General features: G+C 53.4%; 2 protein-coding genes across 7 annotated transcripts; both read right to left on the reverse strand.

Moving 5' to 3' along the window:
- Positions 1-10,625: 10,625 nt before the first annotated feature.
- On the reverse strand, positions 10,626-14,040 carry wfikkn2a (info WAP, follistatin/kazal, immunoglobulin, kunitz and netrin domain containing 2a). 5 transcript variants are annotated; one of them, XM_072241952.1, is made up of 3 exons: positions 11,617-12,317; positions 11,411-11,565; positions 10,626-11,338 (listed from the first exon to the last, which is right to left on the reverse strand). In XM_072241952.1, exons 1-3 carry the CDS (start codon positions 12,260-12,262, stop codon positions 10,697-10,699), a joined length of 1,443 nt encoding a protein of 480 aa, XP_072098053.1. In that variant the 5' UTR covers positions 12,263-12,317; the 3' UTR covers positions 10,626-10,696. The 5 variants fall into 5 exon arrangements, with proteins under 5 accessions (XP_072098053.1, XP_072098052.1, XP_072098054.1 ...); XM_072241951.1 differs by having other exon boundaries at positions 11,411-11,550; positions 11,593-12,317; XM_072241953.1 differs by adding an exon at positions 13,965-14,040 and having other exon boundaries at positions 10,626-12,332.
- A 22,931-nt stretch (positions 14,041-36,971) lies between these two features.
- Positions 36,972-56,621, reverse strand: ankrd40 (ankyrin repeat domain 40). 2 transcript variants are annotated; one of them, XM_072242229.1, is made up of 5 exons: positions 56,445-56,621; positions 46,262-46,410; positions 43,693-43,941; positions 43,070-43,251; positions 36,972-38,444 (listed from the first exon to the last, which is right to left on the reverse strand). In XM_072242229.1, exons 1-5 carry the CDS (start codon positions 56,573-56,575, stop codon positions 38,304-38,306), a joined length of 852 nt encoding a protein of 283 aa, XP_072098330.1. In that variant the 5' UTR covers positions 56,576-56,621; the 3' UTR covers positions 36,972-38,303. The 2 variants fall into 2 exon arrangements, with proteins under 2 accessions (XP_072098330.1, XP_072098331.1); XM_072242230.1 differs by lacking the exon at positions 43,693-43,941.
- Between the last annotated feature and the right edge of the window lie 10,827 nt (positions 56,622-67,448).

Consider the following 67,448-nt stretch of genomic DNA (forward strand, 5'->3'; position numbering starts at 1 on the left):
CCTCCACATACCAATCCAAACTTCCCTCCACATACCAATCCAAACTTCCCATCCACATACCAATCCAAACTTCCTTCCACATACCAATCCAAACTTCCCTCCACATACCAATCCAAACTTCCCTCCACATACCAATCCAAACTTCCCATCCACATACCAATCCATACTTCCTTCCACATACCAATCCAAACTTCCTTCCACATACCAATCCAAACTTCCCTCCACATACCAATCCAAACTTCCCTCCACATACCGATCCAAACGTACCTCCACATACCAATCCAAACTTCCCATCCACATACCAATCCAAACTTCCCTCCACATACCAATCCAAACTTCCCATCCACATACCAATCCAAACTTCCCTCCACATACCAATCTAAACTTCCCTCCACATACCAATCGAAATTTCCCTCCACATACCAATCCAAACTCCTCTGCACATACCAATCCAAACTTACCTCCACATACCCAATCCAAACTTCCCTCCACATACCAATCCAAACTTCCCTCCACATACTAATCCAAACTTCCCTCCACATACCAATCCAAACTTCCCTCCACATACCAATCCAAACTTCCCTCCACATACCCAATCCAAACTTCCCTCCACATACCCAATCCAAACTCCTTCTTCACATACCAATCCAAACTTACCTCCACATACCCAATCCAAACTTCCCTCCACATACCAATCCAAACTTCCCTCCACATACTAATCCAAACTTCCCTCCACATACCAATCCAAACTTCCCTCCACATACCAATCCAAACTTCCCTCCACATACCAATCCAAACTTACCTCCACATACCCAATCCAAACTTCCCTCCACATACCAATCCAAACTTCCCTCCACATACCAATCCAAACTTCCCTCCACATACCCAATCCAAACTTCCCTCCAGATACCCAATCCAAACTTCCCTCCACATACCAATCCAAACTTCCCTCCACATACCAATCCAAACTTCCCTCCACATACCAATCCAAACTTCCCTCCACATATCAATCCAAACTTCCCTCCACATACCAATCCAAACTTCCCATCCACATACCAATCCAAACTTCCCTCCACATACCAATCTAAACTTCCCTCCACATACCAATCGAAATTTCCCTCCACATACCAATCCAAACTCCTCTGCACATACCAATCCAAACTTCCCTCCACATACCCATCCAAACTTCCCTCCACATACCAATCCAAACTTACCTCCACATACCAATCCAAACTTCCCTCCACATACCCAATCCAAACTTCCCTCCACATACCAATCCAAACTTCCCTCCACATACCAATCCAAACTTCCCTCCACATACCCAATCCAAACTCCTTCTTCACATACCAATCCAAACTTACCTCCACATACCAATCCAAACTTCCCTCCACATACCCAATCCAAACTTCCCTCCACATACCTAATCCAAACTCCTTCTTCACATACCAATCCAAACTTACCTCCACATACCCAATCCAAACTTCCCTCCACATACCAATCCAAACTTCCCTCCGCATACCGAATCCAAACTTCCCTCCACATACCAATCCAAAGTTCCCTCCACATACCCAATCCAAACTTCCCATCCACATACCAATCCAAACTTCCCTCCACATACCAATCCAAACTTCCCTCCACATACCAATCCAAACTTCCCTCCACATACCAATCCAAACTTCCTTCCACATACCAATCCATACTTCCTTCCACATACCAATCCAAACTTCCCTCCACATACCCAGTCCAAACTCTTCACATACCAATCCAAACTCCTCTTCACATACCAATCCAAACTCCTCTTCACATACCAATCCAAACTTCCCTCCACATACCAATCTAAACTTCCCTCCACATACCAATCCAAACTTCCCTCCACATACCAATCCAAACTTCCCATCCACATACCAATCCAAACTTCCTTCCACATACCAATCCAAACTTCCCTCCACATACCAATCCAAACTTCCCTCCACATACCAATCCAAACTTCCCATCCACATACCAATCCATACTTCCTTCCACATACCAATCCAAACTTCCTTCCACATACCAATCCAAACTTCCCTCCACATACCAATCCAAACTTCCCTCCACATACCGATCCAAACGTACCTCCACATACCAATCCAAACTTCCCATCCACATACCAATCCAAACTTCCCTCCACATACCAATCCAAACTTCCCATCCACATACCAATCCAAACTTCCCTCTACATACCAATCTAAACTTCCCTCCACATACCAATCGAAATTTCCCTCCACATACCAATCCAAACTCCTCTGCACATACCAATCCAAACTTACCTCCACATACCCAATCCAAACTTCCCTCCACATACCAATCCAAACTTCCCTCCACATACTAATCCAAACTTCCCTCCACATACCAATCCAAACTTCCCTCCACATACCAATCCAAACTTCCCTCCACATACCCAATCCAAACTTCCCTCCACATACCCAATCCAAACTCCTTCTTCACATACCAATCCAAACTTACCTCCACATACCCAATCCAAACTTCCCTCCACATACCAATCCAAACTTCCCTCCACATACCCAATCCAAACTCCTTCTTCACATACCAATCCAAACTTACCTCCACATACCAATCCAAACTTCCCTCCACATACCCAATCCAAACTTCCCTCCACATACCTAATCCAAACTCCTTCTTCACATACCAATCCAAACTTACCTCCACATACCCAATCCAAACTTCCCTCCACATACCAATCCAAACTTCCCTCCGCATACCGAATCCAAACTTCCCTCCACATACCAATCCAAAGTTCCCTCCACATACCCAATCCAAACTTCCCATCCACATACCAATCCAAACTTCCCTCCACATACCAATCCAAACTTCCCTCCACATACCAATCCAAACTTCCCTCCACATACCAATCCAAACTTCCTTCCACATACCAATCCATACTTCCTTCCACATACCAATCCAAACTTCCCTCCACATACCCAGTCCAAACTCTTCACATACCAATCCAAACTCCTCTTCACATACCAATCCAAACTCCTCTTCACATACCAATCCAAACTTCCCTCCACATACCAATCTAAACTTCCCTCCACATACCAATCCAAACTTCCCTCCACATACCAATCCAAACTTCCCATCCACATACCAATCCAAACTTCCTTCCACATACCAATCCAAACTTCCCTCCACATACCAATCCAAACTTCCCTCCACATACCAATCCAAACTTCCCATCCACATACCAATCCATACTTCCTTCCACATACCAATCCAAACTTCCTTCCACATACCAATCCAAACTTCCCTCCACATACCAATCCAAACTTCCCTCCACATACCGATCCAAACGTACCTCCACATACCAATCCAAACTTCCCATCCACATACCAATCCAAACTTCCCTCCACATACCAATCCAAACTTCCCATCCACATACCAATCCAAACTTCCCTCCACATACCAATCTAAACTTCCCTCCACATACCAATCGAAATTTCCCTCCACATACCAATCCAAACTCCTCTGCACATACCAATCCAAACTTACCTCCACATACCCAATCCAAACTTCCCTCCACATACCAATCCAAACTTCCCTCCACATACTAATCCAAACTTCCCTCCACATACCAATCCAAACTTCCCTCCACATACCAATCCAAACTTCCCTCCACATACCCAATCCAAACTTCCCTCCACATACCCAATCCAAACTCCTTCTTCACATACCAATCCAAACTTACCTCCACATACCCAATCCAAACTTCCCTCCACATACCAATCCAAACTTCCCTCCACATACTAATCCAAACTTCCCTCCACATACCAATCCAAACTTCCCTCCACATACCAATCCAAACTTCCCTCCACATACCAATCCAAACTTACCTCCACATACCCAATCCAAACTTCCCTCCACATACCAATCCAAACTTCCCTCCACATACCAATCCAAACTTACCTCCACATACCCAATCCAAACTTCCCTCCAGATACCCAATCCAAACTTCCCTCCACATACCAATCCAAACTTCCCTCCACATACCAATCCAAACTTCCCTCCACATACCAATCCAAACTTCCCTCCACATATCAATCCAAACTTCCCTCCACATACCAATCCAAACTTCCCTCCACATACCAATCCAAACTTCCCTCCACATACCAATCCAAACTTCCCTCCACATACCCAATCCAAACTTCCCTCCACATACCAATCCATACTTCCCTCCACATACCCAATCCAAACTCCTTCTTCACATACCAATCCAAACTCCTCTTCACATACCAATCCAAACTTCCCTCCACATACCAATCCAAACTTCCCTCCACATACCAATCCAAACTTCCCTCCACATACCAATCCAAACTTCCCTCCACATACCAATCCAAACTTCCCTCCACATACCAATCCAAACTTCCCATCCACATACCAATCCAAACTTCCCTCCACATACCAATCCAAACTTCCCTCCACATACCAATCCAAACTTCCCTCCACATACCAATCCAAACTTCCCTCCACATACCCAATCCAAACTTCCTTCCACATACCAATCCAAACTCCTTCTTCACATACCAATCCAAACTTCCCTCCACATACCAATCCAAACTTCCCTCCACATACCAATCCAAACTTCCCTCCACATACCAATCCAAACTTCCATCCACATACCCAATCCAAACTTCCTTCCACATACCAATCCAAACTTCCCTCCACATACCAATCCAAACTTCCCTCCACATACCAATCCAAACTTCCCTCCACATACCAATCCAAACTCCTCTTCACATACCAATTCAAACTTCCCTCCACATACCAATCCAAACTTCCCTCCACATACCAATCCAAACTTCTCCTAAACGTTGAAATTGAACCTGCATCCACCACTTCCGCTGGGCACTCATCCCATTCGCTCACCACCCTCTGAGTGATGAAGTTGCCCTTAAACATTTCACCTTTCACCCTTAACCCATGACATTTAGTCCGAGTTTCACTCAATCTCAGTGGAAAAGCCTGCTTGCATTTATCCTATCTATATCCTCAGAATTTTGTATACCTTTATCAAATCTTCCCTCTTTCTCCTATGCTCCAGGGAATAAAGTACCAACAAACCTTTGCTTATTACTTCAGGTTTTCAAGACCTGGCAACATCCTTGTAATTTTCTCTGTATTCTTTTAATATTTTGATATCTTTCCTGTAGTTAAGTGACCATTACTCTAAATGTTACCTATGCTTTACACAATGTCAGAATAACATCGCAACTCCTGTGCTCAATAGTTTGATTTATGAAGGCCAATGTGCCAAAGGCTCCCTTTCCAGCCCTGAAGAAGGGTCTCGGTATGAAACATTAACTGTTTATTCCCCTCTGTAGATGCTGCCCGACCTGCTGAGTTCCTCCGGCATTTTCTGTGTTTCTGTGTTGCTCTGGATTTCCAGTATCTGCAGAATCCCTTGTGTTCCCCTGTCTACCTGTGTTGCTATTTTCAAGGAATTATGTAGCCGATTTCCCAGACCCCTCTGGAACCAGTGATGTGAGACTGTGTGTGTCTCGCCAGGTCTCTAATGGACTCAGTGATGAGCCGTTTTCTTGTGAAGTATGGAGTTCAGTGAGAGATCCATGGGGAGACGTGCAGCACAGAAGCATTTCCGAGTAGGAAGCCCACAGACACTTGTCAGCTGACTGGTCGTTAGTATATGTATCCATGAGGGTGAATGAACAAGACCAGAGTCAAATTCAATCAATACTTTATTAGAGATTGAATATTGATATTTAATCAATTGAAAAGATTGGCTCTAGATTCAGGTACAAATAAATAGTATTCACATCATCATTATAAATTCATTCACAGTAAAATCACCAACATTCTACAAACTTTTTGTTCTGACTGGAATTGATTACAGAGCTATTTACAAAATTGGATTCATTTATCTCATCCCTCTGTGTAACCCTAACCCTACCAAGAGCTCACACCAGCAGAGGTTTAATATTTCAAATTACTTTGAAAAGAAATTGCCTGTTCCCACCTCAAACATCTCTGTCCCATCGCACACCATAAGACATTGGAATAGAATTAGGTTGCTCGACCCATTGAGTCTGCTCCATCATTCCATCATGGCTGATTTATTATCTCTCTCAACCCCATTCTCCTGCCTTCTCCCCGTAACCTCGGACACCCTTACTAATCAGAAACCTATCAACCATCGCTTTAGATATACCCAATAACTTGGCTTCCACAGCTGTCTGTGGCAAAGAATCCACAGATTCACCACCAACTGGCTAAAGAAATTCCTCCTCATCTCTGTTCCAAAGGGACGTCATTGTACTCTGAGGCTATGCCCTCTGGTCCTAGACTCCCCACTATAGGAAACATTCTCTCTATATCCACTCTATCTAGTCCATTCAATACTCAATAGGTTTCAATGAGAACACCCCTCATCCTTATAAACTTCAGTGAGAATAGGCCCAGAGCCATCAAGGTCTCCTCATACATTAACCCTTTCATTCCCAGGATAATTCTCTTGAACCTTCTTTCAACCCCCTCCAATGCCAGCATATTCTTTCTTGGCTAAGGGGCCCACAGCTGCTAACAATACTCCGTGTCATCTGACCAATGCCTTATAAATATTCAACATTACATCTAGGGTAGACATCAGAGATTAGAGAGAGGATAAAGCTGTTCCAAATGCCCTTTGAAATGTTGGGACCTAAGTGTCCAGTGGGGCTAGAAGTTACAAATCTGTAGTTTGTGGTCTACATCCTGGGTGTCTATAGAGTGACGGAGGTTGCCCAGAGTCTCCTTGATGCTGAAGTGGTCCTGAGGTCTCTCTGATTTGCGGGTAATGGCACAGACTGAAATATTAGCCTTGACAAGGTTCGGTTCAATGGATTAAGTAGCGAGTTGGGAGGGTGTGGCAGGTGGTGTCTCTGATTTCATGCCAACTTTGCTCCAGCGTCTGTCCATGTCCATAAATCCCTCGAAGTTGCTGCACAAGTAGATAGGACAGTTAAGATGGCATACTGTGTGTTGGCCTTCAGTTGTTTGGAAATTGTGTTCAAAAGCTGTGAGATATTGCAGCTCTATAAGACCTAGTTAGACCACACTTGTAGTATTCAGCATTCAGTTCTGGTCACTTTATTACAGAAAGGATGTGCAGAGGAAATTTACCAGGACTCTGCTTGGACTGGACAGCATGTCCTGTAAGGATAGGCTAAGCGAGCTAGGGCTTTTCTCTTTGGAGTGAAGGAGAATGAGATGTAACTTGATAGAGGTGTACAAGACGATAAGAGGTATAGCTCGAGTGGACAGCCAGAGACGTTTTCCCAGGGTGGAAGTGAGGGCATAATTTTAAAGTGATTGGAGGAAAGTATAGAGGGGATGTGATAGTTTTTTTTTTACACAGAGTGGGGTGGGTGGCTGTAACACGCTGCCGGGGGTGGTGGTAAACAATCCAAAGATTCATAGGCAGGGATGTGGAGGATAGAAAAATGGAGGTCTATGTGGGAGGGAAGGGTTAGATTGATCTTAGTGTAGGTTAAAAGGTTGGCACAACTGTGTGGGCTGAAGGGTGTGTACTGTGCTATAAAATTCTATGTTCTGTTCACATGTGAGTCTTGGGTCTGGGCAGTGAATGGGAGGTAACCTACTGGGAGGAGATGAGATTTGAACTCACCATCCATGTCCTTGGATACTCCGCACTGGCCATCAGCTGTGCTGTTCGGGGGAGAGGGGAGAGTGCCTATTACCAATTGGCCCCTCATGGCCAGGTTATGATGCACGGAGCCAGAGGAAGTGACAGCATCTCATTGGGAGGCTGCATCAGGGAAGCAAAGAGGGGTGTCAGGACTATCAGAGTGATGTCTGGGACAGAGGAAGGAGCAAGGCTCGGTATTTTTCCCTCCCCCTACCCATTCTTGCTGCAAAGGGTTGGGATCGGTTGCACAGACTGTGACCATTCCTAGAGTTATCGCTCAGCCGCTGTGAGGGCCAGGGAGGACACCCTCTCCAATGCAGTGACGTTTTCAGGCACCTGTGCTGCCTCTGGAATCTCAGGAGTGTCTACACCAGTAACGTCACAAGGCAACATTCCAATCAATGTCCCATTTTGATTGGTGGATTCTGGGCATGATGTCAGATGGTGAGAGCTGATCCAACTGCAGTAGGAGGAGGAGAGGCACAAACATGGCAGCAGTGTAACCACAGCCTGGGAATCTGGCATAACCCAGTAATCCTAACCAGAGGGACATCTCACAGTGAACTGCACTCCACTAAAGCTCAACACATCACCACCCAGGCCCACCAGTAGGACAAGACCTCCTCTACTATTTGGGTCACACACACTAAATCTAAAGTAAGTGCTTATTTAATTTGTCAAAAGTGAGACTCCTTTTACAGAAACTTTTCACTGATATCTTTTGTTCTGTATGGAATTCTGGAGAAGTAGAGCCCTATTGACCAGGACTAACTGGCCTATTGACCAAGGCTAGCCCAATGGCTAGAAATGGCCCCTTGACTAGGATTGGTCCATTGACCAGGATTGGCCCCTTAACTAGGATTGGACATTGACTAGGATTGGCCCACTGACCAGAACGAGCCCCTTGACTAAGACTAGCCCATTGACTAGGATTGGCCCCTTGACTAGGACTGACCCGCTGACCAGGACTGACTGATTGACTAGGATTGGCCCATTGACCAAGACTGGCCCATCCACTAGAACTGGTCTAGAAACCAGAAGCACGCATTAATCAGTCCCCATGCTTTTACAAGATAACGAGCAAGGGCCTCGTTCAAGCATGGAGACTGGTTAACATGCTAGCTCCACTCATTATCAAGAACTTGTTCATTAACTTGAACCAGCATCTGAATTAGAATTAGTCATTTATCTGGAATTAGAATCGGTCAGTTGGACGTATCCAGCGTGTTGACCACAAATGGCCCACTGACCACAACCAGATCCCATTATCCATAACACCACTAACCAGAACAATCAATTAACTAGATGTGGCCTCTTGACCGGAACTGGTCCATTAACTCTGAAAGCAAAACCACTCATTTACCATTAACCATTACCAGCCCATTAATTGACTTCAAATATCAAAGTACTTTGATTCTAAATTTACTTGAAACTTTAACTAGCACTATCCCAATAATGAGAATTGGCCTCTTGACCAGAACCAGTCAATTAACCTGTTGCCTATTGACCAGGGATTGGCCAAATCACCAACAGTTACCCATTCACCAGCACTGGCCATTGTCCACAATGGCTCACTGACCAATACCATCATTTAGTCTTAGACCATAGTTCCCAACCTTTTTTATGGCATGGACCAATACCATCAAGCAAGGTTAGGAACCCCCGACTTAGAACAAAAGTAATCCCTTAACCAGAACAAGATGTTCACTAGGACCACTGAACTAATCAAAACCAGTTCACTGACCAGAACAAACCCATCAATTAGACAAATAGTGACCACTGAGCGGAACTGGCCAACAAATGGACTGATTAACCTATCGTCCCATCGTCCTATGTGGAAACTTATCAGAACCTACCATTTGATCAGGAAGATCAATTAACCAGAATGGTTTATAGTCCATTTGTACCCAAACACCATAACTAGATAATTAATTAACAGCAGTTGACCAGGAATAACCCACTAACCAGTACTGGCCTATTGCTTAGCAGAGCCCTTGCAGAGAATCAGCATGTTGACTAGATCTGGAACACAGGGCCTTGACTAGAACCATTCCAATAACCAGATTTGTCCCACCAACCACAACAAGCCATTTACCAGCAACAAGCTCATTGACCAGAATTGGCTGATAAAGCAACCAATTGTTAGTTCCAACTCATTGACCAATACCGGCCCATCAACCAGATCAATGCACTGACCAGATTCTCCCACAGACCAAAACTGATCCAGTAACAGACCCAGACTACAACTAACCGCACCCCCACTCGCACCGAGAGCCTGAATTGCTCCATGAACCATAACTGATCCATGAAGCTGAAGTGGGTGATTGACCAGTACTGGTTCAAAGACTGAACCGGTCTATTGATAAAAACTTGTCAATTAACCAATAGTTGCCCATAAAAGTGTACCTATATACCATGAATTACAACTTTGGCCAGAACCAATGCATTGTCCTAAAATAAACCGTTGACCAGAACCAGCTCTTTGGCCAATATCAATCCATTAACCACACCATGCCAATTCTATTTAACCACATTAAACAGAATTGGCTCAGTGACCAGTATTCACTAGTAGTGGTCTAGTAAACAGCACCACCCATCGGCTAAAATTGCTCAATTAATCAAAACCGGACAAGTGACCATTGAATTCAACTAGTCCGTTTACCTGGACCATAACACCGACAAGGAATGGACAAAAGACCTGGACTGGACTGTTGACTTCAACTAGTCCGTTTACCTGGACCAGAACATTGATGAGGGCTGAACCAGACCACAGATTAGACTACTGACAGGGACTGACCACTAAGCTGGACTGGATCACTGACCCAGAATGGACTACTAACTGGGACTGTACCAGTGACTCAAATCGTACCACTGAGTGGGTGGGACTGGACCATTGACCTGGACTGAGCCATTGATCGCAACTGGGCCAGTGCTGCTTTAGGACCAATCCTAGCCAACTGCCCAGCCGCCAACCTCAGCTGCCTGGGGAGCGGTGCCGGGCTACTGCAGGCCGGTCAGCTCCCTCAGCAGGTCACACGTCTTCTTCTCCTTGACTTCGGCCAGCTTCTTGATGCGCTTGTCGCTGAGGGGCCGGACGAAGCTGTGTGGCTGTAGGGTGGCCATACCATTGAGCACGTCGCCCATGACAATGAGCGGCCCGTCCTCGCTGGTCATGTTGGGGCAGGGGCAGTTCCAGTCCATGTTCAGCAGCGTGATCTCCAGCACCTCGCTGCCAAAGAACTGCAGCCCCATCTTTTCGTCCTTCAGCACCCGGTCGACGGTGAAGAGCGCGCGGCCGGAGTCGGTCTCCTCGGCCAGCTCGGTCACGCGCCCCACGATCACGTAGTCGCTCTTGCAGTAGCTGGTGACGATCTTGAAGCGAGGCTTGCAGGGCTTACAGTGCTGGTTCCGGGGGTACGGGCAGATCTCCTCGCACGTCTCCCGGCTCTCGAAGTTGTTCTCGTTGCCGCCACAGCCGCCGTAAATGAACGACTGGCACTGCCGGTGGACGCTGCTGTACGCCCAGCGGGGCTCCCACACCTTGCAGCTGCCCTGCAGCGCCGGCAGGCTACAGATGTTCACCGGCTCGTCCATGCAGCTCCCCATGCACGCCTCGTAGCTGCCGAAGTGGCCGAGGCCGCCCTCCCCGTCCCCGCTCCCGGTCCCGGTCCCCCCGCCCCGGTCCCCGTTGACGTTCCTGCTCCCGTTCCCAGCCCCGCAGGCGGTGAAAGTGAAGCAGTTGTTCTTCTTGGCATCATAGAACCAGCGGACGTGCTGCGCGTTCCCGGGACCGCAGGGCTGGCGGTCGGGCCGCCGCAGGCACTCGCGGGCGGGGAGCGCGCCCCCGCCGCCCGCTCCCGTGCCCCCGCCTCCCCCGCCGCTGCTGTTGGTGCTGCCGCCGTCGGGCACCAGCGCCTCGCGCCGGATGACTGAGAAGGGGAAGTGCGCGCTCACGGCGCCGCCGGCGTTGCGCGCCGTGCACGTGTAGGTGCCCGCGTCCTGCAGCTGCGCGTTGTAGATGACCAGCTGGCCGATGTTGGTCACCACCATGTTGCCGCGCACGTGATTGGGTCGCAGAACCACGTGGGGCCCGCCCTCGAGCCGCCGCTCCCACGTGATGTCGGGCCGCGGGCGCCCGCTGACGTCGCACAGGAAGCTGGCGGTGCCGCCCACGTAGATGGACTGGGGCACGGGCGTGGAGAGGAGCGCGGGCGCGAGTACGCCCTGTGCCGTGGTGAGCGCGCTCGCCGGGGTGGGGCGCGGGGTGGTGTGCGGGAGCGGCGACGGCGCGCTGGTGCTGAGGCTGCCGAAGCGGTGGGTGCAGGTGACCACGGTCAGGGTGATACCCTTGGTGCACGCCTCCGCGTCCATGTAGCACTTGTTGTAGTAGGTGAGGCCGTCCGAGGCGCAGGTGAAGTGCGGCTCCTTCTCGCAGCGATCCCGGCACTTGCACACCGGCTGCCCGTCCCAGATGTCGCACTCGGACCCCTGCTGGGCGCACATGAAGCGGTCGCAGCTGGCGCCCCGCGGCATGCCCATCGGACCCTTCCGGCCCTTCAGCGCCATGTAGCGGGCCGCCACGCAGCTCCGGGAGCCGCACACGTTCGGGGCAGCACTTCTCGAAGGTCTCGCAGTCCTGCGGAAAGGCAAAAGAGCAGAGGTTGGCGGGACCGCGCACAGCAGGGCAGGCCTGTGGGTGGTGTTGGGACGACACGACCACCCCCTCATCAGCCGGGGTTTGGGAGCTCCCTCCGCACGCTCTGCGGCGCTCCCTCCCGCCGAGGGGCGCTCCCTCCGCACTACACTGAGCCAAGGCGAAAGGTGGTTTAGCCCTTCCCGTGACAGATCCTACATAAATGGCGGGGGTTGGGGGGGGCGGAGAAGGATTTCTCAGACACGGGTGGGGTGTGAGGGAGAGCGTCTGAGGGCACAGGAGGAGATTGTTCAGTCCATCCAGTGCATGACATATTGTTCTGGGTGAAACCGGCTGAGCCCACCCGCCGTTTAATCCCATCAGGGAGTTCCTGTTGTGCCCTCTCGCCCCGCGCCGGAGCCCCCCTCCCCCCAGGTTAGTTTAGGGTTGGGGGAATACAGTACTGAAGCTTCCCTGTCCCCATCCGGAGAGCCGGCGCGAGTGGGGACGCGGATTCCTCCCGTGCCCGATTTCCCTGTTTCAGGCTCTCCCTGACCCGTGCCTCCGCCGGGGACAGTCACCCACCACCATAAGTATCTGGTTATGGATGTGCGGGTACACGCAACCAGCCCCACCGCCCCAGGAGAAGCCCGTCCGATGGATTTATCGGGCTCCCGTCTTCAGTCGGGTCTCTCTCGCTCTCTCCCCCTGACACAACGGCGGCCGCGAAAACCGGGTTCTCTTTGGAAACTGTGGTCCGACTCCGTGGCTCCCCCAGGACTGAGTTACAGAGGGTGTAGGCACCCTCCCTCACCGTCTCCCTCCGCACTCTAATCTTAGCGCCTCACAATGTCCTCTGCGTCCCGCCCCCCCCCACTCCCACTTTTACTCTCCACCTCAGCTGCGAGCCCGTCGGCGACCCGTTCCCCTCCCCCTCACCCTCACTCCTCTGCCCCTTCCCCCGTTCACTGGCTGGGGCCGCTAGCCCGAAGCCCAAAGCCCCTTTGTTCCTCCGGCGGTATTTGTATCCGGTTAACGCAGCACACAACGGCTTTAACGATCGCTCCATTGACAGATTAACGTGCGGGAGCCGGGCGAATTGTGGTGTCCGCCGGCGAGCCGTCCTGCGCTGGAAGGAGGTTTCTGGGGACGGTGGAATTGGAAGCCCCGCGCTGCCTTAGCGGGTCCTCTCTTGCCTAAATAAAACCTCCCGTCCCGCCTAATGCGTGTCTCCCGACCCGTTACCAGCTTGCACCGGTGGAAAGGGAACTGGCGCGGACACGGAACGGCCGGGGTCTCGCCGCCCGGAGATTTTGGTCAGTACCCAGACTGATTCAAACACCTGGATAAAGCGCAGCTGTTCAATTATTTTTAATAGACTAATCGGGAGAGGTGGCGCGGTCGGCGAACGACATTTGGCACTCCTCAAATCCTAAATCATCCCAAAGCAGGAGCCCGAGCGGTGTAGCGTCCCGAGAACCGGGACGGGAGCGAGCGAAGGAACATTCCCAAACTTTCGGATATTCCCCGCTGTCAGACTCCGGACGGACCCCGGCAGCTGGGAATATCGGGTGGGGAGCGAGGGGTCGGGCGAGTGGCGCGGGGCTGTGAGGATGCAGTCGGGGCGGCCGTTACCTGGTCCGCCTCACACTCCCGGGAGCAAGTGCTCTGCGCGTCCACCCAGAGGCTGGGGCTCATCTCGTTCGGGCAGATCCCGGCGTGGGAGTATTTGATCCGAGACACCGGCACGTTGTCCACGCAGATCGGGAGGAGCAGCGAGAGAAGGAGGCTCGGTGCGGAGATGCGGTACATGGCTGTGGCAGCTGGAGGCGATGAATGGTCAGGGGAGCGACCTATCTGTCATCAATCCTGTACGCTTCCCCTCTGCCGGCGCCCCGCTGCTCTCCCGCTCTCTGGTACCGCTCCTGTCTCGCTCTGGATGGGTAGCCCCGGATTAGTGACTTGCAGCGCCTGGTGAGTTTTGGAAACGCTAACACTTAATGAGATTTCCGATTTCGTTCCCTGTCTATTTATACGCTGCCCCGGAGGACGTGTCTGGGTTAAATCTGGCACTCTCACCCTGGAGCGTCTCACGGTGACAGTAACTAACTGGTGCCGTGACCCTTGGGCCTGGTGCGGGTGCTGAGACGGTGTGTGGAGCATGAGTATACAGTACAGCTACCGGACACCCGGGGTCGGGGCCGGGGTCCGGGTCCAGGGGAACGGGGTTCACGTTTTGGAACTTGGCGGGAACCACAGAGAGACAACCACATGTTGTCGGTAATTATCTCCAGGTCTCGTGCTCCCGTTGTTTATTGTTTATTTGTTTGTTATTATTTCTTGTATTTGCACAGTCTTGTCTTTTGCACTCTCCCAATTCGTCCATCTTCGTCACGTGAGGTTTTCCCTTGGTTCTGTTGTGTTTCGTGATACTTACTGTGAATTCCCGCAAGAAAATGAATCTCAGGGTTGCACATGGTGACATATATGGACTTTGATAATGAATTCACTTTTGAACAGTCTCGCTTCACGGGGCATCTGCCTCCACTGGAAAGACACTTCTGTACTCCGCACTGACGGAACGAGTGCTTTATTCCCCGCGCCTCCCGCGTGTTTGCTCGGTTCTCCCAGCGCGGGGACGCCCACTTCGCCGAGGAGCTTCATTCTCTTCGCACATCTCCAGCGACTTCCTCGCCATTTATCCCTGTTTTCCGTGTCATCGGGACAATGAGTTTCAAAGGGAAGACGCTCCGGTAAGGGGGGCGTTTGATGACTCGGGGTCTGTACTCGTTGGAGTTTAGAAGAATGAGGGAGGAGGATCTCATTGAAACCTATCGAATATTGAAAGGCCTCGATAGAGTGGATGTGGAGAGGATGTTTCCTGCAGTGGGGGAGTCTCGGACCAGAGGGCACAGATAGAGTGGATGTGGTAAGGATGTTTCCTATAGTGGGGGAGTCTCGGACCGGAGGACACAGATAGAGTGGATGTGGTGAGGATGTTTCCTACAGTGGGGGAGTCTAGGACTGGAGAGCACAGTCTCAGAATATAAAGACGTCTCTTTAGAACAGAGACGAGGAATTTCTTTAGCAAAGGGACAGAGAATCTGTGGAATTCGTTGTCACGGACTAGAGGGCCAAGTCGTGGAGTGTATTTAAAGTGGAGGTTGATAGGTTCTTGATTAGTCAGGACATCAAAGGTTACGGGGAAGAGGCAGGATGGGGCTGAGAGGGACCATGGATCAGCCACGGTGGGGTGCTGCAGCAGACCGGATGGGCTGAATGGCCCATTGTCTGATGGTCTTTTGGACGGGATAAAACCACCCACAGTGGGGGTGTTTTGAAATGAGTCGACCCCAACCCGAAGACATCCTTGCGGGAGTTCCTCGGGGCAGTGTCCAGGCCACGGCCATCGGCTTCACAAATGATCTCCCTTCCGGCAGAAGGTCCGAAGTTGGGGATGTTTACCGAAAAAAAAATCTAAGTATTCAATTCTGGTCAGCACAGTTCAGTAACTTCAGCAGCCGAGCCCGCGGGAAGCAAGACCTGGACCACGTTCAGACCAGGCCACCAGAAGTCTCACCACGCGATCTGGTATCCACCATTCTGAGGAGTGTAGGTGTGGTATGTGCAAGCAAGGCTTTTACCATTGAGACTGGGGAGACTCGAAGTAGAGGTCATAGGTTAAGGGAGAAAGGTGAAATATTTAAGGGGAATCTGAGGCAGGGGGAGATTCTTCACTGAGAATAGTGAGAGGATGGAACGCGTTGCAAGCGGAAGTGGTAGAAGTAGATTAGATTTCAACATTTAAGAGAAATTTGGATAAGTACATGGGTGGGAGAGCTAAGGTCCAGGTATGGGTTGACGGGACTAGGCAGAATAACAGGACGAACTAGATAGAACGAAGGGCCTGTTTCTGTCTGCGCTATACTGGTATACTTTTCACTTACAACGACAATTACAGAGGCGGGGTCCCCACTATACCATACTGGGAATTACAGTGGCTGGGTCCCCACTGTACCATACTGGGAATTACAGTGGCGGGGTCCCCACTGTACCATACTGGGAATTACGGTGGCGGGGTCCCCACTGTACCATACTGGCAATTACAGAGGCGGGGTCCCCCACTATACCATACTGAGAATGACCGTTCGCCGGGAACTCGGCCGGGTCAGCCTGGGCCGAGGCTGGTGATTCCGCTGGGGGTGAGGCGCTCCTGGGTCTCCAATCCCTTTCGCCATGTGCAAGGCACGAGTCAGGAGTGTGCCCGAACATTTCCCGCCGGCCTGGATGAGTGACGTGACGACTCCCACAAGCTGGGACACCATCCAGGACGGTGCCCCATCCGCCAGCGGCCATGGTCACGGGTGTGAAATGTGCGGTTGGAGTAGCCGGGTTGTGCAAGGTCTGCAAAATGTACCGCAAATACTCACCGGGGTTACCCAGCACCTCGCAAACCATGGGATTGACACGTGGCGTGGCGCTTCGGCCCACCAGGTTGTGTCGACATTTAAACTTCTCCAACATCAGTCTAACCCCTGCTCTTCCAAAAAGCCCTCCATTTTACTATCATCCATATGCCCAAGAGTTTCTTAAATGCCCCTAACGTGTCTATCATCTTGCACACCTCTATCAAATCCTCCTCCTTGGCTGGGTCCATTGGCGTTTACCTGAATGGCGGCGTGGTCTCAATGCAAGGTAAGGTTGTTTAGGGGTTGAGAAGGTGAGTGCCGGGACAATGGTTTCCCAGCCGGGATAGATCGGGGACACTGGAGTATGTTATTGTGGGTGCCGCAGAACTTCAGCGGATGGTGTACGAAGCGCCCTCGGTTTAACTCCGAGTGCCCGTGGTGTTTTGTGGTAAGGGCGGGGGTGGTAGACACAAATAACCAGTCACCCAGCTCTCCCCTTCTCTCCAGCCCACCCCCCGCCGATCCTTGCTGGGCGAATTCGTTGATTCCGTGGATGCAGCCAATATCCCCGCTCCTGGGGCCTGCGAGAGCCCGGCCCCCAGTTCGGTGGGAAGCCCCGATCCCGCCCGGTTACTAACCGCTGGAGGGACTCACCGGATCGGGCAGTATCTGTGGAAACAGCAGGTTAGCCAATACTTAGTGCGCCCTCTCAGATGTTGCTCGACCCGCCGACACCCTCCAACGGCTAGACTGGTTGCTCCGGGTCGCGGTGTCTGCGGCCTCTGTGTTTCCCTCATTCCACCCTTTTCTCTCGGTGTTTTTCGTCAATTACCCTCTCCCTGCGCTCCGAGCTACGGCGCTTTCCCAGACAGAGCAGTTTCCCAGAGACTTCAGGCCCTGCCCATCCCTCCCGACAGCCCCGAGCACAGCGGCCTGTCAGAGTGAATTGCAAAGCGGCCCCAGGAGCGCTGAGTCTGGGGTCCCGACATGCGCCCCGTATTGAAGGGTGCCTTTGTCTGCGTCCACACCTTGACTGTGACCAGCCAGGAGCGGAACTCCCACAACCGGGCCCAGCCGAACAGTGTGGAGCCTCGCTCGCCGGCGCCCTGCAGCGGGACTGTCTGTCAACACGTTACACAATGCGCAGTGTTCTCGCAAAACATCCCACTGCACAGGAGGAAGCCATTGGGCCCATCGAGCCCGTACTGGCTGTTTCTCCCACTGCTGCGCTCGCCCCCTTCGACCTTGTTCTTTGTGCCGCGGTCCCTCTCTCAAGATCCCGCTGTCAGGAGGCTCGTGTTTAAGCGGAGATGCGTGGGGCAGTTTATTTTACTCAGAGAGCGGCGGGTGTCTGCAACGTGTTGCTAGGAACGGTGGTGGAGGCATTTGATAGGGACGTTTCTCAAGAGCATCATAAGATTGTTAATTTCATTTCCAGTACACAGTGTGAAGGAGAACGAAATAATTGTTATTCTGGGTCCCATGCAACACAAAAAAAAACGCACAGTAAGGTAAAGAACACAATGATAAAAACAATAAATATAAATAGCTGGTATACAGAGAGATTGGGTGTCTGTCCATAAAGTTTTGTTAGGCTGTACACAAGGTGACTGACTGGAAATAATAAAGTGGTGGTGGAGCTAGTGGGTGGGGGTGTTGATCAGCCTTACTGCTTGGGGAAAGGAACTGATTCTGAGTCTGGTGGTCCCGGCTACGTAGCCTCCTCCCTGCTGGGAGTGGGACAGTCAATGAGCAGGGCGGCTGGGACAGTGCATGCCCTTGCTGGCAGGGAGGCCGATGCCGCTGATGCTTTGGGCAGTTATGACCACCCGTTGTAGTCTTCCTGTCGGCTGCAGCGCGGTTTCTGCACAATGCGGTGATGCAGTTTGATTAAGAGGCTTTTAGGTTGTCACATGAAAGTGCGGGGAATGGAGGGATATGGGTCATGTGTCGGAAGAGGGGCTTAATTTAGCATCGAGTTTTGCAGCGATATCGCGCGCCGAAGGGCCAATCCCTGTCCCACCGGCTTCTCACCAGTCCTTCCCACCGTCAATGTTATCAACCTCCTCTGCTTCTGAACGAACAGCAACTGTGTCAAAGTTTAAAGTAAATTTGTTATCAAAGTATGTAAATGTCACTTAATACTCCTCTGAGATGAATTCTCTTGCAGGCATTCGCAGTAGAACAAAGAAATACAATAGAATCGATGAAGAAAAGATAGACCGGTGGAAAGCAAGACTACATACGAAAACCGACAAACAACCAATGTGCAAAACGCAAAAAAAACACAAGTAAATGAATAAATAAATAAACACTGAGAACACGAGTTGCAGAGTCGTTGAAAGTGAGCCCACAGGTTGTGGAAAGGGCAGCCAATTCAGAGTTGAGGTGAGTGAAGTTATCCCCACTGGTTCAGGAGCCTGATGGTTGAGGGGTAATAACTGTTTCTGAACCTGGTGGTGTGGGACCTGATGGTTGACGAGTGAAAACTGTTCCTGAACCTGGTGGTGTGGGACCTGATCGTTGAGGGGTGATAACTGTTCCTGAACCTGGTGGTGTGGGACCTGATGATTGAGGGGTGATAACTGTCCCTGAACCTGGTGGTGTGGGACCTGATGGTTGAGGGGTAATAACTGTTCCTGAACCTGGTGGTGTGGGACCTGATGGTTGAGGGGTAATAATTGTCCCTGAACCTGGTGGTGTGGGACCTGATGGTTGAGGGGTGATAACTGTTCCTGAACCTGGTGGTGTGGGACCTGATGGTTGAGTGGTGATAACTGTTCCTGAACCTGGTGGTGTGGATCCTGACGGTTGAGGGGTGATAACTGTTCCTGAACCTGGTGGTGTGGAACCTGATGGTTGAGGGGTGATAACTGTCCCTGAACCTGGTGGTGTGGGACCTGGTGGTTGAGGAGTGATAACTGTTCCTGAACCTGGTGGTGTGGGATCTGATGGTTGAGGGGTGATAACTGTTCCTGAACCTGGTGGTGTGGGACCTGATGGTTGAGGGGTGATAACTGTTCCTGAACCTGGTGGTGTGGGACCTGATGGTTGAGTGGTGATAACTGTTCCTGAACCTGGTGGTGTGGGATCTGATGGTTGAGGGGTGATAACTGTTCCTGAACCTGGTGGTGTGGGACCTGATGGTTGAGGGGTGATAACTGTTCCTGAACCTGGTGGTGTGGGATCTGATGGTTGAGGGGTGATAACTGTTCCTGAACCTGGTGGTGTGGGACCTAATGGTTGAGGGGTGATAACTGTTCCTGAACCTGGTGGTGTGGGTCCTGATGGTTGAGTGGTGATAACTGTTCCTGAACCTGGTGGTGTGGATCCTGACGGTTGAGGGGTGATAACTGTTCCTGAACCTGGTGGTGTGGGACCTGATGTTTGAGGAGTGATAACTGTTCCTGAACCTGGTGGTGTGGGACCTGAGGCTCCTGTACCTCCTACTCAGTGGCAGCAGCAGAGAGGAAAGTTTCTCCGGTAAACGTCCCGTGGCTCAGTCCACAACCTCAGATTCCCGACTCTCAGTCTAGACACGGGGCTTGACCCGGAGTCACGCCTGGGACTGACCAGCCTTTCAAGATTTAAGGTGAATTTTCATGTTTGTTATTTCGGCATCTTCTGAGCCGTGCATTGGGATAGAGGCGCTCGCACTTGTCTTGCGCAAATAGGAACCTGGACATGAGAAACAGAAATAAGACATTCGGCCCTTCAGTCTGGTTCTAACTTTCAACTGGGATTTTTTGCCTCCACCCATCCTGCTGCGCTGTGCCCGCCGCCCTGGCTCCGTTCGCCTGTCGTTCGGTATCCATTAGCCCCCACCTTGGCCGCACTCTAACTTCACCTCCGTGGCTCTTTGGGAGACGGAGCTGCAGATTCACCAATCGCAGAGAGAAGAAATTCCTCCTCTGTCCTAAAGTTCCAGAATCTGCCCCCGCCCCCTCCCCCGCCATGGGAAAACATCCACTCAGTATTCCCTGTCTCAGCACCCTCCCGGATCCCGTTTCAGTAAGATCCCTCATTCCTCCAGCAATGGAAGGGGGAGTCACCGTCCTCGAGGAGGGTGTGGGGGCATTCTTTCTTACCTGCCTCTCTCGATCCCCCGCCTCCACAAATGTAACTTCCTTCAGCAGCTCCGATCCCGCTCTTCGCCCTCAAGACCCACGATCGCCTTTTCCTCTGGGAAAGGCCAAAAGGCCTGTTTCTGTGCTGTAGTTTCTATGGTTTCTATGGATCCTTTACTGTGAGGTCGTCGAGTAATCCGATTCCGATTCGGAATTATTTACCACGTGTACACTGAAATGTGCCGTTTGCGTTAACAACCAACACAATCAAAGGATATGCTGGGGCGGCCCGCAACTGCGGTCGCACATTCCCGCGCCAACAATAGCGTGGCCTTCGTGTTTAGCAGAAAGATCACGAGCCCCTTCCCCCCTACCGCCCACTCACGCACAAAGGCAATCTTTTAATCCCAGGACAGGCCGTCTTCAGCCTCCAGCTGACCCGTGGATTCACAGACATTTAGGCCGTTATCATCCCCAGCAGACTGGGGGCTCCGGTCAGTGGAGCTCGAATTCCGGACTTCTTATCTGCCTTCCGTACCGAGCCAGGACTCGCCAGTGACCCGAACTCCGGACCCTCCGAGTCCCTGCTCCAGCATACACTCATTATTATCATGTGTCGTGTCGTTCACGTAAGCAATCATAATTATTATTGGCAACTTTTTGTACAGAAGTAGTTTGCCGTTGCCTTCTGGGCAGAGTCTTTACAAGACGGGTGACCCCAACCATTATCAATACTCTTCAGAGATTGTCTGCCTGGCGTCAGTGGTCACATAACCAGGACTTGTGAAATGACCAGTTGCCCATACGACCATCCCCCACCTGCTCCCGTGGCTTCACGTGACCCTGATCCGGGGGGGACGGGGGGGGGGGAGGTGGGTGACCTGCAGGCCAGCGGAGGTACGAACTCCCAAATCTAGAACAGCTTATTCTTCGGTTGGTTTCTCAATATACTCTTCCAGGAAACCATCCCAATACATAAAAGCACACCCTTCGGCCTACCTCGTTCGAGCCATGCTAATATTCTGCCGAGCCCCACCGGCCCTCAGCTGGATTTAGCCCTCATACCACTCCCATCCGTGTACTTCTCCAAACTACTCTTAAATGTTGTAATCAAACACGTAACCACTTCAGCTGGCGGCTCATTGCACACGCTCACCACCCTTTGGGTGAAAAGCTTCCCCCGCCCCCCCAGGTACCCCTTAAACAGTTCACCTTTCACCCTTAACCCATGACTTCCGGTTCTAATTTCACCCAACCTCAGTGGAAAGAGCGTGCAGGTGTTTACCCTATCTGTACCCCCCCCCATCATTTACTCTGTTTATTCCACTTATACCCCTTGTCATTTACTCTGTTTAACCTAACAATATCCCCCCATTATATACTCCGTTTACCCTATCTGTACCCCTCATCATTTACTCTGTTTATTCGACTTGTACCCCTTGTCATTTACTCTGTTTGCCCTAACCATACCCCCATTATTTATTCTGTTTACCCTATCTGTACCCCCATTATTTACTCTGTTTACCCTATCTGTACCCCCATTATTTACTCTTTACCCTATCTGTACCCCTCATTATTTACTCTGTTTACACTATCTGTACCCCTCCATTATTTACTCTGTTTACCCTATCCGTACCCCTCATCATTTTGTATCCAACCATCTAAGAACTTATTGTATCTATGTGATGACAACCACCACAGCCCTCCTGGGGAGAAAATTCCCAGGACTCTCACCTGCTGAAGAACAGATTATTTCTCCTGTCAGTCCTAATGGAGACCCTTATGTTGGGACAGGGAGCTGAGTCCCGGGCAGACGACAGGAGGAAGATCTCTCCCGCACCTACCCTCAGATTCAGGTTTATTATAACTGACAGATGAGATATTTATTGTCTGGCGACAGTAGTACGCCGTACTGCATAAAAATCACTAAGAGTTGCAATGAGGAATATTTAAATATAACCAGCACAGAAAGAGAGTTAAATATGGGACTAGTTCCATTAGCATTCTGGGAAATCATCTCTTCTGCATTTCTGAGACTCCAGGCTTCTCCAGTGATGTTCTCCCGGTCCAACTCCCCGAGCCCGAGGAGCCGACCATTGCTGCTCTCCCACTACCACAATGGTCTACTTCCTTGGGTGGGGGGGGAGTGGGGGCTTGATCTGAGATTAAGTTTAGTTTTATTTGTCGCGTGTAGAGCAAAACATACCGTGAAATGCCTTGTTTGCTGGAGGATGCGCAAGTGTTGCCGTGCTTCCGGTACCAACACGGAATGTCTCCAACTCCCAACCCGAGCCCGTAGGTACTTGGAATGTGGGAATCAACCGGAGAACTCACAGACAGCGGCGGGAACTGCACCCCCATCGCCGGTTACACTACCGCACCGCCCTTAACTTACTCAGGAGACTACTAGACAGGTTATGCAAGTTATATGGGAGGCAGGATTTAAGGGTCGGCACAACATTGTGGGCCGAAGGGCCTGTACTGTGCTGTACTGTTCTATGTTATTTATGACGGTACTCTCTTCCTGTTCTGTACCTGCCTGTAGTTCCCCAAGGTTTTCCATCATTGATCAAGACAGACGAAAATGTTTGTTCAATTTCTCTGCCATTTCCCCAGACCAAATGGGACTCGGGTTAGTTTTCGTTCCCCTTTCTCTTCTCACATTTCTGAAGATGTTTTCACGAACTTCACTCAGGGTGGTGCGAGTGTGAACAAGATGCGCGTTCGATTTCAACATTTGAGGGAAGTTTGGTTAATTACATGGATGGGAGGCATTTGAAGGGTTGTTGTCCAGGTGCAGAATAACAGTTCAGCACCATCTAGATGGGCCGAAGAGCCTCCTCTGTGCTGTAGTGTTCTATGACTCTGTGATACAAACTGTTGTCCAATTTCTTACTCACCCACTCCGGATTCTGTGTTATTTTCTAACTAACGCATCCTTCTCTTTGGCCTAAGGGTGTGATTCTCTCAGGCCTCAAGTTCGACGTTCCAAATCTTTTCATCTTATCCCCGTCGGCTCAGCCAGGGCGGACCGCTTCACCAGCTGACCCCTCATGCCTGGGAGGGGAATACAGATTCCACGTTGACCGTGTGGCACTCTGAGCCACTCTGTCACACCTGACCTAACTCCCCATCTCCCAGAGTTAACCACACGTCATTTCTCTGTTTTATCTGAGCTTTAAATAATATTGTGTTATTTTGAGTACTTTTGCCTGAAGACTCCCAAAACAGTATATCCTCAATTAACCCTTTCTTATAATGTGATGATTGATCTAAGATTAACTTGGATGATAGAGACATGGGGGGTTATGTGGAAGGGAAGGGTTAGAACCTCTTCGTCGAACTCATCTGCTCCATCTGCCGAAAGCGGAACTTCCCAGTGGCCAAACATGCCAAATCTCATTCTGACATGTCGGTCCAGAGACTCCTCTTGTGCCAAGACGAGGCCACCCTCAGGGTGGAGGAGCAACACCTTGTATTCCGTCTGGTTAGCCTCCAACCTGATGGCATGAATATCGGTTTCCCTATCCGCTAAAAAAAAAGTCACCGCACTTCCTCTATTCCCCACTCTGGTCTCTTCCTTCTTCTCTCCCGCCTATCACCTCCCGTAGCTCTCCTCCTCTTTCCCTTTGTCCCATGGCCCACCCTCCTCCCCATCTCCAGCCCCTTATCCTTCCCCTGCCAACCGGCCGCCTTCTCCTTCCCTGACCAATTTATTCTGTCGTCTCCTCCCTTCCTTTCCAGTACTGAAGAGGGTCTTAGTTGTTGATTCATTTCCATAGATGCTGCCTGACCCACTGAGTTTCTCCAGCCTTTTGTATGTTTCCAGCATCTGCAGAATTTCTCAAAATCAAACCTATAGTTCTGATGATTTTAAACACCTCCACAACGTCACCTCCCATCCTCCTACGTTCCAAGCAATAAAGACCTGGTCTGACCCATCCCTTCCCACCACTCAGGCCCTCACTGTTCCTCTTTCTCGCTATTTTTTTAGAACAGAACCGTCGCAAGGTGTTGGGGGGAGTTTGATCCCAGTACCTGTGGGGCGGGTAAAAGGTCAGGGCTCCGAAACCCCACACCGACAGGGACTGGAAGCTGCAGGCTCTACGCAGGGGGGATGATTGGGAATCAGAATCAAAATACAGCTCAGAAACAGGATCTTCGGCCCATCTAGTCTGTGCCTAGTCCCATCGACCTGCACCGGGACCATCCATGTACCTGTTCCACACTCCGAGTGAAGAAGCTTCCCCCCACATATCGTGAAATGTGTTGCTGCACAGTATAGTGTCATGCATAAAAATACTGTAAATCACAAAAAGAATAGATAGATAGTACAAAATAGAGAGGAAATAGAGAGGTAGTGTTGATGGAGCGTTCAGAAACCTGATGGCAGGAGCTGTTCCTGAGGCTCTGATGACAGTAATGACAAGCGACTATGTCCTGGATGATGTGGACCCTCCATGATGGATGTTGCTTCTTGGAGGCAGTATCTTTTGCAGATGCCCTCGATGGTGGGGGGCTAGTGGTGATGATGGAGCTGGGTGAGTCTACAACCCTCTCAGCATCCCCCACCCCGCGATCCTGTGCAGGGGTCTCTCCTCACCGGACGCCGATGGGCTGGAGGAGCCCAGCAGGTCAAGGCAGTATCTATGGTTGGGAATAAAGAGTTGAGGTTTCGAGCCGAGACCCCTGATCAGACGGTGATGCAGTGTGACTGGGGGGAGGAGGTTTGGAGGTTAGCGCTTGGAAGTCAGTTTGGGGGTGTTCAAGCCTGACGCTTGGAGTTTGTAGCAATGTGTGGGGACAGATGATCGGGGTAAGGGTTAAATTTCAGATGAAGTTCCATCGGGAACTTTCTAATCTTTATCCACAAAAGATGATTTATTTTCATCTTAGTTTTGCGGCGGAATGAAGTAGTTATTGTGCTAATCGTATTAGACAGTCTGCTCACGGCCCGGAGATCAGGAGTAATCCTGTCCGCAGACTCGGATCCTGGGAACCACTGGCCCCGGCTCGGACTCACCCGGATTATCTGTGCCGTCATCTGACACTGGCTGCTGTGCCTTGGCCCGGGCCATGGGTCACTCACTGGCCTGAGCAGAAATGGCCAGGGGTTCTGGGGGAGTGTCACACATTCCCACCACCCCTTACACCGGGGGCGGGGGGACTCACAGCGACAAATGGGGAAAGCAAAAGGCCACTCAGCCCATCTAATTGCCACCACCATCCAATGACCAGAACAGATCTGTCTGTCATCTCTCTGCTTTATGTCCTTCTGATCAGACATTTCAGTTCTACTTCTACCACTTCTTTGTTACAACCGCTTCCCCGACCCCGTCCCCATCTTTAAAATTATTCAAATTCTGCTTCCAGCGACATTGGTGGAAGAGGCCCCTTCCAAGACACAAAAGCTGATATTTGTGTTGAACTCCACACACACTAAACCTCACTGGGGTCAGTCCCACACACACACTGACCCTCACCGAGGGACGGTCCCACACACACACACTGACCCTCACTGAGGGACGGTCCCACACACACACACACTGACCCTCACTGGAGGACAGTCCCACACACACGCTGACCCTCACTGGGCGACAGTCTGACACACACACACACACTGACTCTCACTGGGTAACAGTCCCACACACAGTGACCCTCACTGGGAGGATGGTCCCACACACACACTGACCCTCACTGGGGGGACGGTCCCACACACACACTGACCCTCACTAGGGGACGGTCCCACACACACAGGGACCCTCACTGGGGGACGGTCCCACACACACACGGATCCTCACTGGGAGACAGTCCCATACACACACTGACCCTCACTGGGAGACGTTCCCACACACACACTGACCCTCACTGGGGGATGGTCCCACACACACTGACCCTCACTGGGGGATGGTCCCACACACACACTGACAGTCACTGGGTGACAGTCTGACTCACACACACACACACTGACCCTCACTGGGTGACAGTCCCACTCACACGCACTGACCCTCACTGGAGTACAGTCTGACACACACACTGACCCTCACTGGTTGACAGTCCCACACACACTGACCCTCACTGAGGGACAGTCCCACACACACACTGACCCTCACTGGGTGACGGTCCCACACACACACTGACCCTCACTAGGTGACAGTCCTACGCACTCACACACGGACCCTTCATGTGGGATGATCCCCACACATTGACCCTCATGAGGGAATGGTCCTACAGACTGACGCTACTGAGAGTTTGACACAGCGTTCCACATGAATGGGTTGAACTGAATGGTCAGTTTTCACGCTGTGTGGCTCCTTGACTCCAAGGCTCTATCTAGACTTGCCAACCCTGGGTAAAGGCAGGGACCACCTGCCTTATCTCTGGCCCTCTGGTTTTAATACGGTGAGTTCTCTGTCGGTCAGAGTTGACCATGGATATGCCATCCTGGCTGTCTGGATGCACAAGCCTGGGCAGTACAATATGGAGAGCAAGCTGTTGCCAATGTAGCAAGCTCCCCTTCTCCACACATCTGATGAACCCAAAGGAATGGCAGAGACCGATACAGTTTGGTACCAGTAGTATCACGGGAATTACCAGTCAACATTGAACTCAACGTAGGACCATCTTAGGGATTCCAGCTCCAGATTTTCCCATGTGGTTTACTCCCAAAGCTTTCCCCATGAGTGGGTACAGCCGCAATGCAGCAGAGGTCTGATATCAGAGTTTTCCTTCTCCTAGATTTAATAAACATTTATATATCAACCCCCGCCCCACCACCCCACCTCCTGTAGCCAACTCAACCACTCCAAACTGTGGGCACCCATGCAAAGTAATCCTATCACCCAACACCTGGTCCAAGCCCTCCATGCTTGGGTGATTCAAGTATTCATGTAGACTAATCTTAACACTGTCAGTAACTCTGCCTCTCGGCTCTCTCTGGTGGTGCGTTCTGCATGTGTCCTCCTCCTCATCTCTTCTCCCTTCAACCTAAATCCGTGTCCTCTTCTTTTTTGCTAACTCTAATTTGGGGAGAATGTTTCCTGCAATTTGCTTTACCTATACCCTCATAATTATGCACACCACAATTGTGTCCTCATCCCCCTTAACAGTCACCACTCCAAGTAGAACAGACACAGCCTCACACACAAAATACTGAGGAACACAGCAGGCCAGGCAGCTCCTGTGGAGAAGAGTAAACAGTTGATGTTTTGGGCTGAGGCAGACACCCAGACACAGACTGTCCAGTCTCTCCTCATTACTGACCTGTCCAGTCTCTCATTACTGACCTGTCCAGTCCCTCCTCTTTACTGACCTGTCCAGTCCCTCCTCTTTACTGACCTGTCCAGTCTCTCCTCATTACTGACCTGTCCAGTCTCTCCTCATTACTGACCTGTCCAGTCCCTCCTCATTACTGACCTGTCCAGCCTCTCATTACTGACCTGTCCAGTCCCTCCTCATTACTGAACTGTCCAGTCCCTCCTCATTACTGACCTGTCCAGTCCCTCCTCATTACTGACCTGTCCAGTCTCTCCTCATTACTGACCTGTCCAGTCCCTCCTCATTACTGACCTGTGCACGCTCCTCATTACTGACCTGTGCAGTCCCTCCTCATTACTGACCTGTCCAGTCCCTCCGCATTACTGACCTGTCCAGTCCCTCCTCATTACTGACCTGTCCAGCCTCTCATTACTGACCTGTCCAGTCCCTCCTCATTACTGAACTGTCCAGTCCCTCCTCATTACTGACCTGTGCAGTCTCTCCTCATTACTGACCTGTCCAGTCCCTCCTCATTACTGACCTGTGCACGCTCCTCATTACTGACCTGTGCAGTCCCTCCTCATTACTGACCTGTCCAGTCCCTCCGCATTACTGACCTGTCCAGTCCCTCCGCATTACTGACCTGTCCAGTCCCTCCGCATTACTGACCTGTCCAGTCCCTCCTCATTACTGAACTGTCCAGTCCCTCCGCATTACTGACCTGTCCAGTCCCTCCTCATTACTGAACTGTCCAGTCTCTCATTACTGAATCGTGCAGTCTCTCCTCATTACTGACCTGTCCAGTCCCCCCTCATTACTGACCTGTCCAGTCCCTCCTCATTACTGACCTGTCCAGTCCCTCCTCATTACTGACCTGTCCAGTCCCTTCATTTCTGAACTGTCCAGTCTCTCCTCATTACTGAACTGTCCAGTCTCTCCTCATTACTGACCCTCACTGGGGGACGGTCCCACACACTCACATTGACCCTCACTGGGGGACGGTCCCACACACACACACACACACACACACACACACACTGACCCTCACTCGGGGACAGTCCCACACACACACTGACCCTCACGGGGGGAACGGTCCCACACACACACACTGACCCTGCCACGCATGGTCGATGTCCTAGCCTGACAGGAACTCTTTAATGCATCAGTTCATGTTCATTGGGGTTAAGTTCCATCAATCGTCAGCCTGTCTGTAATGAGGCCTTTGGGCCTGTGGGGGCGCCAGATTGTTGAGCTCTGAGGTTTATAGAGCACACTGTTCCCCAGTGAGGGTCAGTGTGTGTGTGGGACCGTTCCCCAGTGAGGGTCAGTGTGTGTTTGGGACTGTCCCCGAGTGAGGGTCAGTGTGTGTGTGGGACCGTCTCCCAGTGAGGGTCAGTGTGTGTGTGTGGGACCGTTCCCCAGTGAGGGTCAGTGTGTGTGTTGGACCGTTCCTCAGTGAGGGTCAGTGTGTGTGTGGGACCGTTCCCCAGTGAGGGTCAGTGTGTGTGTGTGGGACCGTCCCCCCGTGAGAGTCAGTGTGTGTGTGTGGGACTGTCCTCCAGTGAGGGTCAGTGTGTGTGTGGGACCGTCCTCCACTGAGTGTCAGTGTGTGTGTGTGGGACCGTTCCCCAGTGAGGGTCAGTGTGTGTGTGGGACCGTTCCCCAGTGAGGGTCAGTGTGTGTGTGGGACCGTTCCCCAGTGAGGGTCAGTGTGTGTGTGGGACCGTTCCCCAGTGAGGGTCAGTGTGTGTGTGTGTGGGACCGTCCCCCCGTGAGAGTCAGTGTGTGTGTGGGACTGTCCTCCAGTGAGGGTCAGTGTGTGTGTGGGACCGTCCTCCACTGAGTGACAGTGTGTGTGTGTGGGACCGTTCCCCAGTGAGGGTCAGTGTGTGTGTGGGACCGTTCCCCAGTGAGGGTCAGTGTGTGTGTGTGGGTCTGTGTCCCAGTGAGGGTCAGTGTGTGTGTGGGACCGTTCCCCAGTGAGGGTCAGTGTGTGTGTGGGACCGTCCCCCAGTGAGGGTCAGTGTGAGTGTGGGACCGTTCCCCAGTGAGGGTCAGTGTGTGTGTGGGACCGTCCCCCAGTGAGGGTCAGTTTGTGTGTGTGGGACTGTCCCCCAGTGAGGGTCAGTGTGTGTGTGTGGGACTGTCCCCCAGTGAGGGTCAGTGTGTGGGTGTGGGACTGTCCCCCAGTGAGGGTCAGTGTGTGGGTGTGGGACCGTCCCCCAGTGAGGGTCAGTGTGTGTGTGTGGGACCGTCCCCCAGTGAGGGTCAGTGTGTGTGTGGGACCGTTCCCCAGTGAGGGTCAGTGTGTGTGTGTGGGACCGTCCCCCAGTGAGGGTCAGTGTGTGTGTGGGACCGTTCCCCAGTGAGGGTCAGTGTGTGTGTGGGACCGTTCCCCAGTGAGGGTCAGTGTGTGTGTGTGGGACCGTCCCCCAGTGAGGGTCAGTGTGTGTGTGGGACTGTCCCCCAGTGAGGGTCAGTGTGTGTGTGGGACCGTCCCCCAGTGAGGGTCAGTGTGTGTGTGGGACCGTCCTCCACTGAGTGTCAGTGTGTGTGTGGGACTGTTCCCCAGTGAGGGTCAGTGTGTGTGTGAGACCGTTCCCCAGTGAGGGTCAGTGTGTGTGTGTGGGTCTGTGTCCCAGTGAGGGTCAGTGTGTGTGTGGGACCGTTCCCCAGTGAGGGTCAGTGTGTGTGTGGGACCGTCCCCCAGTGAGGGTCAGTGTGTGTGTGGGACTGTTCCCCAGTGAGGGTCAGTGTGTGTGTGGGACTGTTCCCCAGTGAGGGTCAGTGTGTGTGTGTGGGACCATCTCCTAGTGAGGGTCAGTGTGTGTGGGACTGTCCCCAGTGAGGGTCAGTGTGTGTGTGTGGGACCGTCCCCCAGTGAGGGTCAGTGTGGGTGTGTGTGACTGTCCCCCAGTGAGGGTCAGTGTGGATGTGTGGGACCGTCCCCCAGTGAGGGTCAGTGTGTGTGTTGGACCGTCCCCCAGTGAGGGTCAGTGTGTGTGTTGGACCGTCCCCCAGTGAGGGTCAGTGTGTGTGGGACCGTCTCCCAGTGAGGGTCAGTGTGTGTGGGACCGTCCCCCAGTGAGGGTCAGTGTGTGTGGGACTGTCCCCCAGTGAGGGTCAGTGTGGGTGTGGGACTGTCCCCCCAGTGAGGGTCAGTGTGTGTGTGTGGGACTGTCCCCCAGTGAGGGTCAGTGTGTGTGTGGGACCGTCCCCCAGTGAGGGTCAGTGTGTGTGTGGGACCGTCCTCCACTGAGTGTCAGTGTGTGTGTGGGACTGTTCCCCAGTGAGGGTCAGTGTGTGTGTGAGACCGTTCCCCAGTGAGGGTCAGTGTGTGTGTGTGGGTCTGTGTCCCAGTGAGGGTCAGTGTGTGTGTGGGACCGTTCCCCAGTGAGGGTCAGTGTGTGTGTGGGACCGTCCCCCAGTGAGGGTCAGTGTGAGTGTGGGACTGTTCCCCAGTGAGGGTCAGTGTGTGTGTGGGACCGTCCCCCAGTGAGGGTCAGTTTGTGTGTGTGGGACTGTCCCCCAGTGAGGGTCAGTGTGTGTGTGTGGGACTGTCCCCCAGTGAGGGTCAGTGTGTGTGTGGGACCGTCCCCCAGTGAGGGTCAGTGTGTGGGACTGTCCCCCAGTGAGGGTCAGTGTGTGTGTGGGACCGTCCCCCAGTGAGGGTCAGTGTGTGTGTGTGGGACCGTCCCCCAGTGAGGGTCAGTGTGTGTGTGTGGGACCGTCCCCCAGTGAGGGTCAGTGTGTGTGTGTGGGACCGTCCCCCAGTGAGGGTCAGTGTGTGTGTGTGTGGGACCGTCCCCCAGTGAGGGTCAGTGTGTGTGTGTGGGACCGTCCCCCAGTGAGGGTCAGTGTGTGTGTGGGACCGTCCCCCAGTGAGGGTCAGTGTGTGTGTGGGACCGTTCCCCAGTGAGGGTCAGTGTGTGTGTGGGACCGTCCCCCAGTGAGGGTCAGTGTGTGTGTGGGACCGTCCTCCACTGAGTGTCAGTGTGTGTGTGGGACTGTTCCCCAGTGAGGGTCAGTGTGTGTGTGAGACCGTCCCCCAGTGTGGGTCAGTGTGTGTGTGGGACCATTCCCCAGTGAGGGTCAGTGTGTGTGTGGGACCGTCCCCCAGTGAGGGTCAGTGTGTGTGTGGGACTGTCCCCCAGTGAGGGTCAGTGTGTGTGTGTGTGTGTGTGTGTGTGTGTGTGTGTGTGATCGTCCCCCAGTGAGGGTCAGTGTGTGTGTGGGACCATTCCCCAGTGAGGGTCAGTGTGTGTGGGACCATCCTCCAGTGAGGGTCAGAGTGTGTGGGACTGACCCCAGTGAGGGTCAGTGTGTGTGTGTGGGACCGTACCCCAGTGAGGGTCAGTGTGTGTGTGGGACTGTTCCCCAGTGAGGGTCAGTGTGTGTGTGGGACCATCTCCTAGTGAGGGTCAGTGTGTGTGGGACTGTCCCCAGTGAGGGTCAGTGTGTGTGTGTGGGACCGTCCCCCAGTGAGGGTCAGTGTGTGTGTGGGACTGTTCCCCAGTGAGGGTCAGTGTGTGTGTGGGACCATCTCCTAGTGAGGGTCAGTGTGTGTGGGACTGTCCCCAGTGAGGGTCAGTGTGTGTGTGTGGGACCGTCCCCCAGTGAGGGTCAGTGTGGGTGTGTGTGACTGTCCCCCAGTGAGGGTCAGTGTGGGTGTGTGGGACCGTCCCCCAGTGAGGGTCAGTGTGTGTGTTGGACCGTCCCCCAGTGAGGGTCAGTGTGTGTGTTGGACCGTCCCCCAGTGAGGGTCAGTGTGTGTGGGACCGTCTCCCAGTGAGGGTCAGTGTGGGTGTGGGACTGTCCCCCAGTGAGGGTCAGTGTGTGTGTGTGGGACTGTCCCCCAGTGAGGGTCAGTGTGTGTGTGACTGTCCCCCCGTGAGGGTCAGTGTGTGCGCGGGACCGTCCCCCAGTGAGGGTCAGTGTGTGCGCTGGACCGTCCCCCAGTGAGGGTCAGTGTGTGCGCGGGACCGTCCCCCAGTGAGGGTCAGTGTGTGTGCGGGACCGTCCCCCAGTGAGGGTCAGTGTGTGTGCGGGACCGTCCCCCAGTGAGGGTCAGTGTGTGTGCGGGACCGTCCCCCAGTGAGGGTCAGTGTGTTTGTTGGACTGTCTCCCAGTGAGGGTCAGTGTGAGTGTGGGACCGTCCCCCAGTAAGGGTCAGTGTGTGTGTGGGACTGTTCTCTTGTCATTGGGTCCACACCTCTCCTGTCCTGAGCCAAGCTGCTGTGCAGATCAGACATGACGTAGCAGTTTTGAAACCGTCTTGCTGCATCATCACAGACCCCAGGGTCACCACCGGTCCAGGCTGTTGTCTCAGACCAGTGTGAGACCACCATGGGCAGTGGGACCCTGGTGGGTCCAGGTGGTAGGGTATCCGTGTACAGGGCATGGCAGAGCCAGTCTGGTCTCTGCTTCACTTCCCTCCACTCCTTGCCTATTCCCCTTGCAACTCTCCCCCCCTACTCTCCTCCAACCCCTGGGTGGAGGGACAGGTAGTGTGAGGAAACAGTGAACCTGCGGAAAGATGGTCAGATTTAGGAGAATGTGCAAAGAAGACGCGGATGGAGCACAGCGCCCGGAAGTATTCGGTCATGCACTTTGGTAGAAGAAATAAAAGTGTAAACTATTTCCTCTGGAGAGAAAGTTCAGAATTCTGAGTTGCAAAGGGACTTGGGAGACCTCATGCAGGATTCCCTAAAAGTTAACCTGCAGGTTGAGTCGGTGGTAAGGAAGGCAAATGCAATGACAGTATTCATTTTGAGAATTAGAATATGAAAGCAAGGATGTAATGCTGAGACTTTATAACGAATTCATCAGGCTACTCTTGGAGTATTGTGAGCAATTTTTGGCCCTTAGCTAAGCAAGGATGTGCTGGCGTTGGAGAGAGTCCAGAGGGCATTCGTGAGAATGAAAGGGTTAACATATGAGGAGTGTTTGATGGTTCTGGGCCTTTACTCGCTGGCGTTTAGAAGAATGAGGGGTGATCTCATAGAAAGCTACTGAATATTGAAAGGTCTACATAGACTGGGATGTGCAGAGGACGTTTCCTAGAGTGGGAGAGTCTGGGACCGGAGGGCACAGCCTCAGAATAGAGGGACGTCCATTTAAAGCAGAGATGAGGAGGAATTTCTTTAGCAGAGGGTGGTGTATTTGTGGAATTCATTGTCACAGACAGCTATCATTGGGTATACATTCAGTGGGCTCTTTATTGGGTACAGGAGTGGACCCAGTGAGGTCAGCTGCTGCTAGCCCATCCACTTCAAGGTTTGACGTGTTGTGCGTTCAGGGATGCTCTGCTGCACATCGCTGTTGTGACATGCAGTGATTTGAGTGGCTGTCGTCTTCCGGTGAACCAGTCTGGTGATTCTCTTCTGACTTCTCTCATCATGTGTGTTTGATCCACAGAACTGGTGTTCAATTCACCACAATTTTTTTTTTGTTTTTTGTTCCATTCTCTGCAAACTCCATAGGTTGTTAGGTTTGAAATCCCCAAGGGATCAGCAGTTTCTGAGACACTCAAACCACCCTGTTTGGCACCAACAATTATTCCATGGTCAAAGTCACCTCGATTGTATTCCCCCCCCCCCCATTCTGATGTTTGATCTGAACAACAACTGAGCCTCTTGACCATGCCTGCATGCTTTTATGCAATTGAGTTGCTGCCTGATGATTGGCTGAGTAGATATTTGCATTAATGAGGTGTACAGGTGTACCTGATAAGGAGGCCACTAATTGTATTGAAAACAGGGTTTGATAGATTCTTGATTAGTACAGGGTTCAAAGGTTACAGGGAGAAGGCAGGAGAACGGGGCTCGATCAAATAGCAGACAATGGGCCAAATTACCGAATTCTGCTTGTGGACATGGTCTCCACTCCCGATGCCATATCCCCCACTCACTCCACTCCCTGTCTATTCCCCCTCATTCCACTCCCCACCCTTCCCCCTCCCCTTTCCCTCTTCCTCCCCAACACTCTACCCTCCCCCCTACCACCTTGTTTTGTCTCAGAGCCAACCCTGCAGAAGAGGAGATTCCCATCACTTTGCTTGGGCCCACCTCCTGAGGAGGATTTCTGGGCCTTGAGTCTGATGAGCATTTTCAGCCATGTGGGGTCAGGATCACCCCTTTCCCTGATCTGGGAGATGGGGCAGCACGAGGCTTCAGCGGTCAGTGTCCAGGTGTGTGTCTCACACCTCCACCGTCCTCACGTGCAGCCAGCCTCAGACCCAGCAGCAGTCCCGGGACAGTGCGGGCAACCCACCCCCAGCAGCCCAGCCAGTCCTCACCACTGGGAGCAACACCCTGACTGCTGGTCCCCAGCAGAACAAAACTACATCAGCAACAGACCCCAGCTGAGAGGTTCTCTGTCTGAAATGTCAAAGGTTCTCAACACACACAAAATGCTGGAGGAACTCAGCAGGCCAGGCAGCACCTATGGAAAAGAGTACAGTCGACATTTCCCCTCCATAGACACTGCCTGACCTGCTAAGTTCCTCCAGCATTTTGGATCTGGGATCAGCCATGATGGAACAGCAGAGCAGACTTGATGGGCTGAATGGCCTAATTCTGCTCCTATGCCTTGTTGTCTTATGGACATTGTTCTCAGTCTCTGCATTAAATGCAAACCAAATTTTATTAGTAACTATAATTAATATTGTGCGGTTATAATTTCTGAAAAGTGAGGTGTATAGAAAAATAGCAATATCTAAATGCATAGGCCGATGGAGTGGTGGTCAGCGGTCAGCTGTCAGCCACTGTACCAGGGTCTGGGAACTCTGCCGCCCCCCGAGATCACCGAGAACAGGGTGTGAGATCCTGCCTCAGGTGCAGATAGAAAAATAAAGGTGGTTTCCGGTTTAGTCCCGTCTGTCACAAGATGAAATAAAAATGTGGGGTGTGTGGGAGGGGAATGAGGGATGGGGGGGGGCCATTGCCCGCTGGGACCGCTCCTGGCTGAGCCCTGTGCCTGTGGGCAGTGCCAGGAGTGTGGGAGAGGGCATGTTGCATTCACATGGACCTGTGTGCAGTCACCAGTGAAGAACACCAGGGCCAAGGGCGGCGGGTGTGCAGCACTGAAGGACAGAGGTGGGTGGGTGGGCAGGGCCAGCAGAAGTGGGCGGGTCTTGGTCGGGGCAGATGGGTGACGGGTGGGACCAGGGCCGTCAGTGGGAGAGGCACAACTGGAAGGGACGATGATGTGGGCCCAGTTGGTGGGTCTGAGTCAAAGAGCAGGGCTGTGGTGGGGTTGACAGGTGGATGAGGCTGGGAGAGGGAGGGAGGTGATGGGGCTGGGAGACGGAGGAAACTGATGGGACCGGTGTGTGGGGCTCAGGGACAGATGGACGAGGCTGGGAGAGGGAGGGAGGTGATGGGGCTGGGAGAGGGAGGGAACTGACGGGACCGGTGTGTAGGGCTCAGGGTCAGATGGACGAGGCTGGGAGAGGGAGGGAGGTGATGGGGCTGGGAGAGGGAGGGAACTGACGGGACTGGTGTGTGGGGCTCAGGGTCAGATGGACGAGGCAGGGAGAGCGAGGGAGGTGATGGGGCTGGGAGAGGGAGGGAACTGATGGGACCGGTGTGTGGGGCTCAGGGTCAGATGGACGAGGCAGGGAGAGGGAGGAAACTGACGGGACCGGTGTGTGGGGCTCAGGGACAGATGGACGAGGCTGGGAGAGGGAGGGAGGTGATGGGGCTGGGAGAGGGAGGGAACTGACGGGACCGGTGTGTGGGGCTCAGGGTCAGATGGACGAGGCTGGGAGAGGGAGGGAACTGACGGGACCGGTGTGTGGGGCTCAGGGACAGGTGGATGAGGCTGGGAGAGAGAGGGAGGTGATGGGGCTGGGAGAGGGAGGGAACTGACGGGACCGGTGTGTGGGGCTCAGGGACAGGTGGACGAGGCTGGGAGAGGGAGGGAGGTGATGGGGCTGGGAGAGGGAGGGAACTGACGGGACCGGTGTGTGGGGCTCAGGGTCAGATGGACGAGGCTGGGAGAGGGAGGGAGGTGATGGGGCTGGGAGAGGGAGGGAACTGACGGGACCCGCGTGTGGGGCTCAGGGACAGGTGGATGAGGCTGGGAGAGGGAGGGAGGTGATGGGGCTGGGAGAGGGAGGGAACTGACGGGACCGGTGTGTGGGGCTCAGGGACAGGTGGACGAGGCTGGGAGAGGGAGGGAGGTGATGGGGCTGGGAGAGGGAGGGAACTGACGGGACCGGTGTGTGGGGCTCAGGGTCAGATGGACGAGGCTGGGAGAGGGAGGGAGGTAATGGGGCTGGGAGAGGGAGGGAACTGATGGGACCGGTGTGTGGGGCTCAGGGTCAGATGGACGAGGCTGGGAGAGGGAGGGAACTGACGGGACCCGCGTGTGGGGCTCAGGGACAGGTGGAAGAGGCTGGGAGAGGGAGGGAGGTGATGGGGCTGGGAGAGGGAGGGAACTGACGGGACTGGTGTGTGGGGCTCAGGGACAGGTGGACGAGGCTGGGAGAGGGAGGGAGGTGATGGGGCTGGGAGAGGGAGGGAACTGATGGGACCGGTGTGTGGGGCTCAGGGTCAGATGGACGAGGCTGGGAGAGGGAGGGAGGTGATGGGGCTGGGAGAGGGAGGGAACTGACGGGACCAGTGCGTGGGGCTCAGGGACAGATGGACGAGGCTGGGAGAGGGAGGGAGGTGATGGGGCTGGGAGAGGGAGGAAACTGACGGGACCTGTGTGTGGGGCTCAGGGACAGATGACAAGGCTGGGAGAGGGAGAGAGGTGATGGGGCTGGGAGAGGGAGGGAACTGACGGGACCGGTGTGTGGGGCTCAGGGACAGATGGACGAGGCTGGGAGAGGGAGGGAGGTGATGGGGCTGGGAGAGGGAGGGAACTGACGGGACCGGTGTGTGGGGCTCAGGGTCAGATGGACGAGGCTGGGAGAGGGAGGGAGGTGATGGGACTGGAGTTTAGGGCTCCGGGACAGATGGACACAGCTGGGGGAAAGGGAGAGATGTGTGGGGGAGGGGAATGGTGTGGGACAGAGACAGTTACGGGCAGCTCCACCACCACCACCACCTCAACCCCATCCCGAATTGTACTAAACAGACGGTAGACTGAGCTCCCCAAGACCCGAGACGAGAGGTGGTGCTGCCCTCCTCGCCGGACTGGACCTGGAAATGCCGACCTGCCCCACCGCCGTGCCCTCCCCTCTCCGCGGGCTGGGACAGGGCCGCTGCTGGCCGCAGTATCAAGAGCAGCAGTCAGTAGATGAGTGTGGCTGCCCCCGGGTTGTAGCAGGGTCTCTCGGTCAGTGCCCCCGGCATCGACAGCGCAGACCCCTCACAGCGCAACAGCACTAACTCCAGCTCCTGATAGTCCTGGAGCCTCGTCACGTCCTTGTCCTGAAACGGCAAACAGACGTACAACATTGATCAACGATTCACCTTTCACAGGATCACGGCGAGCGGCAAGATGGCAGCACGTGGAGAACACCTCATCGTCATAGTGACAGGTGCGTCAATGTCACAGTGAGGATGTGGGGTGTGTCAGTGTCACAGTGAGGGGTGTGGGGTGTGTCAATGTCACAGTGAGGGGTGTGGGGTGTGTCGGTGTCACAGTGAGGGGTGTGGGGTCTGTCAGTGTCACAGTGAGAGGTGCGGGGTGTGTCAGTGTCACAGTGAGGGGTGTGGGGTCTGTCAGTGTCACAGTGAGGGTGTGGGGTGTGTCCATGTGAGTGAGGGTGTGGGGTGTGTCAGTGTCACAGTGAGGGGTGTGGGGTGTGTCAGTGTTACAGTGAGGGGTGTGGGGTGTGTCAGTGATACAGTGAGGGGTGTGGGGTGTGTCGGTGTTACAGTGAGGGGTGTGGGGTGTGTCGGTGTCACAGTGAGAGGTGTGGGGTGTGTCAGTGATAAAGTGAGAGGTGTGGGGTGTGTCACTGATACAGTGAGGGGTGTGGGGTGTGTCGGTGTCACAGTGAGGGGTGTGGGGTGTGTCGGTGTCACAGTGAGGGGTGTGGTGTCTGTCAGTGTCACAGTGAGGGGTGTGGGGTGTGTCAGTGATACAGTGAGGGTGTGGGGTCTGTCACTGATACAGTGTGGGGTGTGTCGGTGTCACAGTGAGGGTGTGGGGTGTGTCAGTGATACAGTGAGGGTGTGGGGTGTGTCAGTGTCACAGTGAGGGGTGAGGGCTGAGGGGTGTGTCAGTGTCACAGTGAGGGGTGTGGGGTGTGTCAGTGTCACAGTGAGGGTGTGGGGTGTGTCAGTGTCAGGGTGAGAGGTGTGGGGTGTATCAGTGTCACAGTGAGGGGTGTGGGGTGTATCAGTGTCAGGGTGAGGGCTGTGGGGTGTGTCAGTGTCACGGTGAGGGGTGTGGCGTGTGTCAGTGTCACGGTGAGGGGTGTGGCGTGTGTCAGTGTCACAGTGAGGGGTGTGGCGTGTGTCAGTGTCACAGTGAGGAGTGTGGGGTGTGTCGGTGTCACAGTGAGGGGTGTGGGGTGTGTCACAGTGAGGGGTGTGGGGTGTGTCGGTGTCACAGTGAGGGGTGTGGGGTGTGTCGGTGATACAGTGAGGGGTGTGGGGTGTGACAGTGTCACAGTGAGGGGTGTGGGGTCTGTCACTGATACAGTGAGGGGTGTGGGGTGTGTCAGTGTCACAGTGAGGGGTGTGGGGTGTGTCAGTGTCACAGTGAGGGTGTGGGGTGTGTCAGTGTCAGGGTGAGAGGTGTGGGGTGTATCAGTGTCACGGTGAGGGGTGTGGGGTGTATCAGTGTCAGGGTGAGGGCTGTGGGGTGTGTCAGTGTCACGGTGAGGGGTGTGGCGTGTGTCAGTGTCACGGTGAGGGGTGTGGCGTGTGTCAGTGTCACAGTGAGGAGTGTGGGGTGTGTCAGTGTCACGGTGAGGGGTGTGGGGTGTGTCGGTGTCACAGTGAGGGTGTGGGGTGTGTCAGTGTCACAGTGAGGGGTGTGGGGTGTGTCACTGATACAGTGAGGGGTGTGGGGTGTGTCAGTGTCACAGTGAGGGTGTGGGGTGTGTCAGTGTCAGGGTGAGAGGTGTGGGGTGTGTCAGTGTCACAGTGAGGGGTGTGGGGTGTGTCGGTGATACAGTGAGAGGTGTGGGGTGTGTCGGTGTCACGGTGAGGGGTGTGTCGGTGTCACAGTGAGGGTGTGGGGTGTGTCGGTGTCACAGTGAGGGGTGTGGGGTGTGTCAGTGTCACAGTGAGGGTGTGGGGTGTGTCGGTGTCACAGTGAGGGGTGTGGGGTGTGTCAGTGATACAGTGAGGGGTGTGGGGTGTGACAGTGTCACAGTGAGGGGTGTGGGGTCTGTCACTGATACAGTGAGGGGTGTGGGGTGTGTCAGTGTCACAGTGAGGGTGTGGGGTGTGTCAGTGTCACAGTGAGGGGTGTGGGGTGTGTCACTGATACAGTGAGGGGTGTGGGGTGTGTCAGTGTCACAGTGAGGGTGTGGGGTGTGTCAGTGTCAGGGTGAGGGGTGTGGGGTGTATCAGTGTCACAGTGAGGGGTGTGGGGTGTATCAGTGTCAGGGTGAGGGCTGTGGGGTGTGTCAGTGTCACAGTGAGGGGTGTGGCGTGTGTCAGTGTCACAGTGAGGGGTGTGGGGTGTGTCAGTGTCACGGTGAGGGGTGTGGGGTGTGTCGGTGTCACGGTGAGAGGTGTGGGGTGTGTCGGTGTCACGGTGAGGGGTGTGGGGTGTGTCAGTGATACAGTGAGGGTGTGGGGTGTGTCAGTGTCACAGTGAGGGTCTGGGGTGTGTCAGTGTCACGGTGAGGGTGTGGGGTGTGTCAGTGTCACGGTGAGGAGTGTGGGGTGTGTCAGTGTCACGGTGAGGGGTGTGGGGTGTGTCGGTGTTACGGTGAGAGGTGTGGGGTGTGTCGGTGTCACGGTGAGGGTGTGGGGTGTGTCGGTGATACAGTGAGGGTGTGGGGTGTGTTGGTGATACAGTGAGGGGTGTGGGGTGTGTCAGTGTCACAGTGAGGGTGTGAGGTGTGTCAGTGTTACAGTGAGGGTGTGGGGTGTGTCAGTGTCACAGTGAGGGGTGTGGGGTGAGTCACTGATACAGTGAGGGTGTGGGGTGTGTCGGTGTCACAGTGAGGGGTGTGGGGTGTGTCCATGTGAGTGAGGGGTGTGGGGTGTGTCGGTGTCACAGTGAGGGTGTGGGGTGTGTCAGTGATACAGTGAGGGGTGTGGGGTGTATCAGTGTCACAGTGAGGGTGTGGGGTGTGTCAGTGTCACAGTGAGGGGTGTGGGGTGTGTCAGTGTCACAGTGAGGGTGTGAGGTGTGTCAGTGTTACAGTGAGGGTGTGGGGTGTGTCAGTGTCACAGTGAGGGGTGTGGGGTGAGTCACTGATACAGTGAGGGTGTGGGGTGTGTCGGTGTCACAGTGAGGGGTGTGGGGTGTGTCCATGTGAGTGAGGGGTGTGGGGTGTGTCGGTGTCACAGTGAGGGTGTGGGGTGTGTCAGTGTCACAGTGAGGGGTGTGGGGTGTGTCAGTGTCACAGTGAGGGTGTGAGGTGTGTCAGTGTTACAGTGAGGGTGTGGGGTGTGTCAGTGTCACAGTGAGGGGTGTGGGGTGAGTCACTGATACAGTGAGGGTGTGGGGTGTGTCGGTGTCACAGTGAGGGGTGTGGGGTGTGTCCATGTGAGTGAGGGGTGTGGGGTGTGTCGGTGTCACAGTGAGGGTGTGGGGTGTGTCGGTGTCACAGTGAGGGGTGTGGGGTGTATCAGTGTCACAGTGAGGGTGTGGGGTGTGTCAGTGTCACAGTGAGGGTGTGGGGTGTGTCGGTGACACAGTGAGGGGTGTGGGGTGTGTCCATGTGAGTGAGGGGTGTGGGGTGTGTCGGTGTCACAGTGAGGGTGTGGGGTGTGTCAGTGATACAGTGAGGGGTGTGGGGTGTGTCACTGATACAGTGAGGGGTGTGGGGTGTGTCGGTGTCACAGTGAGGGTGTGGGGTGTGTCAGTGTCACAGTGAGGGGTGTGGGGTGTGTCCATGTGAGTGAGGGGTGTGGGGTGTGTCAGTGTCACAGTGAGGGTGTGGGGTGTGTCATTGTTACAGTGAGGGGTGTGGGGTGTGTCAGTGTTTACAGTGAGGGTTGTGGGGTGTGTCAATGTCACAGTGAGGATGTGACCGTGTGAGTGAGGGATGGGGGGGGTCTGTGTCCGTGTGAGTGAGGGATGGGGGGGGGGTCTGTGTCCATATGAGTGAGGGATGGGAGGTCTGTGTCCGTGTGAGTGAGGGATGGGGGGGGTCTGTGTCCGTGTGAGTGAGGGATGGGGGGGGTCTGTGTCCGTGTGAGTGAGGGATGGGGGGGGGGTCTGTGTCCATATGAGTGAGGGATGGGAGGTCTGTGTCCGTGTGAGTGAGTGATGGGGGGGGGTCTGTGTCCGTGTGAGTGAGGGATGGGGGGTCTGTGTCCGTGTGAGTGAGGGATGGGGGGGGGGGGTCTGTGTCCGTGTGAGTGAGGGATGGGGGGGGTCTGTGTCCGTGTGAGTGAGGGATGGGGGGTCTGTGTCCGTTTGAGTGAGGGATGGGGGGTCTATGTCCGTGTGAGTGAGGGATGGGGGGGGGGGTCTGTCCGTGTGAGTGAGGGATGAGGTGGTCTGTGTCCGTGTGAGTGAGGGATGGGGGGGGGTCTGTGTCAGTGTGAGTGAGGGATGGGGGGGGGTCTGTGTCCGTGTGAGTGAGGGATGGGGGGGTCTGTGTCCGTGTGAGTGAGGGATGGGGGGGGTCTGTGTCCGTGTGAGTGAGGGATGGGGGGGGGTCTGTGTCCTTGTGAGTGAGGGATGGGGGGGGGGTCTGTGTCCTTGTGAGTGAGGGATGGGGGGGGTCTGTGTCCGTGTGAGTGAGGGATGGTGGGGGTCTGTGTCCGTGTGAGTGAGGGATGGGGTGTCTGTGTCCGTGTGAGTGAGGGATGGGGGGGGGGGTCTGTGTCCATGTGAGTGAGGGATGGGTCTGTGTCCGTGTGAGTGAGGGATGGGTCTGTGTCAGGCCGCACCATTCTGCTCTCCACAGTACCTTCCTCAGCAGTGTGTTGGGAAGTTTTCGGATCCTCTCCACTCTGTCCGGGCCAATTCCCAGCTCCTGGCAGGTGACCCTCAGCAGTACTTCGTACGTCAGTTCCCTGCGATCCAGCTCCACCTCGATGAAGTCGTTATGCTCGGCTGCCGGGTTGTGCAGCCGAACTTTCAGCACCAGCTCTGTGGGGACGAGGTGACAGGGTGTCCATGGCATCTGCTGCGGGTGTGACCGCGGGTTACGGTGAAGGGATCGGGGCCGGCAAGTGGAACTGTGGCTGTCGGGGGAGATCGAGGCCGGCAGGGCAGATCGTGGCCGGTGGGTGAGAATGGGACCAACAGCAAGTGGGCTTCGCAGATGGTACAGATGGTACCTGTGGTTCCTGTTCCCAGGGCAGCTGGGGCAGAGGAGGCCAGTGCCAGAGGTGAATGGTACAGCAACCTGTCACTGTGATTCCAGGCATTCAATGTGAGATGCAGCCAACTCACACAAGTCTCCAGAAAGCAGAGAGAACCTCCGTCCCTGACCCCAGCTCACGCCTTCGCTCCCTCCTGCTTCCTCGCTGCCCCTGTACCTCACCTCCCCACCTCCTACGTCTTGCTCCCCACCCTTTCCCCGCTTACCTTGCTCATTTTCAGGCAGTGCTCCCATCCAGAAGAGCGGCTGGGACTGGGCAGGGTTTGTTGCCGGGGGAGGGTAGGTGGCGGTGGGAACCAGCTGCGTGTGGGCAGTGCGAGCCGGTGAACCGCTGCCCGGGCTGGAGCTGTAGCCCCTCCGGCTCTCCAGGACTGGAAGGGGTGGGTTAGCCAGGTAGTTAGGAATGATTGGGAGCTCTGAACGTCCATTCACCGCCGGCCCTGGGTCCTCATCCACTGTGGGGGGAGAACACTGCAGTGAGAACCTTTCACACAGCACACACATCCCCCCACATTGCCCTACTTCAGCTAGGCTTGGGAGCGATGGGGGGAGAGGAAAGGGAGGGAGGGAGAGCGAGATGGGGGGGGGCTACAGGCAGAGCAAACGGTGACCAATAAACCTGGGAATTTGGGCCAGAGGAGATTCAGGTGGATGTGGAATAGGAACACTGTCTCATTCTGCCCTGCAGAGCTGACGTATGGTTAGAATGACAATAAAGTTTTTTGAATCTTTGAATCTTTGGATAGGATTAGTGGACAGTGATAGGCTGTTGATTTGAGTGTAAAATCAGAGTCATAGAGTACAACAGCATAAAAACAGACCATTCAGCCCATCTAGTCTGTGCTGAACTTTTATTCTGTCTAGTCCCATTGACCCACACCTGGACCATAGCCCTCCATATCCTTCCCATCCATGTGCTTGTCCACAGTTCTCTTAAATGTTGAAATCAAACCCACATCTACCACCTCACTCTTGCCACCCTCTGTGAAGTCGTTCCTCCTCATGGTCCCCTTAAACATTTCACCTTTTACCCTGAACCTATGACTTCTCATTCTAGTCTCACCCACCTCAGTGGAAAAGCTTGCTTACATTTACCCCAGCTACAGGCAGAGAGAGCCGCGCTCCCTGACCCCAGCCCACACTTTCGCTCCCTCCCCTTGTACCTCATCTCCCCACCTCCTGCGTCTTGCTCCCCATCCTTTTCCTTGTTGTCTAACCTTCCCTGCGCTTGCTTGTATTGTGATAGAATCATCTATAGACTTGTGACTGTTCAGTGAATTTCCCGGTAACTGCAGTCTAGTTGAGAGGCCTGTGTGCCTCAGTGACCTGCAGAGCTGTGCTGGCTGGAGTCAGGGATTTATGATGTGTCTCCTGGCAGGGTTACCACGCCAAACAGGACAAAGGGCAGAGGCCAGACTGAGAGTGGTCCACCAGTCCTCCAGGCTCGGGGGCTAACAACCCTGACTGGTCAAACAAAACTGTGACGGAAACAGCAATGACGAATCCTTCTACATGTTAGTACGACGGTATTCCTGAGTATCCACCCAGGACTTGCATGACTGACAGTAGTGAAAACTGAAGGAAGCTACTGGCACGATGAAGGAAGTGGTAAACACCAACAGAGATGGACAACCTTCGTTGCTGCCCCAAATATCCTGAATGTCAGTCATGCACGTCCTGGGTAGAAACTCAGGATACCATCGCGCTCAGCGTGTCGGGGTCGTTAGCCCTGAGTTGAACCCCCGGGCCTGCAGCACTGATGGACCACGATTAGTCTATCCACAACATAATGTCTTGACTTTTGAACTCAACGCTTCGACTGATAAAATCAAGCATTCCATAATCCTTCTTAACCACCTTTATCAACCTGTGTAGCCATTTTCAAGGAGCTATGAACTTGGATCCCAAGGTCTCTCTGCTCAGCAACACAGTTAAAGATCTTGCCCTTAACAGTGTACTGTTACCCTGCATTTGCCCTACCGAGGTGCAACACCTCACATTTATCTGGGTTAAACTCCATCTGCCACTTCTCTGCTCATATCTACAACTGATGGACATTGTGCTGTGTTCTTTGCCAGTGTTCCACACTATCCACAACTCCTCCAATCTTGGTATCATCCGCAAACTTACTAACCGACCCATCTACGTTTTCATCCAGATCATTTACATATATCACAAACAGCAGAGATTCCAGCCCAGATCCCTGCGGAACACCACTAATTACAGACATCCAGCTCGAATAAGTCACTTCAACCACAACCCTGCCTTCCTTGTGCAGGCCAGTTCTGAATCCACACAGCCAATTTGCTGCAAACTCCATGCATCTTAATCTTCTCAATTAGCCTCCCATCAAGGACTTTGTCAAACGGCTTACTAAAATCCATGTAGACACCATCCACAGCCCTACCCTCATCAATCTCTCTCATCACTTTGTCAAAAAACTCAATCAAGTTGGTAAGACACGACCTGTCGGGTACAAAGTCAAGCTGGCTCTCCCTAATTAGGCTTGGGTTTTTCTCTCTCACTTTTCCCTTCTTCTTTCTCTGTGCTTGTAACACTCAATAAACGGCTGTAACCTACAGGTTTTATGCCTCACTGTTGACTTCCAAACCTATGGATTGCGAAAACACCAGGATCCAACAGAGGAGTGGAGAATGGGTCAATGAACAGCGATGGGGGGGGGAGGGGAGTTGGGCAGATGGGGAGTGGGATAGATACATTGTGGAGGGGGGAGGGGTGGCTGGCAATCAGACGCACTGAGAGTGGGACAGTTACCTCCTAACATTGCTTTGATCTCTGGTTTGGATGTGAGCTGGGCCGCACTTTCACCTCTGCTGGTGAGGATTCCACTGTCAGCCCCAGCATCCAGCAGGTCAGGCACGATGTGCTGGTGACCCCGCTTGCATGCCCAGTGTAGGCAGGTCCTGCAATCAACACAGCACAAGGTAGTTCAGTGTACAATCAGAGCGAGGCTTCAGGAGGTGGGGGACACAGTGGTGACAGCCCATCAGCAAATGTCGCCACACATTCTGGCGTCAAAATAGCATGCCCACGATGCTTGTTATAATAAGACATATATAAAACTAAAGGAGAACAAAAAGGGAGCATTCTACTTCCACCTCGGAGGAGACATAATACTGCAGTTTATAGTCGACACTTCTAACAGGAACGAAACCTCTCAAAACAAAAACAGGAGTTTTGGCCTCTGGACCGAGACTGGAGCCCACATCTAACTCAGAGCCACACTGAACCATTGCTGGCAACCACTTCAAATACAGAGACGTGGCCCCTGTGTTACAAATTACGCTGCTGAAAATGTCACCTGCTGATGATGGAGAGGAAGAGTTTCTCCTTTGGAGGGTGATGAATCATTGGAATTCTTTCCCTCAGAGAGCCATGCAGGCACAGTCAGTGAATAAATTCAAGACCAAGACACAAGATCCTGATCCCCAAGCAGGGGGACAACTGCTGACAGTTCTTTTCCTCCCACAGAGGCTTCTTCACCAACCAAGTTCCTCCAGCAGATTGTTAGACCTTCAAGGTTAAGACTGACATGTCAAGTATGTTAAGGCCAAGACAACTGGCTACTCTTGCTTCTTTCGTACATACCGACCACTAAAGGAGCCAGATATTTACTGCAGAGATATGAACAATGAACACTACTTCATTATTTCATAACACTTACAAAATGCCGGAGGAACTCAGTAGGTCAGGAATAAACAATTGGTGTCTAGTTGAGACCCTTCGTCAGGACTCAAAGTTGACAGTTTATTCCCCTCCATAGACGCTACCTGACCTGCTGAGTTCCTCCGGCATTTTGTGTGTGATGATCTGGATTTCCAGTATCTGCAGAGTCCTGACGAAGGGTCTCGGCCTGAAACATCGACTGTTTACTCTTTTCCATAGATGCTGCCTGGACTGCTGAGTTCCTCTTACATTTTGTGTGTGTGTTATCTGGAGAATCTCCTGTGTTTATGACTCAGTTTTGCCTCCTTTTATACTAATTTTATATATCTTGTATCGTAACTTTTGCTCTTTTTTGCGCTATTTATTGTTATATTTCTTATTGTAATTTATGTGTAACACTGTACTGCTGCTGCAAAACAACAAATTTCATTAAATATGTCAATGTTGAGCCATTTTCAGTCCCTGGGTGTTAATATCTCTAAGGATCTATCCTGGACCCGAAATATCGATGCAGCTACAAAGAAGGAAGGCATGACAGAGGCTATATTTCATCAGGAGTTTGAGAAGATCCGGTACGTCACCAAAGATACTCGCTATTTTCTACATGTGTACCGTGGACAGCATTCTAACTGGCTGCATCACCATCTGGTATTGTGGGGGGGGCACTGAACAGGATTGAAAGTTGTGAACTCAGTCAGCTCCATCATGGGCACTGGCCTCCATAGTATCCAGGACATCTCCAAGGAGCCATGCCTCAGAAAGGCAGCGTCCGTCATTAAGGACCCCACCACCCAGGTCATATCTTGTTCTCTTTGCCACCATCAGGAGGAGGTACAGAAGCCCGACAGCTCACACTTAACGATTCAGGAACAGCTTCTTCCCCTCTGCCATCCGATTTCTGAATAGACAATGAACCCATGAACGCTACCTCACTACTTTTTTATTTCTATTTTTGCACTATTTATTTAACTTTATATATACGTAGATATTCACTTACTGAAATCCATGCTTTTTCTCTGTTATTATGTATTGCATTGTACTGCTGCCACAAAGACAACAAACTTCATGACCGATGCTGGTGATACTAAACCTGCACGTGGAGCTGTGATTAGGTATCCAGTAGATGGCAATGTGAAGCTGAATATGAGATCCCGCTGTTTAACCTGCAGTAATATTGCTCGAAAGAAGCAGTCACGCACATTTGTAAAGAGGGTGCAGAAGGGTGTAGACCCAGCCGTCTTCAGCACAGGCACAACCTCCCCCACCATTGAGACACAAACACAACATCCTGACGAAGGGTTCCGGCCCGAAACGTCGACTCATCGTTTCCACGGATGCTGCCCGACCTGCTGAGTTCCTCCAGTGTGTTGTGAGTGTTGCTTTGACCCCAGCATTCAGGACGTTTCCAAGAGGCCATGCCTCAAGAAGGCAGCACCCATCATTACGACGACAGCCTTGAGTGAGTGAGGGCTTCTCTCTCTGCAATGAACACTGATTTGATCTTAGAGCAGTAAAAACGTCAGCACGACGGCGTGGGCCAAAGGACCTGCACTCTTCTTTTAAAGACCCTCACCATCAGGGACACGCCCTCTCCTCATTGTCACCATCAGGGACATGCCCTCTCCTCATTGTTACCATCTAGGACACACCCTCTCCTCATTGTCACCATCTGGGACACGCCCTCTCCTCAATCGGGGACAGACCCTCTCCTCATTGTCACCACCGGGACAGACCCTCTTCTCATTGTCACCATCTGGGACATGTCCTCTCCTCATTGTTACCACCGGGGACACGCCCTCTCCTCATTGTCACCATCTGGGACACGCCCTCTCCTCATTGTCACCATCTGGGACATGCCCTCCCCTCATTGTCACCATCAGGGACATGCCCTCTCCTCACTGTCACCATCTGGGACATGCCCTCTCCTCATTGTCACCATCGGGGACAGACCCTCTCCTCATTGTCACCATCGGGGACAGACCCTCTCCTCATTGTCACCATCTGGGACATGTCCTCTCCTCATTGTTACCACCGGGGACATGCCCTCTCCTCATTGTTACCATCTGGGACATGCCCTCTCCTCACTGTCACCATCAGGGACATGCCCTCTCCTCATTGTCACCATCTGGGACAGACCCTCTCCTCATTGTCACCATCTGGGACATGCCCTCTCCTCATTGTCACCATCGGGGAGGAGATACACACTCAACAATTCAGGGACAGCATCTTCCCCTCTGGCATAAGATTTCAGACAGTCCACAAACACAACTTTGTTATTCTACTTTTTTGCACTACGTATTTATTTCTGTAACATAGTAATTTTTAGGTCTTGCACTGCCACAAAACAACAAATCTCATCACGTTATAGGGATAAGTCTGGAAATTATAGTCCAGTGACTCTTTTGTAAGTGGTGGGCAAACGAATGGAGAGGATTCTTAGGGACAGGATATGCCTCAGGAGCCTGATTGAATTCTTTGAGGATGCGAGGAAACACCTTGATAAAGGTTGAACAGTGGATGTTGATTATATGGATTTTAGATTAGATTATGAAGACTCGCAGTCCTCTTTTATTGTCATTTAGTAATGCATGCATTAAAATGTTTGAGGTAAGGTGTTTGATAAGGTTCACCGTGCTAGGCTCATCCAGAAAGTCATGGGATCTAACAAAACTTTGCAGCATGACTTCAGAACTGGCTTGCTCACACTAGGCAGAAGATGGTTGTAAAGGGAGTGTATTCTTGCTGAAGGTCGGTGACCAGTGGTGTGACACAGGAGTCTGTTCTAGGACCCCTGCTCTTTGTGATTTTTATAAGTAACTTGGATAAAGTTGTGGAGGGGTGGGTTAGTAAATTTGCAGGTGACACGAAGGTTGGAGGAGTTGTGGACAGTGTGGAAGGTTGTTGTAGGTTGACAGGACATTGATAGGATGCAGAGCTGGGCTGAGAGGTGGCAGATGGAGTTCAACCCGGAAAAGTGTGAAGAGATTCATGTTAGAGGGTCAATTTGAAGGCACAATACAGGGTTAATAGCAGGTTTCTAGGGAGTGTGGAGCAACTGACTGATCTTGGAATCCATGTCCATAGATTCCTCAAAGTTGCAGGAACCATCACAAATTCCCACAGCCCCTGATGACGCTGTGATTTCAGTCTCTGAGTCCGACAAGAGAGTATCCTTCAGGAGGGTGAACCCACGGAAAGCATCCGGCCCAGATGAGGTACCTTTCTGAGTACAGTATTAAAGATCTGGCTGGAGTGCTCACTGAGATCTTTGACCTCTCACTTCAGCACTCTCGAGGTACCCACCTGCTTCAAGCAGGCTTCAGTTATACCGGTGCCCAAGAAGAACGCGGTAACCTCCCTCAATGACTATCGTCCAGTAGCACTTACATCCACAGTGATGAAATTATTTAAGAGGTCAGTGATGAAACATATCAACACCTGCCTGAGAAATGACACAATAAGCTTCAAGACCTTGGCCTCAATACCACTGTGTGCAACTGAATTCTTGATTTCCTCATTTGCAGACCCCATACAGTTTGAATTGGCAAAAGCATCTCCAGCACGATCTCTATCAGCACAGGAGCACCACAAGACTGTGTGCTTAGCCCCCTGCTCTACTCGCTTTACACCTATGAGTGTGTGGCTAAGCACAGCTCCAATTGTCACACTCAAGTTTGCTGACGACACCACTGTCAGAGGCCGAATCAAAGGGATGATGGATCAGCGTACAGGAGGGAGATTGGAAATCTGGCTGAGTGGTGCCAAAACAACAACCTCTCACTCACGTCAGCAAGACCAAGGAGCTGATTATGACTTCAGGGGAAGGAAACCGGGGGTCCATGAGCCAGTCCTCATCGGGGTATCAGGGTGGAAAGAGTCAGCGATTATAAATTTGTCGGTGTTATTATCTCAGAGGACCTGTCCTGGGCCCAGCACGCAAGTGCAATTATGAAGAAAGTACGGTAGTGACTCTACTTCCTCAGGAGTTTGCAAAGATTTGGCACGACATCTAAAACCCTGACAAACTTCTCTAGATGTGTGGTGGAGAGTATATTGACTGGCTGCATCAGAGCCTGGTATGGAAACACCAATGCCTTTGAATGGAAACTCCTATAAAAAATAGTGGGTATGGCCCAGTCCATCACAGGTTAAACCCTCCCCACCACTGAGCCCACCTACACAGAGAGCTGCTGCAGGAAAGCAGCATCTATCATCAGGGATCCCACCACCCAGGCCAGGCTCCCTTCTTGCTGCTGCCATCAGGAAAGTGGCACAGGAGCCTCAGGACCCACACCACCAGCTTCAGGAACAGTTATTAGCTCTCAACCATCAGGCTCGTGAAATAGAGGATATAACTTCACTCATCTTCACTTGCCCCATCACTGAACTGTTTCCACAACCCACGGACTCACTTTCAAGGACTCTTCATCTCATGCTTTCAATATCTATTGCTTATTTATTTATCATTATCTTTCCTTTTGTATTTGCAGAGTTTGTTTTCTTTTGCACACTTTTTTTGTCTGTCTTATGTGTGCCTTTCATTGACTCGATTGTGTTTCTTTGTATTTACAGTGAACAGCACAAGAAAATAAATCTCATTTTGTATATGCCGACACACATAGATATACTTTCAAAACAGATTTACTTTGAACTTTGTTCTATGTTTTATATGTCAGTGATAATAATAGCAGTTTCTAGAGATATGGATTCATGGATCCTGGTACGGATGTGCAGGTGGCTGGTTACAGACATTGTGACACTGCTAATTTAGAGTTGGGCCGTTGGTATACTTTCACGCAAGCCAGAATGTTCAATAACCTATCCCTCAACGTCAGCAAGACAAAGGAATTAGTTGTTGACTTCAGAAGGAGTAGCAGACCGCACGACCCAATTTACATCAGTGGTGCGCAAGTGGAACAGGTCAAAAGCTTTAAGTTCCTCGGGGTCAATATGACAAATGACCTGACTTGGTCCAACCAAGCAGAGTTCACTGCCAAGAAGACCCACCAGTGCCTTTACTTCCTGAGAAAACTAAAGAAATTTGGCCTGTCCCCTAAAACCCTCACTAATTTTTACAGATGCACTGTAGAAAGCATTCTTCTAGGGTGCATCACAACCTGGTATGGAAGTTGTCCTGTTCAAGACCGAAAGAAGCCGCAGAAGATCATGAACACAGCGCAGCACATCACACAAACCAATCTTCCGTTCGTGGACTCACTTTACACCGCACGCTGTCCGAGCAGTGCTGTCAGGATAATCAAGGACACGACCCACCCAGCCAACACACTTTTCGTCCCTCTTCCCTCCGGGAGAAGGCTCAGGAGCTTGAAGCCTCGTACGGCCAGATTTGGGAACAGCTTCTTTCCAACTGTGATAAGGCTGCTGAACGGGTCTGACCCAGATCTGGGCCCTACCCTCCAAATATCCGGACCTGCCTCTCGGTTTTTTTGCACTACATTACTTTCCATTTTTCTATTTTCTCTTTATGATTTATAATTTAAATTTTAATATTTACTAATTTTTAATATTTAATATTTGAAATCCAGGGGGTGGGAAGCACAGAATCAAATATTGCTGCGATGATTGTACGTTCTAGTATCAATTGTTTGGCGACAATAAAGTATAAAGTACTAAATGATGTCATCTTCTGGAATGTACTGCTTAGCGGTAATGGGAAGACGCAGGTTTTGTGGAGAGAAGGAACGTGTAAACTGAACAGGGTGGGGTCAGAACCTGTGAACTGCTTTGGTAGAGAGGATTTTTAGAGGCACCAGTAGTGACCCAGTGAATCAGGGATCTGCAGGCGGCAGCATTTGGTCAGTAAGTTACAGATCTGAGCAGCTGGTGTCTCAGCATTGTCACCCAGCCTCTTCAGTCTCTGTCTCAGTGGTGTGGAGGGGCTCTCTGAGCTTGGGGAAGGACCTTAGTGGTATAATCTCTGCCCCAGTCTGCGGCCCAAACACTGCCCACTCCCCGACACCCACCACAGACCACTTATCCACTGTTGCACAATTCGGCAGCACCTCTGTAGTATGTATAGCAGTTAGCGTGGCACTATTATAACTCGGGGTGTCGGGGTTCAGAGTTCAATTCCCACGTCATATGACCATAAGACAAAGGAGCAGAAGTAGGCCATTTGGCCCATCGAGTCTGCTCCGCCATTTTATCATGAGCTGATCCATTTTATCCTATTTAGTCCCACTGCCCCGCCTTCTCACCATAACCTTTGATGCCCTGGCTACTGAGATACCTATCAATCTCTGCCTTAAAGACACCCAATGACTTGGCCACCACTGCTGCCCGTGGCAACAAATTCCATAGATTCACCACCCTCTGACTAAAAAAATTTTTTCGCATTTCTGTTCTGAAAGGGCGCCCTTCAATCCTGAAGTCATGCCCTCTCGTACTAGACTTCCCCCATCATGGGAAACAACTTTGCCACATCCACTCTGTCCATGCCTTTCAACATTCGAAATGTTTCTATGAGGTCTCCCCTCATTCTTCTAAACTCCAAGGAATACAGTCCAAGAGCGGACAAACGTTCCTCATATCTTAACCCTCTCATTCCCGGAATCATTCTAGTGAATCTTCTCTGTACCCTCTCCAACGTCAGCACATTCTTTCTTAAATAAGGAGACCAAAACTGCCCACAGTACTCCAAGTGAGGTCTCACCAGCGCCTTATAGAGCCTCAACATCACATCCCTGCTCCTATACTCTATTCCTCTAGAAATGAATGCCAACATTGCATTCGCCTTCTTCACTACCGACTCAACCTGGAGGTTAACTTTAAGGGAATTCTGTACGAGGATTCCCAAGTCCCGTTGCATCTCAGAATTTTGAATTCTTTCCCCATTTAAATAATAGTCTGCCCGTTTATTTTTTCTGCCAAAGTGCATAACCATACACTTTCCAACATTGTACTTCATTTGCCACTTCTCTGCCCATTCTTCCAATCTATCCAAGTCTCTCTGCAGACTCTCCGTTTCCTCAGCACTACCGGCCCCTCTATCTATCTTCGTATCGTCAGCAAACTTAGCCACAAAGCCATCTATTCCATAATCCAAATCGTTGATGTACAATGTAAAAAGAAGCGGCCCCAACACTGATCCCTGTGGAACACCACTGGTAACCGGCAGCCAACCAGAATAGGATCCCTTTATTCCCACTCTCTGTTTCCTGCCAATCAGCCAACGCTCTATCCACGTATGTAACTTTCCTGTAATTCCATGGGCTCTTATCTTGTTAAGCAGCCTCATGTGTGGCACCTTGTCAAAGGCCTTCTGAAAATCCAAATATACAACATCCACTGCATCTCCCTTGTCTAGCCTACTGGTAATTTCCTCAAAAAATTGTAATAGGTTTGTCAGGCAGGATTTTCCTTTAAGGAATCCATGCTGAGTTCTGCCTATCTTGTCATATGCCTCCAGGTACTCTGTAACCTCATCCTTGACAATCGACTCCAACAACTTCCCAACCACCGACGTCAAGCTAACAGGTCTATAATTTCCTTTTTGCTTCCTTGCCCCCTTCTTAAATAGCGGAGTAACATTTGCAATCTTCCAGTCCTCCGGAACCATGCCAGGATCTATCGACTTTTGAAAGATCATCGCTAATGCCTCCGCAATCTCCACAGCTACTTCCTTCAGAATACGAGGGTGCATTCCATCTGCTCCAGGAGATTTATCGACCTTTAGCCTATTCAGCTTCCTGAGTACTTTCTCTGTCGTAATTGTGACTGCGCACACTTCTCTTCCCTGCCACCCTTGAGTGTCCGGTATCCTGCTGTCTTCCTCAGTGAAGACTGATGCAAAATACTCGTTCAGTTCCTCTGCCATCTCCTCATCTCCCATTACAATTTCTCCAGTATCATTTTCTATCGGTCCTATATCTACTCTCACCTATCTTTTACTCTTTATATACTTGAAAAAGCTTTTAGTATCCTCTTTGATAGTATTTGCTAGTTTCCTTTCATAGTTAATCTTTTCTCTCTTAATGACCTTCTTGGTTTCCTTTTGTAAGGTTTTAAAGACTTCCCAATCCTCTGTCTTCCCAGTAATTTTTGCTTCCTTGTATGCCCTCTCCTTAGCTTTAACTTTCGCTTTGACTTCTCTTGTCAACCACAGTTGCATCCTTTTTCCACTCGAAAATTTCTTCTTTTTTGGAATATACCTGTCTTGCACATTCCTCATTTTTCACATAAACTCCAGCCACTGCTGCTCTGCCGTCTTTCCCGCCAGTGTCTCTTTCCAGTCAACTTTGGCCAGATCCTCTCTCATGCCACTGTGGTTTCCTTTACTCCACTGAAACACCGACACATCAGATTTCAGCTTCTCTTTTTCTAATTTCACAGTGAACTCAATCATGTTATGATCACTGTCTCCTAAGGGTTCCTTCACCTCAATCTCTCCAATCACCTCCGGTTCATTACACAATACCCAATCCAGTACAGCCGATCCCCTAGTAGGCTCAACAACAAGCTGTTCTAAAAAGCCATCTGATCGACATCCTACAAATTCTCTCTCTTGAGTCATCTGTAAGCAGCCTCTGTACATCTTGCCCACCGAATGTGTGGGTTTCCTCAGATGCTCCAGTTTCCTCCTACAGTCCAGAGACATACCGGTAGGTTAATTGGTCATTGTAAATTGTCCTGTGATTAGGCTAGGGTTAAAGTGGGATTGCCGGGCAGTGTGGCTCAAAATGCCTACTCACACTGTATCTGTAAATGAGTGAAATTCCACATAATTCTCCCCCCCACCACATGTATGCAGGATCATCCCACCCACCTGCTAACACACACACACAAACACACCCTTCCCCGTACTCACCGCAGCACACAGGACTGCCACACACGGACCCCACAGCCCTCTGCACACACAGGATGAACCCACGCACACTTAGATTCTGTGCCCACACTGAACTTTCAAGAATCCCCCACCTCCACAGAGGCCCCAGAGCTCCTCTACACACACACACCCCACCTCAAAATTAGCATCTTCAACACACAGCCTCTCGCCCTGCATACACAGACCCGACACCACCGCCCGACATTCATCCACAGGACACCCCAGCCAGCCCCACTCTCCCCCGGTGCCGGAGGTACCGCGATCCCAACAGACGGCCTGGCCGAGCCTCCGGATTCCGGGAACCGACCTTCCCCTTCACCTCAGTCAAAGCTGCAAATACCGCACCGCGGCCCTCGGCCCGGCCTGACCCGACCCTCTTCCGAACTCCCTGCGGCCCCGAGGCGCCGCTTTCTCCGCCTCACCCACCAGCCATTAACGGGGTTCCGCCCGTTAACACGGGCCCCGCTGTCGAGCAGCCGCCGCACCGCCTCGGCGTCGCCGATACTGCAGGCCTCCCGCAGCCGCTCGTCCAGCTCCAGCTGCGGGTCGGCCGCCATCACTTCGCCGGCCCCCTGTCCGCTCGCTCCGCCCCGACTCCACTCAGCCTCCCCGATCCCCGCCCCGACTCTACCCCAACCTCCCCGATCCCCGCCCGACTCTACCCCAGCCTCCCCGATCCCCCACCCCGTCCCTACCCCAGCCTCCCCGATCCCCACCCCAGCCTCCCCGATCCCCGCCCCAGCCTCCCCGATCCCCGCCCGACTCTACCCCAGCCTCCCCGATCCCTACCCCAGCCTCCCCGATCCCTACCCCAGCCTCCCCGATCCCCACCTCGACTATACCCCAGCCTCCCCGATCCCCGCCCGACTCTACCCCAGCCTCCCCGATCCCCCACCCCGTCCCTACCCCAACCTCCCCGATCCCCGCCCGACTCTACCCCAGCCTCCCCGATCCCCCACCCCGTCCCTACCCCCAACCTCCCCGATCCCCACGCCAGCCTCCCCGATCCCCCACCCCGTCCCTACCCCAACCTCCCCGATCCCCACGCCAGCCTCCCCGATCCCCCACCCCGTCCCTACCCCAACCTCCCCGATCCCCACGCCAGCCTCCCCGATCCCCGCACCGTCCCTACCCCAGCCTCCCCGATCCCCACGCCAGCCTCCCCGATCCCCCACCCCGTCCCTACCCCAGCCTCCCCGATCCCCACGCCAGCCTCCCGATCCCCCACCCCGTCCCTACCCCAGCCTCCCCGATCCCCACGCCAGCCTCCCCGATCCCCCACCCCGTCCCTACCCCAGCCTCCCCGATCCCCGCCCGACTCTACCCCAGCCTCCCCGATCCCCCACCCCGTCCCTACCCAGCCTCCCCGATCCCCACGCCAGCCTCCCCGATCCCCCACCCCGTCCCTACCCCAGCCTCCCCGATCCCCGCCCGACTCTACCCCAGCCTCCCCGATCCCCCACCCCGTCCCTACCCCAGCCTCCCCGATCCCCCGCCCCATCCCTACCCCAGCCTCCCCGATCCCCGCCCCAGCCTCCCCGATCCCTACCCCAGCCTCCCCGATCCCCACCCCAGCCTCCCCGATCCCCGCCCCGACTCTACCCAACCTCCCCGATCCCCGCCCGACTCTACCCCAGCCTCCCCGATCCCCCACCCCGTCCCTACCCCAGCCTCCCCGATCCCCGCCCGACTCTACCCCAGCCTCCCCGATCCCCCACCCCGTCCCTACCCCAACCTCCCCGATCCCCACGCCAGCCTCCCCGATCCCCGCACCGTCCCTACCCCAGCCTCCCCGATCCCCGCCCCAGCCTCCCCGATCCCTACCCCAGCCTCCCCGATCCCCACCTCGACTATACCCCAGCCTCCCCGATCCCTACCCCAGCCTCCCCGATCCCCACCTCGACTATACCCCAGCCTCCCCGATCCCCGCCCGACTCTACCCCAGCCTCCCCAATCCCCCACCCCGTCCCTACCCCAGCCTCCCCGATCCCCACCCCAGCCTCCCCGATCCCCCACCCCGTCCCTACCCCAGCCTCCCCGATCCCCGCCCGACTCTACCCCAGCCTCCCCGATCCCCCACCCCGTCCCTACCCCAACCTCCCCGATCCCCACGCCAGCCTCCCCGATCCCCGCACCGTCCCTACCCCAGCCTCCCCGATCCCCGCCCCAGCCTCCCCGATCCCCGCCCGACTCTACCCCAGCCTCCCCGATCCCTACCCCAGCCTCCCCGATCCCCACCTCGACTATACCCCAGCCTCCCCGATCCCCGCCCGACTCTACCCCAGCCTCCCCAATCCCCCACCCCGTCCCTACCCCAGCCTCCCCGATCCCCACCCCAGCCTCCCCGATCCCCCACCCCGTCCCTACCGCAGCCTCCCCGATCCCCACCCCAGCCTCCTCGATCCCCCACCCCGTCCCTACCCCAGCCTCCCCGATCCCCACCCCAGCCTCCCCAATCCCCCACCCCGTCCCTACCCCAGCCTCCCCGATCCCCCACCCCGTCCCTACCCCAGCCTCCCCAATCCCCACCCCAGCCTCCCCAATCCCCCGCACCGTCCCTACCCCAGCCTCCCCAATCCCTGCCCGACTCTACCCCAGCCTCCCCGATCCCCGCCCCGTCCCTACCCCAGCCTCCCCGATCCCCACCTCGACTATACCCCAGCCTCCCCGATCCCCCGCCCCGTCCCTACCCCAGCCTCCCCGATCCCCCGCCCCATCCCTACCCCAACCTCCCCGATCCCCACGCCAGCCTCCCCGATCCCCGCACCGTCCCTACCCCAGCCTCCCCGATCCCCACCCCAGCCTCCCCGATCCCCGCACCGTCCCTACCCCAGCCTCCCCGATCCCCGCCCGACTCTACCCCAGCCTCCCCAATCCCCGCCCGACTATACCCCAGCCTCCCCGATTCCCCGCCCCGTCCCTACCCCAACCTCCCCGATCCCCACGCCAGCCTCCCCGATCCCCGCCTTGACTCTACCCCAACCTCCCCGATCCCCACCCCAGCCTCCCCAATCCCCCGCACCGTCCCTACCCCAGCCTCCCCGATCCCTGCCTCGACTCTACCCCAGCCTCCCCGATCCCCCACCCTGTCACTATCCCAGCCTCCCCGATCCCCACCCCAGCCTCCCCGATCCACGCCCCGACTCGACCCCAACCTCCCCGATCTCCGCCCCGACTCGACCCCAACCTCCCCGATCCCCACCCAGACTCTACCCCAGCCTCCCCGATCCCCGCCCCGTCCCTACCCCAGGCTCCCCGATCCCCACCTCGACTATACCCCAGCCTCCCCGATCCCCCACCCCGTCCCTACCCCAGCCTCCCTGATCCCCACCCCAGCCTCCCCAATCCCCCGCACCGTCCCTACCCCAGCCTCCCCGATCCCCGCCTCGACTCTACCCCAGCCTCCCCGATCCCCCGCCCCGACTCTACCCCAGCCTCCACGATCCCCCACCCTGTCACTATCCCAGCCTCCCCGATCCCCGCCTCGACTCTACCCCAACCTCCCCGATCCCCGCCCGACTCTACCCCAGCCTCCCCGATCCCCCACCCCGTCCCTACCCCAACCTCCCCGATCCCCACGCCAGCCTCCCCGATCCCCGCACCGTCCCTACCCCAGCCTCCCCGATCCCCGCCCCAGCCTCCCCGATCCCTGCCAAACTCTACCCCAGCCTCCCCGATCCCCCACCCCGTCCCTACCCCAGCCTCCCCGATCCCCACCCCAGCCTCCCCGATCCCCGCCTCGACTCTACCCCAGCCTCCCCGATCCCCGCCCGACTCTACCCCAGCCTCCCCGATCCCTACCCCAGCCTCCCCGATCCCCACCCCAGCCTCCCCGATCCCCGCCTCGACTCTACCCCAGCCTCCCCGATCCCCGCCCGACTCTACCCCAGCCTCCCCGATCCCTACCCCAGCCTCCCCGATCCCCACCTCGACTATACCCCAGCCTCCCCGATCCCCGCCCGACTCTACCCCAGCCTCCCCGATCCCTACCCCAGCCTCCCCGATCCCCACCTCGACTATACCCCAGCCTCCCCGATCCCCGCCCGACTCTACCCCAGCCTCCCCAATCCCCCACCCCATCCCTACCCCAGCCTCCCCGATCCCCACCCCAGCCTCCCCGATCCCCCACCCCGTCCCTACCGCAGCCTCCCCGATCCCCACCCCAGCCTCCTCGATCCCCCACCCCGTCCCTACCCCAGCCTCCCCGATCCCCACCCCAGCCTCCCCAATCCCCCACCCCGTCCCTACCCCAGCCTCCCCGATCCCCCACCCCGTCCCTACCCCAGCCTCCCCAATCCCCACCCCAGCCTCCCCAATCCCCCGCACCGTCCCTACCCCAGCCTCCCCAATCCCTGCCCGACTCTACCCCAGCCTCCCCGATCCCCGCCCCGTCCCTACCCCAGCCTCCCCGATCCCCACCTCGACTATACCCCAGCCTCCCCGATCCCCCGCCCCGTCCCTACCCCAGCCTCCCCGATCCCCCGCCCCATCCCTACCCCAACCTCCCCGATTCCCACGCCAGCCTCCCCAATCCCCGCACCGTCCCTACCCCAGCCTCCCCGATCCCCACCCCAGCCTCCCCGATCCCCGCACCGTCCCTACCCCAGCCTCCCCGATCCCCGCCCGACTCTACCCCAGCCTCCCCAATCCCCGCCCGACTATACCCCAGCCTCCCCGATCCCCCGCCCCGTCCCTACCCCAACCTCCCCGATCCCCACGCCAGCCTCCCCGATCCCCGCCTTGACTCTACCCCAACCTCCCCGATCCCCACCCCAGCCTCCCCAATCCCCCGCACCGTCCCTACCCCAGCCTCCCCGATCCCTGCCTCGACTCTACCCCAGCCTCCCCGATCCCCCACCCTGTCACTATCCCAGCCTCCCCGATCCCCACCCCAGCCTCCCCGATCCCCGCCCCGACTCGACCCCAGCCTCCCCGATCCCCGCCCCGTCCCTACCCCAGGCTCCCCGATCCCCACCTCGACTATACCCCAGCCTTCCTGATCCCTGCCCCGCCTCAACCCCAGGCTCCCCGATCCCCGCCCCAACTTGACCCCAGGCTCCATTGTCTGTGCCCCGATTCTACCCCAAGTTCCCTCGTTCCCGCCCTGACTCTACCCCAGCCTCCCTGATCCCCGCCCCGACTCTACCCCAAGCAGACTCATCCCCGCCCTCACTCTACTTAGGCTCCCCGACTCTAAACCAGGCTACCTGATCCCCGCCCCAAATCTACCCTAGGCTGTCCGGCTCCCTGTCTTGACTGGACTCTCCCCCAGCTGTCCGGCTCCCTGTCCTGACTGGACTCCGCCCCAGGCTGTGCTGCTCCCTGTCCTGACTGGACTCTCCCCCAGGCTGTGCTGCTCCCTGTCCTGACTGGACTCTACCCCAGCTGTCCGGCTCCCTGTCCTGACTGAACTCTCCCCCAGCTGTCAGGATCCCTGTCCTGACTGGACTCTCCCCCAGCTGTCCGGCTCCCTGTCCTGACTGGACTCTACCCCAGGCTGTGCTGTTCCCTGTCCTGACTGGACTCTACCCCAGCTGTCCGGCTCCCTGTCCTGACTGGACTCTCCCCCAGCTGTCGGGCTCCCTGTCCTGACTGGACTCTCCCCCAGGTTGTCCGGCTCCCTGTCCTGACTGGACTCTACCCCAGGTTGTCCGGCTCCCTGTCCTAACTGGACTCTACTCCAGGCTGTGCTGCTCCCTGTCCTGACTGGACTCTACCCCAGGCTGTGCTGCTCCCTGTCCTGACTGGACTCTCCCCCAGGTTGTCCGGCTCCCTGTCCTGACTGGACTCTACCCCAGGTTGTCCGGCTCCCTGTCCTAACTGGACTCTACTCCAGGCTGTGCTGCTCCCTGTCCTGACTGGACTCTACCCCAGGCTGTGCTGCTCCCTGTCCTGACTGGACTCTCCCCCAGGTTGTCCGGCTCCCTGTCCTGACTGGACTCTACCCCAGGCTGTGCTGCTCCCTGTCCTGACTGGACTCTACCCCAGGTTGTCCGGCTCCCTGTCCTGACTGGGCTCTACCCCAGACTGTGCTGCTCCCTGTCCTGACTGGACTCTCCCCCAGGCTGTGCTGCTCCCTGTCCTGACTGGACTCTCCCCCAGCTGTCCAGCTCCCTGTCCTGACTGGACTCTCCCCCAGGCTGTGCTGCTCCCTGTCCTGACTGGACTCTCCCCCAGGTTGTCCGGCTCCCCATCCTGACTGGACTCTACCCCAGGCTGTCCGGCTCCCTGTCCTGACTGGACTCTCCCCCAGGCTGTGCTGCTCCCTGTCCTGACTGGACTCTCCCCCAGGCTGTGCTGCTCCCTGTCCTGACTGGACTCTCCCCCAGGCTGTGCTGCTCCCTGTCCTGACTGGACTCTCCCCCAGGCTGTGCTGCTCCCTGTCCTGACTGGACTCTACCCCAGGCTGTGCTGCTCCCTGTCCTGACTGGACTCTCCCCCAGGTTGTGTTGCTCCCTGTCCTGACTGGACTCTACCCCAGCTGTCCAGCTCCCTGTCCTGACTGGACTCTACCCCAGGCTGTGCTGCTCCCTGTCCTGACTGGACTCTCCCCCAGCTGTCCGGCTCCCTGTCCTGACTGGACTCTCCCCCAGACTGTGCTGCTCCCTGTCCTGACTGGACTCTCCCCCAGACTGTGCTGCTCCCTGTCCTGACTGGACTCTCCCCCAGGCTGTCCGGCTCCCTGTCCTGACTGGACTCTACCCCAGGCTGTGCTGCTCCCTGTCCTGACTGGACTCTCCCCCAGGCTGTGTTGCTCCCTGTCCTGACTGGACTCTACCCCAGCTGTCCGGCTCCCTGTCCTGACTGGACTCTCCCCCAGGCTGTGCTGCTCCCTGTCCTGACTGGACTCTCCCCTAGGCTGTCCGGCTCCTCTTCCTGCCTCACCCACCCATCCTAGGATCGAGCTTTGCATCTAACCCCTGTCAACTGTGCAGCCCATCCTTCACTGCTGGATTCTTGCTGTGCTCCCCTCTCAGCCAGTTGGATGGGGCCCTACTGAGGAGACTGAGGCTGGGGGTTGCTCTGATATCCCAGGGTTACCCTCTGCCCACAGTCCAGGCTCTGCACCAACTCGGTACCAGTGGGTAAAGCTGGGCACAAGGAACACCAGGTTCAGCTCATGAAACCTTTGGACATTGAACCAAAGCTGAAGAGGTCTTGTCGTGCTGAACTAATTAGATTAGGAATCAGATGAACTAATCCCTTCTGTCTACCCAATGTCCATATCCTTATTTTCCTGCCATTCATGTGCCTATGTAAGAGCCTAAAACATATTTGCCTTTGCCGTCACCCTGGGCAGTGTAGTCCAGGTACCCATCACCCCGTAAAAAAAATCTCACTTCCTTTGAACTTACTCCTTCTCACCTTAAATGTATGCCCTCTGGTATTCAACATTTAACCCCCCAGGAAAAAGATATTGGTTGTCTATCTAGTCATAGTCATAGTCATATTCATACTTTATTGATCCCTGGGGAAATTGGTTTTTGTTACAATTGCACCATAAATAATAAATAGTAATAACACCATAAATAGTTAAATAATAATATGTAAATGATGCCAGGAAATAAGACCAGCCTATTGGCTCAGGGTGTCTGACCCTCCCAGGGAGGAGTTGTAAAGTTTGATGGCCACAGGCAGGAATGACTTCCTATGACACTCTGTGTTGCATCTTGGTGGAATGAGTCTCTGGCTGAATGTACTCCTGTGCCCAACCAGTACATTATGTAGTGGATGGGAGAAATTGTCCAAGATGGCATGCAACTTGGACAGTATCCTCTTTTCAGACACCACCGTGAGAGAGTCCAGTTCCATCCCCACAACATCACTGGCCTTACGAATGAGTTTGTTGATTCTGTTGGTGTCTGCTACCCTCTGCCTGCTGCCCCAGCACACAACAGCAAACATGACAGCACTGGCCACCACAGACTCATAGAACATCCTCAGCATCGTCTGGCAGATGTTAAAGGACCTCAGTTTCCTCAGGAAATAGAGATGGCTCAGTGTTCTTTGACCGGTCCAGTTTATTGTTAATTCATATCCCCAGGTATCTATGCTTCTCATAATCTTATGAACCTCTATCAGGTCTCTCTTCAGCCTCTGGCACTCCAGGAAAAAAACAACCCAAGTTTGTCCAATCTGTCCTTATAGCAGATGCCCTCTAATGCAGGCAGCATCCTGGGGAACCTCTTCTGCACCCTCTCCAAAGCTTCCACATCCTTCCTATAATGGGACAACCAGAACTGAACTTTATTGCAGCACAGGGCAGTGTTTGAGGCTGAATCATGGTCCCAGAACACATCCAACACAGCTAGGAAAGCTCACCAACCCCTCTACTTTCTGAGGAGTTTGACGAGAGCTGGAGTCTGCACATCCACACTCACGTCATTCTACAGATGTGCAGTGGAGAGCATCCTGAGACACTGCGTCACTGCTTGGTACGGAGACTGCCCTGGGGCAGACAGGAAAACTCTACAACGGGTGGTCAAAACTGCCCAATGCATCAACAGGCGCAGCCTACCTGCCAGCAAAGACATGCAGTGTAAACAGAATGATGCTGGAAAAGGGCTAGTAACAACCTAAAGGGTCCACCCACCCGGCTCATGGACTGTTTGTCCCACTCCCATCAGGAAAGAGGCTATGTAACATCCACGCCAGGACAGCCAGACTCAGAATCAGTTCCTTTCCCCAAGCAGTAAGGCTGATCAACACCTCCACCCACTAACTCCACCACTGCTTTATTATCTCCTGTCAGTCATCTTGCGTACAGCCTAGCCTCACTCTATGGACAGACAATCGATCGATGTATAGAAACTATCTTATGTATTTATATTTGTTGTATTTTTTATTATTGTGTTCTTTATCTTTTGTGGTTTTTTTGTGCCACATTGGATCTGGAGTCACAATTATTTTGTTCTCCTTTGCATTTGTGGACAGGATAATCTTAAACATCAGCGGAGCTAAGGAGGAATCCCCCTTGTGTCCCGACTGGCACTGATCCATTCCACAGCCTCCCCACCCACCCCCCCAAGTTTCCTGAGCTCATTGTTCCTGCTCCAGTACCAGACCCTTCATCAACTCCTGCCCTGACTCATTCCCATTCCTGCTCTAACAGTGTATTCCTCTCCCATTCCGATGTTGTCTTATTCCCAAGGCTATGATCTAGTTTTATAAGGAACATAGAGCATTACAGAACAGTATTGAAAGTTTTGTCATGAGGAGTGTCTGATGGCTCTGGGCCTCTACTCACTGAAATTCATAAGAATGAGGGGTGACCTCATTGAAACCTATCGAATGGTGAAAGGCCTTGAGAGAGTGGATGTGGAGAGGATATTTCCTATATGGGGGAGCCTAAGACCAGAGGGCACAGTGTCAGAATAGAGGGGTGTCCTTTTAGAACGGAGATGAGGAGGAATTTCTTTAGCCATAGAGTGGTGACGCTGTGGAATTTGTTGCCATAGGCAGTTGTGCGGGCCAAGTCTTTGGGTATATTTAAGGCAGAGATGATAGATTCTTGATTAGTCAGGACATGAAGAGATATGGGGAGAAGGGAGGAGATTGGGCTTAAGAGGGAAAATGGATCAGCCATGATGGTGGAGCAGACCTGATGGGGTCAAATGGCCTAATTCTGCTCCTATACGTTGTGGTCGATAGCACAAGCCCTTAGGCCCATGATGTGGTGCCGGCCTTATAATTTACTATAAGATCAACTGACATACCCTCCATTTTTCTTTCATTGACATGCCTATCTCAGGTCTCTCTTAAATCTCCCTAATGTATCTGCCTCTACCACCACCCCTGTCATCATCATCATCATCAGGTGCCATGCCCAGTTTGAGCTTTGACTGCCATGGCCACACACTCCTGTTTCGAGTCAAGTGGATCAACTCATTGGTATTCATTTCCAGTTCTCTGGCATCATTTGTCTTTGTCTTCCTCTTGCTTTCTCCCCTTCAATCTTTCCCGTAATTATCGTGCATTCTAACTCCTCTTTCCTAATCACATGTCCAATGAAGTTGTTGCCTTTTCATGATCTCATACATTATTTCTCTTTTTGTGTTTGCTCTGTTTATGACATCCTCGTTAGATATTCGTTTCGTCCATGATATTCTTTGCATCCTCCTCAAAAACCACAACTCTGCTGCTTCAATTCGTTTCCACATGTTAATAGATATTGTCCAACATTCTGAGCCATATAATATAACTGGATAAAGTAACATTTCAGTACTCTGAAGTGGGTTGTCATGCCTAGTTTAGTATTGGTCAGCATACACTTCATTCTCGTAAAGGTGTCTTTCGCCATCCCTATTCTTCTTTTGATGTCCATGTCGCACCTGCCATCTGATGTCACCCAGCTTCCTAAGTAGCGAAAGTTCTGTACTTGTTTTATGTCTTCCCCATTTATTCTCAGCCTGCTGATCGGATTCTCCTTCTTTTTGGATATCACCATACATTCTGTCTTTTTGCAATTGATAGACAGACCCATTTTTGCACTTTCTTCAACAACTGTATCAATTAAATTTTGTAGTTCTTCCTCCGTACTTGCAATTAACACAGTGTCATCTGCATATCTGAAACTATTGATGTTTTCACTGCCAACTTTGATTCCCAAGATGTCTCTTATTTTTTGTAATATTGTTTCACTGTACACATTAAATAAATCGGGGAGAAAACACACCCTTGTCTAACGCCTCTCTTGATTTTCGTAAACTGACTCACTTCTCCATCTATTCTTACAGCGGCAGTTTGTTCCCAGTACAGATTTCTGATTAGACGGAGGTCTTTCGAATCTAGATCTAGAGTTTCCTGTAATATTTCAAATAACTTATTGTGCTTCACTTTATCAAATGCTTTTGTGTAGTTGATAACACAAACAAACAAATTTTTTTGCACTTGAATAGCTCGTTCTGATAGTATCCTTAACATCAATATTGCATTTCTTGTACCTTTGTCTTTCACAAAACCACATTGTTCTTTGCCTATTTCAGCTTGTATCTTACTTTTAGCTCTTGTCATCAAAGTTCTTAGAAGTATCTTGGTGATATGACTCACTAAACTTATGGTCCTATGTAATTCACATTCTATTGCTCCAGGTTTCTTAGGAAGAGTGATAAATACTGATTTTTTCATCTCTTCTGGTATTATTCCGGTCTCATAAATGTCATTGATTAAATCAGTAAGTTTTTCAATTCCATAATCTTCAAGGGTGATAATTTGTTCTATTACTAATTCATCAGGACCTGCTGCCTTTCCTTTCTTCATCGTATTTATTGCATTACAAACTTCAGATTTTAAAATACTTGGACCTTCAATGTTTTTCTTAATTTCTGGTTTTTCACCTCGATCGTCTTCAAACAATTCCTGAATATACTCAGTCCATCTGTTCATAATCTCATCTTTTTCCATGATAATGGTACCATCCTTCGCTTTCAA

This window comes from Mobula birostris, chromosome 24 (assembly GCF_030028105.1).
Source record: "Mobula birostris isolate sMobBir1 chromosome 24, sMobBir1.hap1, whole genome shotgun sequence".
Lineage (NCBI taxonomy): Eukaryota > Metazoa > Chordata > Chondrichthyes > Myliobatiformes > Myliobatidae > Mobula > Mobula birostris.

Excerpts from the sequence above, each read along its gene's own strand:
- wfikkn2a (XM_072241953.1), bottom strand. The coding sequence starts at position 12,262 with ATGGCGCTGAAGGGCCGGAAGGGTCCGATGGGCATGCCGCGGGGCGCC.
- ankrd40 (XM_072242229.1), bottom strand. The coding sequence starts at position 56,575 with ATGGCGGCCGACCCGCAGCTGGAGCTGGACGAGCGGCTGCGGGAGGCC. Across the intron at positions 46,411-56,444 it reads CGGAACCCCGTTAATGGCTG|GACCTGCCTACACTGGGCAT; the intron begins GTGGGTGAGGCG and ends TGTTGATTGCAG. Across the intron at positions 38,445-43,069 it reads CCAACACACTGCTGAGGAAG|GACAAGGACGTGACGAGGCT; the intron begins GTACTGTGGAGA and ends TTGCCGTTTCAG.